The sequence below is a fragment of the Carassius auratus genome, chromosome 5 (assembly GCF_003368295.1).
Source record: "Carassius auratus strain Wakin chromosome 5, ASM336829v1, whole genome shotgun sequence".
Taxonomy (NCBI): domain Eukaryota; kingdom Metazoa; phylum Chordata; class Actinopteri; order Cypriniformes; family Cyprinidae; genus Carassius; species Carassius auratus.
Genome location: NC_039247.1, coordinates 21,162,797 through 21,232,147, shown reverse-complemented (window position 1 = coordinate 21,232,147; position 69,351 = coordinate 21,162,797). Strand labels below are relative to the sequence as shown.

The window sequence follows — 69,351 nt, the reverse complement described above, 5'->3', positions numbered from 1 at the left end:
TAAAGAAATAACAATCTTTTTTTTTTCTTTTTGCAGACCTATAGGCACTAAAGGTCCTGAAAGTACCCCAAGGCCAGTTGAAAGAAAAAACAGTTACAGGTAAATAGAAAAAGTGCACTTGTAAGGTGTTCATGACATCTAATGACACATGCACGGATCCTTGATGCTCAAGAAGCTGTAGCAAAATGACCTCATTTAAGTGCTTCTCGGCAGTGATTTCTGCTTTTTCTCCACTCTTTGAGTCAAGAGTTAGTGTTCTGAGAGACATCTCATTCATGTGCTGCTTGTGTTGCATGTGTGCTTTGATGCAGTGAGCCAGGATCCTTCAGAACTTCTGAACCTAATAAGCAGGATCACGCCAGCCCTTTATCAGCTGACAGTGAGTCTTGTGGCCGTTACACTGATCAGTAATGGAAAGACTGATTGACTGATTCAATCAGCTTCTAAATTAAAAAAATGCATACATATAATAAAATGTCTTTTGTTTTACAGATAATGCAGTGTGTTTTAGAGCAGGACAGACATGCTGTTCCAGCTCTGGTTGTGCAACAGGACGCAGGTCTCCTGTGCACCTTCTCCTCACTTCTGATCCTCCCACTGACAGAAACTATTGGCTGGAGATGGAGCGCCCTGCCTACGCTAATCAGATATGTGAGCTTCACTTCACATCAAACAGAATTAGAGCCGTTTTATGAAATTTAAACCGATATATTGTGCCTGCAGGAGGATTAGTTTAACAATGCCAGTGATTTAATTGTTTACTGTATGTTGTAAATCATAGCGAGTGATTAATTGGTTATAAAGCTAAAGGTTTATTGGTCTTTTATCAGCTGCCAGCAATCAAGATGAGCTCACAGGACAGGCGTCTTAGAAAATCAAGCTGGACAGACCGTAGAAGCTACTGAAGGATGTTGGCCAGAAAGACACGGGTCTTCTTTATTCTCAATAGGACTTTGTCGAAAACAGCTGTCAAAACAGATAATGGTGACACTTGCACTGTTTGCTTTCTTCATCGCAAATAAAGTGGATTTGATATTTGTTGGCTAAACGGACATTTGAGTTTTAAATGCAGAAACCAAGAACATCTCTGTGTGCTGCATAATACATCCCCTGTATGTGCAAAAAAGTCAGTAACATGGCAGTATTATTAACATATCAATAAAGTGTGGGCTATATTTTTTGAATCACTTTGATTTTTATAACTGCGTTGTCATCGGACCTCACACAGCTGCTCTGGAGAAGCTGCGCTGACTGAGCCAGGCGGCTGCTTTTGAATGCTGTTGCTGTACTTTGATGCCATATGTAACACTGCGCTACTTCAGTGCCATACTTAATGACATTCCTAACCAGCATTCAGAGCTTGAAGTCAGAAGCCAGTCTTTCTGTGCAGCACTGCATGTAGTTGAACTCTCCTACATTGGACCTTTGCTAGGCCCAGTCCTACCTTTTGTTGCATCTAGCATTTTTTAAGGGCCCCCTTGAAACTTGCATTATTATTCAATGTGTTTATGTAATATCCCCTGGAACTGGAAGACAGGACGGGACATTTCAAGGAGAAAAATGTATTAATTTCAGCCCATGTTAGAATATTATAGACAGTCCATTTTTACTATTTTATGAGCATTTTATTTTCCTGCTGCTGACAATCTTGTCCAAGTTAGCAAAACTAGCTACGGGAGGCGGAGCTTAACAACAGGAAAATTGTGCCCATATTGAAGATGTTGCAGGGGTCTGTATTGTGTTCTTTTGGTTTATGATTGCCAATGATTTGTTCTGCAGGAATGTAGTTTTATAAAGGCCTAGAAAAGAGGACACACTTCTAAAACAAGATCTAAACAATAGATTTATTTCATTTTGCATAAAGAATGAGATTTTTTTTATGAAATTTCTCTTACTGAAAACACTAGAAGACCATGTAGAGCTTAGCTAAATGCAGCTCATTAGCATGGCAGAATGCATGAGAGCAGACTTCAGGCTGTTTACCTAAAAATCCTTAGAAAGCCCTTGTAATTCCCACCAGGGTACTGAGAACAGTGTTTGTTTTTCAGTGAACATTTTATGAATGAATGAAGAAACCTAGAGGAAGAGAGAACCATGCCAAATACACCCTACAGTAGCTCTATTTGCTTATTGTATCATAACATGATACTGAATTCTGGCTTGGGGGTAAAATATTACTTTAATCTTGAAAAATTGTAGTCTGGGGAACTGCACTCAGCAGCTGACGCATGAATGTGTGAAGTGATGTGTGAAGTGATGTTTAATAAAACAACATAAGGGAATGTCGTTTAAAGAGTTTAATGAACAGCTCTCCCTTTAGAGGATGATGATGTGGAGCTTGCTGTGTTTGAGCCACTGATCCTGTTCTCCGTGCATCCTCAGAGAAGACCGTGCTGAGAAACTACACACGGGAGATGAATAACTGATGTTTTCTCCTTTTGTGGTCTTGGGAAATGTATGAAGAGTATCTGTAATGGTATTAAGATATATTGTGTAATATCACCAGATAGAAATTTGACATTACGATAGGAATACTGTGTTCAACTTGATGTTGTGAGCGGTCTCATCCCTTTGGAATGGGATCAGAACCAAAATCAGAAACGTGCTTAACAGGAGAAGAAATCACTTGATTGCGATGGATGTTTTACAGTCTTCAGAGATGAGATTTTACATTGTGCTCTACTTTCTTCTTGATGGTCCATTTTCTTTGTTGGAATGATTATGGACAGTTCTCCCTTCACACGCATATCAGGATCCAGGACATACAGCACCTGATCAAATAGCTATTGAAAAAGTTGAATACATTTGTATGCTTTCTCTATAATGTTCATTACAATTAATATTTCATGTTGCATTTGCCAAACATTTTTTTTGCTTTTTCTTCACTCATATTTAAAGCTGTTGTAAGAGATTTCTTCACCACTATAGCAGCAACATTTGGAATTGCAAAACAATGACCCTTTCTAAACAGGTTTTGCAAATACTCCCGCCGTGGACTCTTTTCACATTTCCCTGGTTCTCAGAAGAGGAAGTGATCATTGTTGACTCAGTCATACATATAGTCATGAAGACAAATGTAATTTTTAGTGTTCCCATTTGCTCAGAAAACGAGAAAAAAAAAAGGGTGGCGGAGATCCACTGTTTAATTTCCATTACTTTCCAAGAGAAGAAAAATATACAAAAATGTATTACGCTGGTCAGAAGAGGAAAAGGTGTCAAATATACCATCACTACCTAAGCAACTTAGAAACCCCATTGCAACACTTTTAGTTTTAGTGATTTAATACAAGGGTAAAAAAAACAATGTAAAGCAAAAAGCCGTGGTTTACAGTTAATTTATAACAGCTAAGGGGCATGGTTAGGCACGACGTCAAGCATAGTACCTAAAACCCCCTAACTGTTATAAATTCACTGTAAACCACAGCTTCAGTGAGGTTATTGTTTTTATAAAATGGTTATTCCATAATATACATAGTAAGGTTTCACAGAATAAAACAGAGAAAATAAAGTGTAATGATATATATGTAAAAACATTCTTCCACCAAACAATGTAGTTCCTCAGGAACAGTAGTACTTCCAACAAAGTGGTTGCTGAGCAACACAGAGAAGTAAACAAAGGTGGCTCAACCAATCAGAATTAATGACCGGGACTATCTGTTTTATAAATGGTATTTTAAAATGTTCACTGCATGACAATATTTAAATATATATTTTAAAAAAAACTGCAAAAGATTCCAAATATTCTGAATTGTAAAAAGCTGCAACTGAAGTTATGTCAGAAATGTGTCATTTCATAAAATGTGGCCTACTTCAGTAATCTTTGTCAGCTAATAGGGGTGTTTTATAAGTGGTAAAAAAAACTAAGTCACTTTAACATGATTAGATTTTTTTTTACGTGTAAAAAAAAAAAAAAAAGTTTTATACAATAATATGTGATTACCTCTGGTGTCATACCGCTCTCGATATGGTTTGAGTTTGTGCTTAACACATTGAACTCAAGCTTGACTTTGGTTCTGCTTTGAGTAACACACTTGATTTTTACTCGGTCTCTTCTGTGGAATTGCACTGAACAAGCGCGATTCAGCTACCCAAAAGACTGTAGGGTCCTCTAAGAATCGTGCTTGTTCAGTGCAATTCCACAGAAGAGCTCTATGTGGACTGTTGGGTAACCATCTCTAAAATCATCCAGGACTGGAAACAAAATGTACCATTTGCGACTGTTTAATGACCCAGATAACTTAGGTTTTTCTTCTCAGATCCCTGAGATATAGAATTATTAGCTGTTCCTTAAACCTGAAGACAATGACAAGAATTGTGTTCATTTCTTTTATGCAGTATCAGATGAGCTTTATCCGATTTACTTAAGATTTACTTTTGTATGCTAAATGTGTCTATAGGGAAAAGAAAGAAATATTTTTTTTTTTCTGTATGTTGTATGATTCCAAATAAATAAATAAATAACGTGAATATGCTGTGTTGTATTTGTTTGTTAAAATGTTGTTGCTAATTTTGTTTGAAGCAATAACAATAAAAAAAAAAACATTCTCCAAGCCTGAGTTGATAAAGAAAGTTGATGATCAGCATCATGGTACCAACAAAGTCGGATTGAAGAGGTTTGGTTTTGTCAACTCAAAACTAATCCTGTAACTCTGAATTTGTTCAGCTACCATCATGGAACAGGCCTCTCAGTTTCTATGGCAGCACAACAGACAGAGCTCTGGTTCTTGTAGTTCTTTAGTGACTCCACTGAAGATGAGAGTGTTTAAGCCACAAGGGGGAGCTTTGTGATAACTGATTACAGATGAAATCGCACAATTTGATCAAACCCTTATTACAGAACAAACTTTTGAATTCCTGAATTTGTATCTACAAACCACTACCTTTGTTCTCACTGAAATTGTTCACTCTAATTTCACTTTTTAAATGTATTTTTGAATGTTTATCCTATGAGTGCCCTGAAAAGTTTATATAAATGTAGCATTTGTTTATTTTCATTAATATTAACAGTCTTATACAATATCCCTAAAACAATGGCCCTTTTATACTTGTATTTTTTGAAGTGCAAAGAACAGGAAGAGAAGGCAGTGGAACTTGTGAGTAAAGAGATGTTTTTGAAATTTGTAAATAGTTTTGCATCGATTAGCTTGCTCGAATTACTCTCTGCATGAATGATTTGTGTTAGCAGGATGTGGAAACAGCAACAGTGAGATTCTGCTAAGGAACCTTCTGTTGGCTCCATTGTGTTCCAATCTCCCAAATATCATTAAACCAATGATCCATCAGCTCAGTCAAACTTGACAAAATAAGCAAAAAAAATATTTCAGAGTATCTATGTTGAAACTGGGCACATGATAATGGTAAGTAAACACTTACGAGGGGACAGTTAACGACTGTGGGGATGCTCAGAGGATGTCCTTTTTTCAGGCAGTTCAATGATGTTTATGGAACAACTGTGGAAAAATACTGTCTGGCAGGTTTTTCCAAACATTACAATGATGTCCTCAGCATGAGGAGATCTAAACATTCCCTTTTTAGAGTAATTAAAATCTTTAGAAGTGGCTCTACATTGGATACTTGGGAAAAGTAGCACTGTTAGAAATCAACATAAAATTCTGGCAATGTGTCAGCTTATGTTTTGAAATATGGAAATAAGTGCATTAAGTGTTTAGGGAGTGGAGAATCCTCTCTAAGAACGAGTAACAGGAATCAGAGATCTGGCAGGAGGCCAGAGCCCTTAAGCAGAATATTTTATATGTTTTTATCCCTAATGGTATCTGTTTGCCTAGATGAAAGGATCTTCTCACACATAGCTGTTTCAATCTGAAACGTCACTTAGAGCTAGTCTTATACTAAATGTAAAATTATGCACAAATTACTTTGATTTTCTTTTTTCTGTGGATAACAAAAGAAGATATGTTGTGTCTCAGTGTTTTTGATGTTGTTGTTTCAGGCCGCATTGACTTTCTTCTTCAGAGTTCATCAGAAGAAAGAAAATCCTTCAGGTTTGGATCATCAGCGAGCCCTACCTGGAGGATTAATGGCAGAATTTTCATTTTTCCTGAGATATCCATTTAAAAAATAAAATAAGGCAAATTGTATTTACCCTCAGGCCATCCAAGGTGTTGAGGAATTTTTTCTCTCCATCGGATTTGGGGAAATTTAGCATTAAATCACTTGCTTACAATGGATCATCTCCAGTGAATGGGTGCCGTCAGAATGAGAGTCCAGACAGCTGATAAAAACATCACAATAATCCACACGACTCCAGTCCATCACTTAATGCCTTGTGAAGTGAAAAGCTGCATTTTTGTAAGAAATAAATAAAACAATTAAGGCACTTTAACTTTAAACTGTTGCTTCAGCCAAAATACTAAAAGTCCATAATCCTCAATAATGAAAAAGTTCATCCCCTGTCGTTTTCTCACATTGAAATCCATCAACATATTGGTTTAGAACGGTTTTGGACAGTTTTGTCTGTAAACTCTGCTTGATCTGTTAACATTTCAGACAAGATTACTTTTTTTACTGGAGAAAGCAATATTATGAGTAAATGACTTGTGAAGTAAAAAGCTGAGTGCTTATATTAAACAAGTCATTAATTGATGGACTAGAGACGTGTGGATTACATGCAGATGTTTTTATCAGCTGTTTTTACTCTTTTCTGACGGCACCCATTCACTGCAGAGAATCCACTTTTATCAGAAGAAATTTGGAGAAATGTATAATTGCATCACTTGCTCAGTGATGCAATTATACATTTCTCCAAATTTCTTCTGATAAAAAAAAACACATTTGGATGGCCTGGGAGTGAGTAAATTCTAATCAAATGTATATACAGTATTTTTTAGGGTGAACTATTCCTTTAAATTACAATATGCTTCCAGTAACTGATAAGGAAGTTGACAACAATTTTAAGGTTCATCAAACTCCCTTTCCTTTCCCAACCAAAATGAGTGAGTAATGTAAGCTTGTCTTGACATCTGCAATAATCTGACGCTACAATGGAAGCTCTTTTAAATATTTGTAAGTGTAAACAGAAAGTAAAGTTAAATGCTGTGTATTTGTTCTGCACGCACTTACAGCAGAACAGACTTCTCAGGCTGTTCAGAATTAACATGATGGCGTGACTGATTCCAGGAATCCGTGTGTTTTGAGGGTGTAGCCCGGTGACTCCTATACAGCCAGCAAGGACTTGAACCTTAGAGCAAATCCCTTTCATTCCATAGTTTATTCATCTGTTTGAACTTACACTCCTTCAGCTATGAATATAATTATATACATGTGAATATAATGAATACAGCAAGTACATTACACTACTGATCAGTAAGGGTTTTTGATATTCAGCAAAGATGCATTAACTCGAAAGTGAGAGTAAATTTATGCATTTAGCAATGATTTTATCCAAAGCAACTTACACTACATTCAGGCTAATATTCTTTACCTAACATGTGTTCCCTGGAAATTGAACCCACAACCTTTTGCACTGCTAATGCAATGCTCTACCACTTGAGCCACAGGAACACTATAAAGTGAGGACATTTATAATGTTACAAAAGATTTATATTTTAAACAAACTTGCATCATGGTTTCCACAAAAATATTAAGCAGCACAACAGTTTTCTGAAGGATTACTCAAAGATCATGTGCTGCTGAAGCCTGGAGTAATGGCTGCTGAAAAGTCAGCATTGACATCACAGGAATAAATGACATTTTAAAATATGATGCAACACAAAACTCTTGTTTTAATCTGTAATAATATTTCACAATGTGTACTGTAGTTTTGAACAAATAAATGCAGCCTTGGTGAGCCTCCTTTCAAATCATGACCGCAAACTTTTGAATGGTATTCATTAAATTGCCCAATAGTGATTAATTATGTTTTGAATCGCGGGAGTCAAATATGTAAAATGTCTTTAAATGAGAAGTGCTGGAGCAGCAAGAGCAGGAATTTGACTATATGTGAGATATTTCCCCTGAGTGGGAAGTTTCTTTCATTTGCTCGGACTTAGAAGAAATAAGCCGAACAGAAACAGTGCTAATTGTTTACAGAGTCATTTTCCCCAGGGTTCACGGCTGCGGCTGAGACAGTTAAGAGTGGGCCGCTCACAGGGGCAAAGGAATTTCCTCAGAGCCAAACCCTATGAAAAGTATTTATCAGAGCATGTGATGTGCCACAAACTGGGGAGCTCCAGCTTCCCACAAAGGACCAATGCCTTATGTAAGTTTTGAGACAAAACACAAAAGGAGGAATTCTCCCTTTGATGCTCTATGTGTTAAACGGAGAGCCAGTGTAGAATAGATACCAAACTGCAGTTTAACCTGTTTCACTTTTTTATGTTCACCGAGGCTCCATTTATTTGAGCAAGAATATTTTAATGTATTTTTTCCACGATGACAAAGCAGTCATTACTGCGATCTTCAGAAATCATTCTCTCCTGCTACCCTGTCCTTGAAAGTTGTTTGCTAGTTTGATACAGGATAACACAAATCATCAGGGAAGGTTTAGCAGGCAATCGACACAAAGACAAAGAAAGGAAACATTAAGGATGGGAACATACAGTTTATTTATTTATTTTTTTTCAAATGAAAAAGTCAAACGGTCCTCCCAGAAATGTCTTTTCCAGACATTCAAGGTAGAGGAATTGTTCTATTGTTTTCGGTTTTATAAACATATAAAGTACATCTCTCCTCTGGGGAGCATTCAAATACTTTAAACAGAACTAGTGCACTATTTTTACTTTACTTCAAATCGGTAACTCTACCATCAGTGATTGTTGAAAGATGTTCATAATAGGTTATTCAAGTATATTTTACAAGAAAATATTGTTTCAGTTTTTATACCTTCATTTTTCACTTTTAATTTGATGCGTTAACTTGCCATTTCTTTGTAATTGTTTAATTTACTAATAATTTCTGAACAGAAAAATGTACACACTTTCTCTTTTTTTTTTTTTTTTTTCTTTTTTTTTTTTTGCATGAGTAAATATGACTTTAATACTGAAAGACCAACCTGATAGTTTTACACCAAGTCATCTGGACCTGTGGTCTGTCCACATCCACCTAATCCCATCATTCCTTCTGTTCAAACAATGGTTCGTTTTAGTTGTGTAATTTCTCTCTCAGCTGTGAGACTAGATTCACTATACAAAGAACAATAAAAGACTATACAAAATCAAATGGTAGGCCAATATTTTAAAGCCCATGTTGCCATTTTATTGATATATTAAGGAATAATTTATTGCAATGCTTAGTGAAATTGCTTCCCTCTGATTTTAATTCTGTTTTCCATCCTATTTCTCATTTTTGTGACAAGCTCAAATGACCCGTGTTGTTAAAGGGGCCGTTTGTGGCCTCAGTGAGCTGCAGAATAGAATCTCGGTAATATAAATTTGGCATTCTTTTCGTCCCATTGTACTTAAGAGGCAACATTAATCGCATTTCCTGAAAAGGTCTGGCTCTTCTCACTACTCCCACAGTCATTCCTTAACTGTGCTCTGCACCAGCCCATCCTGGACCGTGCCAAGAGCCTGTTAGGAGCACATTGTACCATCCTGTACAGAGCTATATTTCCACCCTGGATCCCAATGGGAAATCCTGTGTGATTGATGAGACTTCAAATAGTGTTTTATGTGGTAGTAGTAAAACAACTGAGCATATAAACACTGAAAACAATGGGAAAGATAATGTATATAACACAGATAAGGTTAATAGTTTTTTATGGTAGATTAAATGACACATTTGCATGATACCAGGCTTCCTTGTTATTTGCAAACCAAATGATCTGAGTGGAGGAACTAGTTTCCACAACCACCGTTTTTTTTTTTTTTTTTTTTTTTTTTTTTATAGTTTCCCTGACACTTATGTTCTTTACGACTGTCCAGCTGTCAGGTGGCCACTGTCTCGTTTACAGGCAGTTTTCCAACCTTCATAAATAATTCATCTAATGGTACAAAGTGCACCTTTTTATGTAACACAGACGAGCAAAACTGTACACTAAATAAACTGGCTAAAGAGATATTTAACGCCAAAAATGAAAATTCTTGTTGTCATGTACTCACCCTCATGTCATGCCAAACCTTTAAATATGGAGGCCAGTTTCTGTTACACAATTCAGAGAAAAAAAAGTAAAAAAACTGCTAGATATAAACACAATTTCTTTATTCTAAAGAAAATTACATTTTGAAGAATGTTTCAACCAGCCCCATTTCACAGGGAAAATATACCTGTTTTATGAGGTGGTGATTTTGTATGAATTTGAATCGTACAAAACCATATGATTTTTAGAGGGAAAAAATTTCAACCCTAAAATATGCGAATTAGCCACATATTCACCATAATCTAAAACAGCTACAAATTGCTGTGAGACTGTGCTGTTTAAACTGCTTTTGTTCATACAATGTAAGATATAGAGTCTAAAACAATATTAGATATTTTTCTCCACACAAATACTAGAATATATATATACACACACACACACAGAGAGAGAGAGAGAGAGAGAGAGAGAGAGAGCTGGGTAGTAACGGATTACATGTACATTACATTACAGATTCCAAATCTCAAATACTTGTAATTAGAGTAAACTACTTTTTAAAATACTCGTAATCTACAGTTAGACTACAGACTACAGTTACATATTATTTACACAATGGTCATAAGTTGTTCACAATTATTGATTCTCTTAAGTTTCCTTTTTTAACGTTTATATTTTTTCTAAGAAAAACCTGCTGCTTATACAGTATACGTTCGTGATTCTTCTAGTTTTTCAAGGTGGAGAGGGGGAGGGGTGTCAGAATCACGCTCAGAAGAAATCAGCAACAAGATCATGGAAAATAGCTGGGAAAGCAGCCTTTAATCACTGGATCTACAGACATGATTTAATTGTAAAGAAAGACACTGTTCAGTGTAATCTCTGCCTGCCACGGATTCATTTGCTGTCCATGGAAATCTTTGACCTAGCATATTATTGCTGGGAATTTTACATTTTTGTAATGTAGTTTTTTCTTCGTTGTTACTACCTTATGCACATATTCATATTTGACCTAGCAGTGATATTGCTGTTAATTTTTAATGTTTTTCAATATTGTTTTTTGTAATGTAGCTGTTTTTCTAAATGTACTTATTTCTAAGTAAATATGCTTCAAAATCATAAGATGTGATTTTGTTTTATTCAGTGTTACTAGAAAACACTAACAGCAAGGTTAGTGTTACTATTTTTTCAAGTATTAACTGTCCATACATTACACTTGAAAAAGAAGCTATTGTGGCTCTTGTTGGTGAATGAAATATATATTTTTGGAATATATTTTTTTCTTTTTATCAAGTTTTCAAGTTTAGTTTATTTATATAGCACCATTTAAAACAGCAGTAGCTGACCAATGTGCTTTACAGCATCAGAATAAAATAAATAGTTAATAGAACATCAAAATGGCAAAAATAAAATCACAGCTAAAAACCAAAATTACATCCACATTTAAAATATATAACAAAATTTAAGAAATAAAACCAGAATTGTCATTAAAAATCGAGGGACATTGAAAGCAATGGAGAAGTAATGTGTTTTGAGTAAAGATTATGACATGAGATTTTTATCTGTCAAAATAGCACAAGATTAGGCTAATTCAGTATATGAGATATCAAATAAGGGTAAACACAAATGTAATCTAAATGTAATCCAAAAGTAATCAGATTACGTTACCAAAAATGTGTAATCTAAGAGATTATATTACTTACTACAAATTTTGTCAATTCATAAGTAATCTACCCAGCTCTGTGTGTGTGTATGTGTGTGTGTGTGTATATATATATATATATATATATATATATATATATATATATATATATATATATATATAAAGTCATACAGATTTATATCTTGTGGTGAACTATCCCTTTAAGGTGAAGCAATAGCTTTTCACCATTTCAGGTAGGCGTACAAAAGATTAAGGAGGATCTCCAAGAGCTGGACTATAAGCACTCTGCTTTAAAGTCTAGTTTATGAGGCATTATTTAAGTGTTGTTCCTTCCCTGTTGTTCAAACTTGTCCTGCTTTTTTTCCATATGCAGACGTGCAGCACCCAGTGAAATATATAAATGCATCGTTGTGAAAGGAAGGGCAGACAGAGAATGTGACTGTCTCTTGTGCCAGAGGTCATGTCAACAGACCAACAATCACAAGCTCTGTATCTTCACTGAAGAGGATATACGTAAGGAAATTATGTTCGGCCATAATCCATAGCGGAACATATTCAAACCCCTCTTTACATAAAAGACCTTTGTATTTTCTGAATAGTTGTATTATTCACAATTTGCATTTGTACAGTTCAGGTTCCAACAAAAATGTTTTGAGCTTCGTCCACAAGTGGGTTTCGCAAAAAGAGCAGCTTGAATAATGTGAGAAATTGTATCAAAAATATATGTTGTCTGCTGCATTGCATGATTGCAACACGCAGTGTAAAAATTGGTAAAGTGGACAAAAAAATAAAACACTGCTCTCTGCTAATCATATTTATGAAGTAAAGAAACGTGGATGCACTGTTACACAAATCAGATTTTACAACGTCATATAGTGCAACTTTGCAGGTAATTAGTGATTTATTTATCCATTCCAGTTAAACACTTAAGATATGGGATGGCTTTGCTTCCTACTGCTCAGCACAAAGAAATCTTTTATTAAAGTGATTTTAGATAAAGTTTAGTTATAGTCAGCATGCCAAAACCTACTGACTTACAAAAGGAAACTTTGATTCAGCTTTTGCAAGACAATCACGATTTTGTGATGTATTTGTTATTCTTTCTTTTCTACTTCAATCTGTGGTCATTTTGAAACATGTAGAAAATGTAGAAACAACACTAAACAAATAAATAAGTAATGTTTTCCTAACACTCTCAAACCCTTCCTTTTCCTGCACTCAACAGGATGCAACTGAAAGCAGTTTGCGTCATTGACACACACGACATGTACAGGAGTCTTCAGACAGGCAAGGATGAGCATGAATACATGAAAATAGATTTAAAATACAAAATACTGTATGGAAAAATTAATTTAAATACAAATACAGTGTTTTGTATTTTGAAAATACTATAATTGCATGTGAAATTGGCCATCCAGTGTAGGCATCCCTGTAAACTGAAATCTATCTGGACCTGAAAACAACCGAACATTTAGATGTGTACTACTGCTTAGAAACTTGAATCTTCATTTTACATATACCTCTTCCCTTCCCTGCCCTGTAGGAAACACAAAACTTTTTTGATTTATTTCATGTAAAGTTTATTTTGTTGTATATATAGTTTATTCAAATTAGAAAGTTTATGTAAAATGTAAATATTAAAATTAGAATTCGTTTAAATAGCATTTAACACTATTTGTTCAGTTTTTTTTTTTATATATAAAACCAAAAGTTAAAAAAATAAAGAAACAAACAAAAACAAACAACAACATGTACATAAGTATTCACAGCCTTTGCTCAATACTTTGTTGAAGCACTTTTAGCACCAAATTAGAGCCTCATGTCTTTTTGAGTATGATGCTATAAGCTTGGCACACCTTGGGCAATTTCTCCCATTCTTCTTTGCGGGACATCTCAAGGGTCATCAGGTGGGATGGGGATCGTTAGTGCACAGCTATTTTCAGATCTCTCCAGAGATGTTCAATTGGGTTCAAGTCTGGGCTCTGGCTCGGCCACTCAAGGACATTCACAGAGTCGCCTGTAGCCACTCCTTTGTTATCTTGGCTATGTGCTTAGAGTCATTGTCCTGTTGGAAGATGAACCTTCACCCCAGTCTGAGGTCGTGAGTGCTCTGTAGCAGGTTTTTATCAAGGATGTCTCTGTACATTGCTGCATTTTTATCTTTCCCTCGATCATGACCAGTCTCCCACTCCCTGCCGCTGAAAAACATCCCCACAGCATGACACTGCCACCACCATATTTCACTGTAGTGTAGGTTTGGGTCTGACTACTCTACCGTTCAGGCCTGATTGGTGGAGTGCTGCAGAAATGGTTGTTCTTGGAATGTTCTCCTCTCTCCACAGAGAAACGCTGGAGTGACCATCAGGTTCTTGGTCATGTTCCTGACTGAGGCCCTTCTCCCATTGACCTCCCCTGAAAAAATAACAACCGACTGACTATCAAAACTGATTGGCTAATGCAGTAGTTTTATTGTTTCATGTTAACTGAAGGCAAATCTGAATGATGCGCTATTTTAACTTTAATCAACAAGTATACTTGACCATGACATCCACACCTTCTCTTATTTCAGAAAAGACACTCACCCAATGCTGAATGGATCTGTACAGCTGCAGCTCACATGATGAGTGTTGGGGTTGGGGTTGGAGGATGTCTGTACTGGTGACACACAAAATCAGCACTCTGATTAAGACATTGACTGGCACAAATATTTTATGTATTTTGAAAATACAAAAAAAAAAAAAAAAAAAAAAACTCATTACTTTCCCCCAAAGGCTTTAAAATTACAAAATTATATTTTGTATTTCAGATATGTATTTTAAACACATATATCTGAATACAGCATTCCTGCAGACAGGCACGTAAAAAAATGCTTCTTTAGTTGATAAAAAATAAAAATAAATAAATAAATTGCACTTTTTATTTTAAAATTGAGTAAAAACCCAAATAAAATTAAAAAATTTTTAAATATAAAATAATATAATATATTAAATTAATATATAAAATCGCACGAGATAAAAATTCACAATTACCTTATTTTTTTATTCTGTGATGTAAAAAAAAAAGCTGTGTTGGAACTTTTAATTTATTTTTTATTCTGTATCAGAAATTGTTTTCCATATATATATATATATATATATATATATATATATATATATTAGCATAAATATTATAGTTTAATAAATACATTTCTTGCATTTGAATGATCATTGTGGATAATAAGAAACTGAATTAACTGATTACATATGTTTCGGCATAGTCCATTGAAAAGATTGCTGAAACTAAATCTACATTTGCTATAATGCATTAGTGCTGTCAAACTTTTAATTGCAGTTAATCACACCCAAAATAAAAAAGGATGTTTACATAATAGGCCTATATGTAAGTGTGCTGTGTGTATTTATTATGTATATATTAATACACACACAAACATGTATTTCAGAAAAATAGGTTATGTTTATTTAATAAATATATGTATTTTTAATAGAAATTATATGAGTATAAATATAGACATGTAAATACATGTAAATATTTTCAAAATATGTACTGTATTTGTGTGTATTCATATATACGTAATACATATAAACAGTACACACACATATATTACATATATAAAAACTTTTATTTTGTATACGATTAATCATGATTAATCATTTGACAGGACTAGAAGAGATATAGTCTTGTTAAAGCAAGGATTCTCCTCTACCTTCTGGTGCTTATAAAGGTTTGTTTTCACTTCTCTTATTTTCACAGATGGTTTCTGGCCTGAGCATCCTTAACTCCACAAGAGAGCTTTGATAAAAGTCACATTAACTCACTTGAAGTAAAGGCAAGTTTTTCATCAGGTTTGACATCTTACAGCTGACTTTGTCTTTTAACAGTAAATTCACAACAGTTCAAGAGTAAGTACAATTAAAGTAAAGCCATAAAGTTTATGATTTTACTATATCACAGGCCGATGGTTTTATTTGTCAAACACAGGACATTCAATAAATTAATCTTTCTGAGAACTGCATTCATTGACTGGTTAACCAGTGAGGGTATTTATTTTTTATTTTTTTTTAATCGGAATTCTGTTACATTTGTAAAAGAGAGCTTAACTTAACCCTGGTTGATGCAGGCATTTTGATAGGCTAGAGGAGGGTTATTCTTAAGAATTCAATTTCTTTATAGACTTTATGGTTTCAAGAAGAATCTTTAACATTCATAACATTCATGGAACCTTTCCATTGTACAAATACGAAAAATTCATATATCTAAATGTTCTTCACACTAAGACCATACTTTTAAGAGCTGGCTTTATATATATATATATATATATATATATATATATATATATATATATATATGTATATCCCTGCAAATACTATGTCAATTGTCTTACAACTCTGGCATCGACTCACCATGTTTAGAACATGGCAGTCTTGCGTAAGAAAGCCAATGTATGTTTATATCTGTTACATGTTATAATAAAGTAGTTGTCTCTGAGTTATTTTCCAGTCCTTTTAATGGTTATAATGGGTAATTCAGTTTCCCCTAGTTTTCTTCAAGTCTTTAATTATTCCAGTGATGCAATCAGCAACTTTGGAAACTACACCCATTTCCAGTGAATTACACTGACACTGACTCATAAAGTGACAGTAAGCCCTATAAGAAAATCCAAATAAGCTTATTTGGCTTTGTTATATAAAATCAACAACAGAAATTTTTTTTAAATGCATACTAAACATGGCCAAACCTTTGGGGTTATGATTTAGGGTAGCCTATAGGTAAAATATTACCAGCTTGATCACCAAATCATAACTAATCATCGTAGTGCCAAAAGGATCCACAATTCTTACAAGGAGCTTTATTTTCTGTGGTAGTGAAAATCAAACTCATGCGCTGGATTAGACCAGCAGATTTCCAGCGTGCTTCAGTGCTGCAGGCGCCCTTTAAATAAACTCCGCCCCGAAATCGGTCGATCAAATTCGACATCACACTCCGGAGCCCTCAGCCAATCACGTTCGTCCGGGGGTGGTCTTAGAACGGTGGTCCGGGAAGACGTCATCCAATAGAATCGCGAGCTTCTCGGACAAAAAGGATGCGACCGTCATCGCTAACCGCGCGAGCCGCCCATTATTCATGTTCATTCACACGAGATTTAAGGAGACACGACAGTAGATAGCGGACCTAACGGTCTCGCCTCTGATGTCTCTTAAAAACACAAAAAAACGCCCCGCTGAGTTGTACCGTCTCTTCCAGTGGCTTCGTCAGCGCAGTTTTATTGTTTGTGAGACAAGTTTATACATTTTAACCGCACATATAACCCCCCCCCCCCCCCCCAAAAAAAAACTTAATGTACTATATTAATACATTAAATGCACTGCTAGAGTGTTTAGGATTAGGCCAGATACGAAGTTGTACAGCTTTACATCGAAACGTGAATTATATCTGACGTTCTGCAGTTTAGCTGTTAGCATAACACTTATTTGTTTGTTTGTTTTTCTCAGCCTGTAACGTTAGGTTGCTAAGCAGCATATTTATTTTGTCGCTCTGACATGCAGCACATAAATCCGTTTTGAAAACCCCTTTAATTTGTGACCTCAGCTCAGAGGGAGGGGTTACACGCCCCTCTGTCTAAAAACGGTTTCTCTTGCTTGGCTGTCTTATTTGAACTATTGAGGGAGGAGGAGAAGACACCCGGTCCTCTGCGTTTAGAGCCGATAGTCTCTTATCTCCGCATCCGAGAAACACTCCCGTTAATCGCGCATCACCGGGATCGTGTGTCGGACCTCCGAAGATAGACAGAAGGGGGGAAAAGACTCTGGCTTTGAGACTATCCGAAAAACGGAAAGATAACGGGAGTTTCTCGAGTAGAAGTTCGGAGCAAGAGAAAAACAGATAGAAAGATAGAACAGTATTATTATCCCCCCTTCAAACCATCCAGTTTGAAAGATTAAAAAACAAAAATGACTAGAAGATCTTGTGCCATTTACGCCACCGGAATCGTGTGCGCTCATTTGCTCATTTTGGGAATCGCCCTTCTGGTGGCTCAAGTCTTCCAAACAATGATTCAAGAACGGATAAAAAAGGTAAGTCTTTCATAAAGTGTTTAATGCCACGAAAATCGCGCGTTCTGTTAAAACCCGGCTTTTAAAGTGATTCCGGGCTGCTGCTGTTGTCCTACACGAGGCTTCTGTGTTGAGCATCACGCGGAGTTACTAAGGTCACTTGTAATGTAAGCATTGCGAAATCATACAACAAACGAGTCTAATAATGTCATATCAATCTCTGGACTGGTTCTGTTCGCGGAAGGCAAGTTCATGTTCTTCCTCTCGGTCAGATTCAGACTACACCATTTCATGTTATGGACACTCAAAACATGTCATTTGGCGATTTAATGCCCTCTCCAGGTGGTCATGATGTTAAATCACCGTGATGTAATAAACGTGTTTTTGTTAGTAATCCTGATGATTAAAGTTAGCTGTATGTGACTGCAAAACCTATCATCATATTGCGGAAAAGACCTTTCCCCCCGTCGCTCTCTCTCTCTCTCTCTCTCTCTCTCTCTCTCTCTCTCTCTCTCTCTCTCACCTCAGCAGAGTTGTTGTCTGTGTGTATGAATGAAATGCTTCCGTTGCACGATGCCGGAGGAGTGCATCCCTCTTGTTTAATGTAATGTAACGGGGAAGGTTGTTGATTCGCATCGCATGTTAAATGCAGGGGCTGTGGTGTTGTGGTGTTGTGGTGTGAGCTGTATGTGTGGCTGTGGGGGAGGGTCTCCGTCGCTTCTCCTTGGAAATCTGACCTCCACCCTCAGTATTTTTAACCAAGTGTAGTATTCAGTGTTCGGTGTAAGGTATTCCTTTAACCTGGGATACATCGGTGGGTGTTAACATCGCTGGAAATGTTTAGCCCTGTATTGACAGTTGATCCAGAGCCTTATAACTGACCTTCACGATAAACTATTTCACCTTTAATATTCAGCAAGTCATATCTGGCACTCAAACATCTCACATGTTCTTTAGACAAAAGCCCTTTTTCAAGCCCTCGGGTGATCTGTGTGTGTTTTTGAGTTGGGCGTGGAGTGGGTGGCATGTTTCAGGAGCTCCTATATACATGTGAAGCAGTATGTAGCTCTGAGGCAGTTTTTCTTAAGAGCGTTTCATCTCTTTTGACAGGTGAAACTTCCCTTTAGCTCAGGTTAAAATACAGGCTTTGACATAATGTATTCATTCCTTGCTGTGAAATAATGTTTGCACTTAATTCATTCAAATCTGCCTTTCTGCAGTGTAAGGACTTTGGTACAACATGGTCAGTTATGTAAATAAAGAAAACCTTTCCAGTTGCTCCTACCATCATAAGCAGAAGACCGGATCTGGTATCTGCTTTATTGGCATTTTGTAATGTTAACTACTTCCCCGTAAAGGACAAATGATCTCACTGTATAAATACAAACATTTAATGTTTTTCTTACCTTGGCAGGAGTTGCTGGATCAAGGCTTTGACCATTTTGACTAGTTTGATGTCCACTGGGACCTTCAAAGATCTCTCTTCTCAAGGTTGCTGAACACAGCAGTTGTGTTTGGAGGTTGCTGCAGTAGTTTGTTTTCTGTAATTATTTTTTAAATAATTCATACTAATATTCAAACTGGATTCCAAAGAATAGTTGTAAGAAAATCTGTAAAGAATGTACTGTAGTCATGTACACTACCATTCAAAAGTTTATGGTCAGTCAGATTTATTTTACATTATGACAAAAGATTGCTCTTTCAGACAAATTTTCTTTCTATTCATCAAAGAGGTTTGAAAAACATGACTTCCACAAAAATATCAAGCAGCATATAATTTTTCAATATAGATAATAAGAATCAGCATAAAATAATGAGTTGTGAAGGATCATGTGACACTGAAGACTGGAGGAATGTCTGCTGAATTTAGTTTTGTCCTCACATCACAGTTTTTAAAATATTATTTCACAATATTACTGTATAGCCTGTTTGGTTTAATAAATATAACTTTGAAGAGCATTAGAGACTTAAACATTAAAAAAAATCTTATCGACTCCAACTTGGCGTACTTGGTAAGGTGTGGGCTGGTGGTTTCAGCCAGTGGAACTTGAGCTGGTGTCTATAAGCTAAAATACATAGCTTTTTTTAAGAACAAAATCATTCATTTTCAACCAGATATAATTAACAACTTAAAATTAAGCAGAAATGAAAGAAAAATGCCCTGACTTACCTCCTGAGAAAGATTAGAAAAGAGAGTCAGTGTGTGACGCAACATAATCTTACTTTAAAGAAAAGCTTTATTCTGATTTCGCTACGCATGATTGAACGAGTTGAATAGCTGCACATTTTTTTTACTGGTACTTTACTTTGTAGTAAAGCTCAGGGTTACTCCTAATGACAGAGAACCCATTCAGAGCTTACATGTGAAAAGATAAAAAGAAAAAAGACTGGTTTACTCTTAAATTATATGACCTGTTTGAACAAAGACATTTTTTTTTGGGGGGGGGGGGGGGGGTCATAAATTAATGTGTCGTTTGTCATGAATCGACTGGTTTCAGATCATAACGCAGATCACATGTAATAATGACTGATTTTAAAACAAACAAAACTACTATTTCAACACAAGGCACTTCTTTAACCATCTGTTCAGTGATTCTAGGAAATCACTTTCCTGAAAGCACCTTTCAGATGCCGTAGGTCCAGTGTAGATCGGGGATGTCTGTTGTTTTGAAGCCGCTGTTCTGCTACACTGCTGAAGTCATGGCTTTTGATGTCAGATAGTGTTATCTGCATTCTGCAGTGAGACCTTCTGGTTGTTATGAGTTTGTCACGAGTCACCCTTTGGAGACTCGTTTTGTCTATTACAACACAATTTTGTGCTGTCACATAGCCATTAATGACGTTATTCTGAAAGTAGTTTGTCATTTCAAAATGAACCTGAAATGTTCATGTTCCTCTTTCTGAGTTCAGATCACGACAGTCAAGAAGTGAGAAGTGTGACTGCTGAAACTGGTTTCTGATGGAAAATTCAAAGCAGAGAAATGTGTTTGTGCTGCTCTCGTGTGTCATGGATGGCTGATATTGATGTTTTTCTTCCTCTTTTATAACTCTGAATCAGCTTGTACTGTCTGCTGAGGTTTTTCCTCTTTTTTTCCCCTCATCCCAGCGCTCGCTTTACTTCATGTCTGCAGTATTTCTGTCATAGCAGGTCATTGACACTTCACCTAAATCTTTTTCTTTAGTCAGCATTCAGCTTTTGTGTTCTTTCTTCCCTAAATTATATTGAAACTCAGCTTAAACACTGAGTTTAGCCTTTTTAAACAGACAGCATTTCCTGGTCTTTTGGTTAATAATTTAAATTATTATTATTATCTCTCTCTTGACCGCTGACTCTGACTGTTTCATTCACAGGAGATCACACTGGCTGAGAACAGTAGAGTACTGGACGGCTGGATAAATCCACCACCACCTGTTTACATGCAGTATTTCTTCTTCAATGTTTCCAATCCAGATGAGTTTTTGGCTGGAAAGGAAAAGCCCAAAGTCACTCAAATAGGACCATATACCTACAGGTGATTTACCAGTCTTTAAATATATAAAAAATGCAGATATTCATGTTCATTTTCAGGCTTATGGGACACTTGAAGTGTTTCGTTTTCTAAACGATAATGTCTGATGTCAGCGGCACTCAAGTCTAGAAATGACTCATTCTGTTCGTATAAAACAGGAAACTTTTACCTACCTGCTTCAAACTAAATGTCAAATATTTGTTAAAATTATATTTTTTGCAAACTAAGTGTTTTTTACATTACATTTACATGCATGAAAAAAAAACTAATCTTTTACGTGAGCATCTAAGTGCCTCCTCATAATAATAATAATTAAAAAAAAAAATGATATACCTTCACGTTTTCTGTTCTCTTATCATTCTCCCGTCCTAGCTTTTTAGTATTTTAAACAATGACTGAAACCTTATATAACAGGCACTTCTAACGTTTATTGCCATGTTATGATAAATCGCCTGTTGTATTCCTCAACTGTAAGTGGCTTTGTATAAAAGTGTCTGGCAAATGAATATAAATGTAAAAAAAAAAAAAAAATTCAGTGACAGTAAAGACATGAGGAATGATAGAAAAGATTCCTATTTCAAAGAAATGCTTGCAGTGAAAGAATCCTGGAAACAAACTGTCATTGTGTCCACAAAAATATTAAGCAGCAAAACTCTTTTCTGCATTGAAGATAATAAGAAATGATGACTGAGCACCAATTGGGGATATTAGCATAATTTCTGAAGGATCATGTGACACCGAAGCCTGGAGTAATGGCTGCTGAAAATTTTACTTCGAGAAATGAATTACATTTTAATATATATATATTTTACAGTAGTAGTGTAATTTTACAGTTTTACTGTATTTTTGATCAAATATATGCAGGCTTGGTGAGCATAAGAGACAGTTGCCCATTTTCGTTGTAAATTAAATAAAATTCTTCTTTCTGTTATCAGGGAATATCGACCAAGGGAAAATGTCACTTTCCTAGAGAATGGGACGAAAATCTTTGCCACAAATCCCAAAAGCTTTGTGTTTCTCCGTGACATGTCAGTGGGAGATCCTGAGGTTGACCGTGTGACAACAGTTAACATTCCATTCATTGTAAGTGGGGTTTTGTCATTGGCACTGACAAATTTAGTCAGCCCAAATGCCCACAGCACTTGTTTAATTGATTTAACTGATCCAAATGCAAAGAATTTGCTCTGAATTCTTTCCCTCTTGTTTCAGGCCGTGATGAACGAGTTAAACTCCTACTCCTTCTTTCTGAGGTCGTTTGTGTCTATGTGGATGAGATCCTTGGGCATCGAGGTGTTTATGAATCGTACAGTTCATGAGGTCCTGTGGGGTTTCAAAGATCCACTGCTGTCCAAAATCCACACCATGAGTCCAGACGTGGATGAGCATTTCGGCCTTATGTACAATGTGAGAATCTGCCGTTTTGTCATATTCAGTGCTTAAGTCAGTCTAAATGGAGATTCTATGTGTTCTAAATGGGTCATATATCTGTGCAACCAACACAAAGTAGCACACACAACCTCTAAAGTACATATGTGATCAGAACAGGATAGGTCAGTGAGGTTATCATGACCCTGTCCGTCATAAACTGCAGATGTTGACCAGTGCATCAGGCTTGACACAGTGGCCTGGTTTACTCTAATGGGTTTTAGACTTTCTTCAGGGATTATATGTGTAGAAGATTTAGGACAGATATTAAATATCTGCAGTTTGTGCAATAGTAGGTGTAATGTCAGTGCCTCGAACCATTAATAAAAGACTTTGCATTAATATCATGGCCGTCAAACAACTTACTTTCCTACTTTCTGATGATTTCTAGACATCTTTACCCTTATGTGACTTTTCTTATTATTTTCTGCTCATGGTTATAACATTATATTAAATACAATTGATGTGCTGAAACAGAAAAATGGAACCCATGAGGGTGAATTCGTCTTCCACACTGGAGAGAAGAACTACATGGACTACGGCAAGATTGACACGTGGAATGGCATCAGGTACCTCAGTGCTTGCGTAATCCGCATTGCCTTACTGACATAGTGACAATTCTTTGGAAATTGGGCTAAACACAGCATGCCTGCATTAGATGCTAGATAAGATGAGTCAATAGTATAAAGTCTAGGAACAAAGCTCCTGTGCTTCTCAGTTACCCCATATCCTGATTTAAATTGACCCATATCCCAATAAATACAACTACAAAACACTTTGCAGATATATATACAATGGGCCAAAAGTTTGGAATAATGGCAATTTTTTGTTGTTGTTGTTGCTGGAAATCATGATTTGTTTTTCAGGATCCTTTGTTGAATAGAATTCTCAAAAGAATAGCATTTATTTTAAAAAGAAATCTCTTATAAATATAAACCATTACAAATGTTTTCACAGTCACTTTTAGTCAATTTAATTGTGCTCATTTTCTCTCTCTCCTTTTCTATTCTAACCTGTGGCAGAAAGAATGGTCTCATCTTTTCATTTTCTCATTAACAGTCAGATGAACTGGTGGTCGTCTAACCAGAGCAACATGATCAATGGTACCGATGGCAGTGTCTTCCACACCTTCCTGTCCAGGAAAGAGCTCCTCTACATCTTTGCTGCTGATCTTTGCCGGTAAGCAACATGTTTTAACACTTACCATGTACTTGGTTACTTGTACATGGTTACTTATGTTCTTTATTACATGCAGATCCATTCATTTGGGTTACGTGGCTGACACAGAAGTGAAGGGCATCCCTGCCTTCCGCTTCGCCCCTCCTTCAGATGTGCTCGCGCCCCCGGATGAGAACCCCAGTAACGCCGGCTTCTGCGTGCCTGCTGGAGATTGTCTAGGAAAAGGAGTCCTCAAAGTCAGCGTCTGTCGGCAAGGTGAGCCTGTTCTGGGTCACACCACACCTTAGCTTCAGGGCCGTCGTGTTCGTTGGAGCAGGTTTTTACAGTGGGAAAGATGTGGGATGTTTTTTTTAATTACATAGGGAAAATAGAGTAACTTCTTAAATAAGGCAATTTGTTGTACAACGTAGAGTAATCTAAGTGTGCTAAAGGTTTTGGTGCCCTGAATAACTGGTCCAGACTGAGATTAAACCAACAGATCAAGCGTGTGCTTTCAGTATTGAATTTTAGGGTTTCCCATTACTGATAGGTGGCCTCGTAACCCGAGTTCAAGTTAAATCAGTGTGCTTTTGTTTGCTCACTCTTGGACTATGAAAGGGAAATCAGAGTTCAGCGCTTAATGAATAACGTTTAGTGCAGTTTTACGGCTCAAGCACTTGATTTGCTGTAGGTGTACTCAGACAGATTACTCTATCTCAGCCTCGATTGTTTCCGCCATAAACTAGCAGGCTTTTATTATTACTGAACAGAAGTAAACTCTCACTTTTATCATGTGAGGGCTCATGATAGGAAACAGCTGTCGAAGTTTGCACATACTTTGATTAGTCAGCATTCCTAGAAGGGTTCGAGACGGTTCATTAGCGGTTACATTTAAAGTGTTATTAAGGAATGGGGTACTGGATATAAATCAGAGATATGTTACATATTATTCTTAGGTAATGATTGTCTAAGCACTTAACAGTATTTTGTGTTCGTGATGGAAGTTCAGGTACTAGCTGTCTTGTTATTGAGTATGTGCTTTAAAAAGAGGATGTTTTAATTTTCTGTTAGTGTGCATAAAAACCCCCAAAAGTCCCAGAAAATGCCTCATTGTCATTATTTTATAGAATGGAAAATGTCAAGAAACATAAGAAGTCAAATCGGAAAACTGCAAATTTGCAGTCTGAACAGTCCCCTGCTCCAGTGATGCTTTTTTTTTAACTTTTTTGATAATTTACATGTCTTAATGATTTACAAACATAAGCATTTGTATTTGGAGAAATATATTTACTTTACCGTTCAAAGGTTTGGGGTCAGTAAGATTTCGTTTTATTGAAATTAGTACATTCATTCAGCAAGAACACATTCAGTTGTTACAATGTTACAAAAGATTTCTATATTAATAAAATGTTGTTCTTTTAAACTTTCTATTCATTAATAATAATAATAAAAAATTTAAGAAAGCGTAAGGAATAGGGAATAATTTATACATTTTTAAACATATTTAAGTATAAAATATGCTATCATTTGCCATCATTTTTAAGTATATGAATTTATAGATGTCGTGGAGTTATGTTATAGCTAAATATTTGCTAACAAATTTGTTGTAAATTGAACATATAAATCTTATTTTTCTGTCTTTTGTCACACATTTTTTTTGTGTGTGGCATGGCCAGGGAAAAATCTGAACTACTGGCTTAGTTGGACAAGCATAAAACATTTTTTTTAATGATCTTTATGACCAGACGTTAGAAATGCCGTAGCTGATAAATAAGTCGTAAAGAATTATTTCATATTCATAGAGCTTTCCTAGATGGGTGCACTGCATGTGAGTGTTAACTAATCTGAATTAAGGAACAGCAACTAATTCCCCCTTCATTATACAGGTGCACCCATTGTTGTGTCATTCCCTCATTTCTACCAAGCTGATAAGAAGTACATCAGTGCCATTGATGGAATGAATCCAAACGAGGAAGACCATGAAACGTATCTCGACATCAACCCGGTAAGCAGTGCAGAATTTTTTTGATTTTCACAGCGACAGCACTGATCTGTTAGTGCTCTTGTGGTTTATAATCTGAAAGTTTTACACGCCCGTACTTACCATAACAGGAAAAAATAAGGTGATTCACTCTGGTAACAACAAAAAGTGAATGTGAATGTGAAACCAAACCTACTTAACTCTACCTAAAGTCCCAGCGATTGTTTCTGTAGCATGTCGTGACGGAAAATATACTCATTTAGTTGCTGTTTGATGGATGGTTTCGGGTGGAACAGATCATAGAGACTGTGTAATGTGGTGAACATTGGTTGACTTTGAATAGTGAATTAACCCTTTGGCTCTCTTCTGCAGACCACGGGGGTTCCCATTCGTGCCTGTAAGAGAGCTCAGCTCAATGTCATACTGAAGAGAGTCCCTGGCTTTCCGTGAGTAAAATTGCCCTCACGAAAACTATTAAAGAATTTTCTGGAATGGGAAAAAAAAGGCTAATGAGACTTTTTTCCATTTTTTCCTTTTCAGCAAAACAAAAAACCTGAATGAGACAATTTTCCCCATCATGTATGTCAACGAGGTGAGCTTTCATGTCATCCTTGCTTCCTTCAGAAAATACATTTTTCTCTTCAGAGAGGTCATTTGTTTTCTGCTGAATTTTCAGACCGCAACTATCGACGATGATTCTGCAGCCCAGATGAGGACGCTCCTGCTGATTGTAACAATGGTGTCCAACTTCCCAGTCATCATTGTGGGACTGGGGGTCATTTTACTTGTGGTCCTGATCTTCCTCGTCTGCAGGAACCGCCAGAGAAAGGTAAATACAATTTACGACCTCATCAGCTTATATATTGCTTAATTAAAGAGTAGAAATGTCGTTTGTAGCTCAACGATACCTTTCCATGGGATGATATTAATGGAGTAACAGTTAATATTTTCTAGAAATGCCGGTCTGGAAAAGCCTTTAATATCCCATCAAACCTTACACACCCTAGACTAAAGTCAGTTAAATGAGTCACTCACCTTGACGGCTCTAACCCTAGCTTTAATACCCGTGCATGCACCTGCATGAGGGAATGCATGTGCTCTAGTGAATGTATTACTTTATATAATGTGTTCAGTTTTTTTTTTTTGGGGTTATACAGTATTTATCAGTTGGGTTGGTCAACCATTGTTATGGTTCAGTGGGAAAGACTTTGGTTTTTCCCATTTATATACTAATGTTCAAAAGTTCCTTTATAGAATTTATGACTTGAGATCTATCATTGTTGCACAATGCTGTTATGCTTTCATTTCCAGTAACATTTTTCCTCCCCTTTTTTTTGTTCCAATTCAGAATGAAGTAAAACGCATTGATTTTACTGAAGCTTTTCATTCTTTTGCTGTAAGTCTTCATTTTCCCTTATACACACATTTTGATTTAATTTTGTTCAAATTTGCTTGTTGTATCATTGTATTTGGTTATTTTGAGCATTATGAGTGACCATTTAAGTTTTGTCTGAATACCTTGTTTGTTGTTTTTAAATAACTTCTATTTCTGCAAGTCATCTTCATTGCTTTTCCTGCATGATGATTGTAATGAACATCTGCAGTCTCTCACAGCATTAGAGTAGATGTTTAGCTACATAGTCCATAGTGCTACGTGGTTTCATGTTGACATCCACATGTTTTTACCAATGCACACGCTAATGGTCCTGCATGTTCTGTACAGACGGCGAAAGACGAAACGGCTTACACTCAAGTGAGCAACCAAGCAGAGGATTCCCCAGAGAACCGGAACAATCAGCCGTTGAGGAACGGATCTTATATCGCCATGTCCCCAGTAGAGGGGCAAAAGTGTTGATGAAGAAGACTGGTGGAGTCTCACCTGAGGACATCACGGCGATCCTCCTCACCCTTTTTATATGTTAGTTTTCACTGTGCGATTCGTCTTCGGGGGCCAGGCCCCGCACGCTCACCACCGTTTGCCGAGGGTCACTTATTTGACTCGTGACTTCTTTCTTTCCTTGAGCATGGCCTTTTAAACTGCCATATCGTCAATCAAAACGTATATAAGCTCAAAGCACCCACTTCAGTTTCGAACAACCGTCTCTGGCTTTCCAGAGGCTTCTGTTGCCTAGTCCCGAGAGGCCTGAAACACACTATCTTGCCTTTTGAAAATACATATATGCATCGCATGCTAACAGAGTCCATAGTTCCTGAAGGGTCATAAACCCTTTCAGCATGAGAGAGCTTTAAAGGGTTAAAACCCTGTGCTTTTAAAGTGTTTCAGATCTCTTCCCACACTACTGTATACAGGTCTACACAGGCAGACCTTGAACTAACACGGCTCTTCATATGTCAAACCCTATGATAATGAATGGATATCGGTTTACCTCCTCTAAGAGTATTGGAGAGCTGAAATATCTAATATGCTAACAAAACACTGGGTCTTATCCAGAATGTGTGTGTGTGTGTGAGTGAGAGAGAGTTTGTGTGTGTAATTATATGTGTGTGTATCTCTGCAGGCATGTCAGTGCTTGCATGTTTTCGTCACACTGTGGTGAACTGCTCTGGTGGGTCACCGTCCACCGCTTGGCACGATGCAGTGTCGACAAGTGGAAACTAGTGACTTCAGCGGTTCTCTCCATTTCACAGTATTTTAGTCACATTTATTCTGACGCCAGAAACATTTCAGTAATGATGGCTGTTAAAAGAGTTCAGACAGTCTCCTTTAAAGCATCGTAGCTTTTAACACACATGTAGAACACTTACAAAGTGAGACTTGAATTTTTCTGCCTTACAAATACTTACGAACACAATGTGATTCTGCCGCATAGAAGTGGTGGGTTTATGGTGGAACTAGTCGAAATGTCAGACAGATATCAGCGAATCAGTGGCGACTACAGGGAACTACATCCCTCACTTTTCACAGCAAAACACATCTGTTCTGTAATCTCGAGAGCACAACTACAGTCTGCTGAGCCCACAGTCTAATCAAAGAGGAAGGGGGGTTAAAGGTCAAAAGTTTTTTGAGGGGTTATCGGTGAAGTTTGCACATTTTTTCTGTGCTCTAACCCTCAGTGGGCGAAAGAGACTCTAGCACTTGAATCACTGCTTGTGTCTATTGAAATTTATTAACCGTTTTGCTTTTTTTGGAGCCTTCTCTATTGCTAAAATATGAATCGAGGCCATATCTTAAATCAACTTGAACAGGATGTGGCAAAATATCACTAAAGACGAGTCGTCGCCTGCATCTCTGTTTGTCCAAATGAATCTGTCTGGTTATCAGTCTGAAGGTGCCAGAACCCGTGTGTGCAGTTACACTCGGTTGTTTTAAAGTCGTATGTTTCTGTAAATCATTCCTGTTTTGGTGACACTTGCTGGAATGATTGACGTTTGTTAACTTTTACTTGATGTAAACCATCTGTTACTTATTGCGTCCGCGTTTTTTCGTGGATTGCAGTGCACATTGTTGCATATTTGCCTGTGCCATGGAATTAGCTAATCTTGAAGATTTAGTGCAAGATTTAAACTGGAAACACTGTGTATTTGCAGTGTCTGTCTTATGCAGCTGTATGTGAACAAAACATTGAGGGAAAGGATTTCAAGCTTTAGTGTAATGAACTTCCAGTCCGTTACAGCGGCTCTTTGAGTTTGGTCATCAGTGCAAATAGTATATAAAGTACCTGCGCCTGAGCCATTACTATAGTTTCCTGATTCCTTATGGTGACTTTTGCCCCTATATGCTTAACCAAAGATTACATTGGTTTGGTAGATAACTGGTCCACACAGAGAGCTGTAGTGCCATCGATTTCCCATTTACCGGAGCATTAGAACCTCATTGCATACAGGGGCAAATAAAGAAAACAAACAATTGAAAAAGTCACGAAATATTTTCCAGAGCATACTATGTGAGTTTGTAATAATGTGATACAGCAAAGAACTTAAGATGTAAAGTGTTGCCACACGTGCAAAGAAACTCTCAGTATTATGTATTGACACAGCAATACAATATGTAAGAAGCAAATTTTATAATAAAGTAAAAAGGTTTTGTAATCAGACAGATAAATATTTATGTATTCATATGTTCAATGGTATGTACATTATCTGAATTTTTAAGGTATTTTCTTTGGTCTCGTTCATTTCTGTATTTTGTAATATTACAAGTGGGGTCATCACATTTTTTTCCCCTTAAGATTTATGAAGTAGAACCAAGTGAATATTGTCCTAAATTGGAGATGGAACAATGTATGTGGTTGTAAAAACTGTTAACTTTGATGGAGAAAGGCTTGTGTTGTATCTGTGGGATGTGAGCCTATCGTGTGTAATGATCTCCTGTTGTACAACTATCTCAAGCTTTCAACACACTGTTTGTCCAACTGGAATATCAAAGGGAAGGCTGAGTGTCTTCGAGTTCCACTGGGGAAGATTGCCAAAGTGCCATGTCGGGTACAAGGGAAATTTCCAATTGCAATCGAACCTTTTTTTTCTTAGATGAATGATGCCCTCCTTCAGGGATGAGCTTTTAGTGCCATATCATCCTTGTTTATTTCACTTGCTTTAGAAGCAACACGGTTAAGCAGTGTAGTCATTGTTATTTGTTTTATTTCCCCCCTCGGCCTTCATTTCAGGGCTGCTAAATGCCCTCACAACAACTTTTGAGGGTGGGCTTAAAAACACTGAACACTTCATGAAGTCCTTCTGAGATGCATTGTGGTTTTTGCTGCTGAGAATGACAATCCTTATGTCATATTAGGTGCAAATTCATTTCAAGTAAAATTCATGTTTAGTTTTGATAATTTACTCCGCACAAATCTTTCTACAATGCTTTTGTAAACATTTTTAGTGTTATTTGCAAAAAAAATAAAATGTTGAAATTTTGTCTGCTTTCCTGTCTGATTCATTTACAGAAAGAGGGACCTTAATAAATATACAAAAGTTGTATAAAAATATATATTATTTATATTATATATAAAAAATATATAATTTATTTGTTCAAAGTAAAAACTGTTATACTGTAAAATATTATACATGTGTGTGTATTAATTTCCATATACTGTATATATTTTCTGCAGACATTCTAGTCACACGATCCTCCAGAAATCATACTAATTGCTGCTCAGAATATATATAAGAGAAACTATCATCAATGTTCAAAACAGCTGGGCTGCTAAATATTTTTGTGAAATGTGTTTATTTAAAAAAAAAAATAGAAATCATGCCTAAGTGAAAAAGCATAAATCAATACATATATAATCCAGTGTCATACTGAAGTCTACAAAAGCCTCTACTATTAACGTTCTAGGGTTTGGACTGACATCGTGGTGAGAAAGTAAAGACAATAACGATTAATATTCATTTTTTGGTTGATCTCTTTAATGAGGAAAAGCATGGCCAAATTGTTCAAATCAGCATAAGCTGGAGATTTCATTTGTTGTTAATGTGACCTTTCACCAAACCCCAGATGAAGGACTTGATCGTTTTGTCCCTCGCGAGTCGACACCTGATGGCCTTATTCAAGGTCTTTAGTTTCAGATGAAATGAAGCAACACTTCTCCTGACTCCTGCGTCAGTCGAGTAACCTAGATGTAAAAAGTTCTTGGCCGTTAACACAACCAACCCATTTGGCCACAACTACAGAAAAATGTTGAAACTGTGGTGATAACCTCTGATAAGAAAGTGAGGTACAGTGGGAAGTCTGACGAAACCTGACGGAAAAACGAGCTTTCCGTGATATGCAGTGACTCACAGCAGACATGTGAAGACTAGCGCTGTTTGATAAGCTTTAACGTTACTTGTCCATGTCTTCACCACCCACCCACACACACAGTCCCTCTTCATGTTCATAACAAAAGTACCGAGTGCGAACAAGCAGACTCTAAACCTGTTTTTATACAGTCTATGGTCTAACTTCGTCTGAAACCACAGTCTTTACACAGACACCTCCTAGTGGTGAATCGCAGTTAGGTCTATTCATAATCAGGAAATACCGCTAAATAGTTTATCTGAGACTCAGATGTGGGTTGAGTGGAAAAAACCTTATTATATGGCGTTTGTAACCATATATGACGTAAAATGTATGAGCAGAGCTGGGTCCCTTACTGATAACAAGTTAGGCCTACATGAAAAAAACAGTAGTTAGTAACATAATCCGGTATGTTACATAGGCTATATTAGGTAATACCAGACTACTTTTTGATTACTTCGATTACTTTTGACCTATAACTCGTTTATCACATTGATTTAGGACAACCGTGTAAAAAAGCAAAGAGAAAGAAAATGTATTCCATGTGTTGTTATTAACAACATGAACTGCAATAAATGTTAGGCCTACATTAGGACTACATCAAGGTTTCCTAGAGTATGCGTGTATGATTTATAATATATATATATATATATATATATATATATATATATATATATATATATATATATATATATATAAAATATGTATGTATGTGTTTGGGAATGGATTTTAGGTCATAGAATGCTTAAGAAACATGCAAATAGACTATACTCCGTCTATCCTATGTTATTTTTAATAACAAAACCCTACCAAAATCCTTCAGTCAGTGTGTGGGAAAGGACAGCACCAGTCTGTTTTTTGGGTGGTCTGTTTTCTAGGACAATGCCTTTTATTTGCTTACAGCAACAGATCACAGAGCTCGATGTCAACATACCTCTTATTATAAACACACTTGCTCTTAAAACCCACAGAAAAGTTGCAGTAAAAGACGTTTTCAAACATTTACTTGCACATTCACACAGACAATAGAACAAATAGATTATGTCCAACATTTAGTCTATATAGTCATGTCATGGAGTATTATCAAGATACTGATCGCTGATTTTGATACAGAATATGTTAATAAATTTGTCAGAGACAATGAAGGCAAACACTAGAAGCCTTTTTATCTTATTTTAGGGGAGATAAAACCAAATGCATAAATCTTTGAAATATCAGATAACATTTATTATTAAGCACTGAACATAGGTGTATTCTAAACCTGCACCATTAATTATTTTTGGTTAAGAGAGGAGCATTAAAGTCTAAAAGGTTTAATCTGGCGTCAGGGTTAAATACCAAGGGAAGGTTATAATTTATAACAGATCTTCAGTCTGTGAAGCTGGATTGTCTACAGTCTGCGAGGTTAGACATTTGTCAGTGTCCTGCTTGAGCTTTAGTAGACTTTGACCCCTCTCGAGTCTGCTTTTGTCTACTAGCCGGAAAGCCTCCATAAACTCATCAATGTCAATGCTACCGTCATTATTTGTGTCGGTGCTGATAACCAGCCCGTTGATGACCTCGTCAGAGATCTCCATTTTCAGATAGGCACTGAGCAGCTTCAACGTCTGACGGAAATCCTCAAAAGTGATGAGACCTGGGAGAAACGCAAACACTGGTCATGGGAGTGTAATATTCAAAGCCACCCAGTTACATTTTGTCTGTTCTCAGCAGGAATTATCTTCAACAGGGCAATCACTGCGCAATCACTTGACCCTTCGCCAGGAGTCTGATTGGCTGACCTGTCATAATGCTAAATCTGTCCTCTTTGCTCTGCGATGTATTTTTCACTACGGTGAGAGCACCATGGCTTGTCGGATGTAGCAACAGTAACTAAGGGGGGCAGGTCTTTGCAAAAGGTCAATTGACAATTCTTATTTTAGTAAAATATTGCAGTGGAAGAATACTCCATCCCTTCCCACAACCAATGAGAATTAGCAAACAACAATGATCTCTTTCTCATTCAAGAAGCCATTTCACTCAGAAATATAGGCCACAATATATGTAAAATGGGTCATTTTTATGAGTTTATGTCTTTTTGAACATTTATTTAAAAAATACAGTAACACTTTAGTATAGGGTCCAATTCACACTAATAACTAGTTGCTTATTAGCATGTCTATATTGGCTGTTTATTAGTGCCTATAAAGTTCATATAATGCATGACATCCATAATCCTACCCAATACCCTAAACTTAACAAATACCTTATAAACTACTAATAAGCAGCAAATAAGGAGTTAATTGAGGCAAAAGTCATAGTTAATGGTTAGTTAATAGTGAGAATAAATGAGTGGGAATAAATGAGTAAATAAATGACTGAGAAACGTCTGGCATATACGTCACCAGAGAGAAGTCTGTTGTTTTCACTGGAAGATGACATTTATGTTGATCAAAAAAGCATTAAAAATGAAACCTACATGGATGAATCATTCACAGTATGATCTATAATGATAAAGAGCTATTATTATTATCTGCATATATTTTTCATACCTGAATTATCGGTGTCCACTATTCTGAAAATGGTCTCTAGTGTGGAGCGATGTCTATAAAGTGTCTCCAGCATAGTCTGTTCAATGTGCTGTAGACAGAACAGAGGATAGCAGTTAATGTAACATATTCACAGCCATTCTGCATTACAAACACAGCAGACGTGATCAAAAGAGCTGCTTTACCTGGGATCTGGGCTTTTTTAGGGCGAGATCACGGAACCAGCCTTGATAGTCCAGCTTTCCTTCTTTGGTGCTGGACAGTAGCTGAGGATGAAGCACTTGCCAAGGCAGATCCAGGTGAAGAACTCGCTCGATTGCACTCGCCCAGTCATTCAAACAGATCAGTCCTGTCGGGTCGAAGATCATTTATTTAGTTAAGAAGTGGTAGTGATATCATCATAACAATAGGTGTCAGAATACTGAATGCACATTTTATAGATAGTTGTGCTTACCTGTGTTCTCCTTGTCAATCTCTTGAAAGGCACTGAGGAGATCTGACTTGTGCACAAACAGTAGCTCTCGTAGGGCTTTGAAAGCTGTATGCTCTGTGCGTTTTACACTGAAAGAACACCAAGAAATGAGCCAGAAAAATGACAATGAATCTTGAACACTCGAACACAACATCTGCTGTAGTTTTTGCACCAAATCCTACATCAATACCAGACAATACATTTCAAATTGTGAATGAAAATCCTTCCTCTAGTTCAGTCTAGTTCAAACGGCTGATGGTATCATGTCGATTTACCTTTGTGGAAAGCTCAGTCCTCGGGTCATATGGGTGACCTGATACTGAACGAAGTAGGGCACGAGATCTGGACCCAGTCTGACAAAGGCTCCTCTGTTACTGCCAGCCTCATAGTAGTTAGAGGCTGAAAAAATGGTCAGGACCTGAAAAAAACATGGAGGGACAACCATAATCAACCTAATCAAATCAACCTTAAAGGGATCCTCCACCCCAAAATGAAAATGTTGTCATTAATCACTTAACCCCAAACCCATAAAAGCTTTGTTCGTCTTCAGAGCACAATTTAAAATATTTTGGATGAAAACCGGGAGGCTTGTGACTGTCCCATAGACTGCCAAATAAGTTACACTGACAAGGTCTAGAAAAGTATGAAAGACATCGTCAGAATAGTCCATCTGCCATCAGTGGTTCAGCCGCTGTTTCTACGTGTATTTAGCTTTGATTTGAAAGAAAACAGAGCATCCTTGTGACGCAGCTGATACAGAAGAGCATACGCAGCATACAGTGATGTGGAGAGACACAGAGACTGTCGACAAAGGAATTGTTGAATAAAGTCATTACTTTTGTTTTCTTCACTTACAATAAGTATTCTCGTCGCTTCACAACATTACGGTTGAACCACTGATGACAGATGGACTATTCTGACCATGTCTTTCATACTTTTATGGACCTTGACAGTGTAACTTATTGGCCGGCTATGGGACAGTCACAAACCTCCCGTTTTTTTCATCCAAAATATCTTAAATTGTGCTACGAAGAAGAAAAAAAAACAAAGCTTTTATGGGATTTTTTAAAAACAAATTACAATTATCTTGATGTTCTCCTAAAAGAAAGGGAAAAATTTCTAAGGAGAACTCCTGATTTCCTGCTTATTAATAGTTAGCAAGATAGTTGTTAAGTTTAGGTACAGGGTAGGATTAAGGGGCCTAAAGTACGGTTATGCAGAATAAGCCATTGATATATGCTTTATACTGTAGGTACTAATAAAGGCCAGTATGTTAGTAATATGCACACAAAGAAGCAGGTAGTTAATAGTGAAAATTGGTTCTTAAAAGAAAGTGTTACCTTGAACTCTTTATCTCTCTTTATATTCTTTTCAAATTGATTTTTTAGGAGAAGCTTTTGAGATGCTTATTATGCTTATAATACATACTGTACAGTAAATGAGAACTAGCATTCCTTGAGATATGAAAGGGCAACCTCTGCAGATTAATTTTACTCTGAGCTCGGCTAGAGAATAACTACTTTACTCACAGGTGTCCTAAAAACACAGTGTCCTAAAAACTGCTTTAAATTAACATGAGCTAAAATTAACATAAGTACATGAAATGGCTTCAAATGAGTATGTTCATATAAATTCAGTCATTGCCTTACACACATCTAAAAACTATCGGAAATAACTCCGCTTTAATATTAGCCAAACTGACATTATCATTATTATTTTCTTCTCAAAAGTCTGTCTGAGGGCTCAGGTCACTGCATTCCTCACCTTACGATTGTGGCAAAACTCGTATCCGTCCTGTTTGCACTCGTGTGAGCGGATGATGAGCTGGAGATTGTGCCTGTTCAGAAAGTCTTCTGTGACATCAGGACCCCAATAACAGCCTCCACCACGGACCTCATTGGGAATGCAACCGTCCTGAGACATGGGGTCACTCCACAGCAGGTCCAAAATCTGATGGCACACAAGAGGAAAATGTAAAACTATTTGCTTTGCATTTAAAGCAAACGTTCCAGATTAAATGGCAAATGTATCCCACTAGTCTCATGTTACATTTTTCTTGTGAATATACTTCAAGAACTTACTTCTATTTTGTGTGTGTGTGTGTGGGGGGGGGGGGGGTTGCATTTTAACATTTATTTAGTGTTTTCCAAAAGTTTCCATACATTAAGCGCAGTACTCCAAATTCAGTTTGTGTGTTTATACACTGAGGGATGAGTTGAAATGAATGCTGCAAAACTATACATGTATTGTGTTGGTACAGTTGTTCTTGACCAAGGAGCCGGAGTCCACAAATTAACCTAAAATTATTTTAGATAGTCTTAATATTAAAAAAGCTCAGACAACTACAAAAATCAAGCTATTTCGTTTTGTAATTTCCCTCCTCAAAAACTTTATTATTTTAAGAATATTAAGAATATTATTTTAAAAATTTTGACATGGAAAAGTCATATAAATTAATAAATCTTGGGCCTTTTATACATTTTATAAACATGTATAAACAAATTTTTCTAGTTACACTCTTACAAACAAGGATTCTTTATTGGCATCTATGCTTGAAGAACCTTTAACATCCATGAAATCTTTCCTTTCCACAAAAGTTTTTTATTTTTTATTTTTACAGTGGTGAAAAGTTATTTTAGGAACTGTTTACTGAATGAATAATGTTTCTTCATTGAAAAAAAAAAAAATCTAACTTTTAAATTTAAAGAGAGTATGCCAGGCTCGAAAAATAATTCATCAGGTAGAAATTTTGAGCAAAAATATTTTATTTTTTTATAAAAAATGTAAAAACTCTGTATCCTTAATACTTTAATATCCTTAATCCCTAAAGTATTAAGTATTAAACACTGTTCAGTAAATCACAAACAACTGGAAAAGTCATTAGGCCATAGTTACGGATACTGGGAGTAGCCCACCTGTTTCCACTCATCATTGCTGTTGTCGGTGAGCTGTGATGAGTCTGGTTCAGAGTCAGGCGACAGAGCAGTGCTCAGTATACTGTGAGACTTGCTGAAGCTGGACAGACTAAACTCTGCTTGTCTACGACGAACCTCAAACTCCCCCTCAAGCGTCCGAGCCATGGTGCTTGAGAAGTCTTGAAGGGAGCGTCTCTGAAAACTGTCCCGAGCACCAAACGGTTTGGGAAAGGTCAGCGAGCCCATTGTATTCTTACAGAGGACCGTCTCAGGTAAACGCTCTGAATTCGCATATACATTAATACGTGATGGAGTCTTCTTCTTAGGAGGCCTCAGAGAAGACACATACTATAGAAGTACAATATTTTTTAACATCAGTTATAAAAGAGGAGATGTTCATGCTTTTAACAACATGTTAACCGTTCGTTGGACTCACTCTGTGTCTGTCCACTCGAGCTATCAGAGCGAGATCAGTGGTGTCTGAGACTCCTCCGTGGACTATCAGCACCCGCTGGTCGATTACTGTCACTAAAGGCAGCCAGCTGAAGATCTTCTGGAGCAGCTTGAGAATACGCCTCCCATGCAGCTTAATGTGATTGAACAGATGAGAGATTTGAGGAAACAAAGCACATCAAATAAACTGCCCCATAATGTGAAGGTTAGAGCAGAAACAAGGCAAAAGAACAGAGCAGAACACATTACTGATGATGTAATGAGATATTATCATATTGCAGCAGAGTTATTATCATTGACTACAATTAAAACTATAATAAACATACACACTTGAAATAAAATTCATTGAAAAAAAATCTTTCATCTTATTGCAAAGGCAATGTTACTCTTCTTTTTTTTTGGAGTAAATAAAAACTTAATAAAAACTACATAGACAAAAAAATAATAAATATTGAAAAATGTAATATATTTCAAAATATGAACAAAGCTATAATCAATGCCACTGACCTTAAATCTGCCAAAAAAAAAAAAAAATTGACGAAAGATTGTCCTATTGCTTAACCTGCATTTTCTTTACTTGAAACCTCTATATATAACACATTTTAAAAGTAATTTTAATGCATTAATTATGCCTTTTAATGCACCTTATAATGCACTGATAGAATGATCTCATGAATAAACATTATAATAATCATCATTGAAAGTATCATGCATTAAAACACATTATACTAGATAAACAAACCTTCAAAAATTATAATGCATTTTAACTTTGGTTCAAATTATTTATGAAAAGATATAATGTATAACAACAACATACATTATGAATACTTTTATAATGAATAATACATAAAGGCTTTGCCAATTTTCTTTTAAAATACTAGTATAAATACAATACAAATGACTCATAACTGTATATTATTTCCCACTAATCACATTTCAATCAAAAGTTTATTTGATTTCCAGCTAATTAACAGCCAGAAGTTCTTTAAAATTCTAATATAATACCTTTCCAATGGTATGAAAATAACTCTGTATCCGTTTATTCAATTTCCTTCTAAGGTGTCATAATATGCAGTCAAAGGTTTGTTAATTTCTAATCTAGTTAGTTAACAGCCACCGGTGAGAGAGAGCACATGAAGTCTTGAAGCCTGCTTGTTGTAATCCTCTTACCGAGGACTGACCCACATTAACTGTGTAAATAACTGCAGGAGAACTGACCAGAGTGTCCTCTTTTAAACTGTAAGTCTGAGCTGGCCACTTTCTGTTAATAGGTGCTGTTCTTAGAAGGAAATCCCTTACTGTTTCATAACAGAGATAAACGGCTAACACCACATGCTAAACAAACTCTGAGGAATTACCGTGCACAGACATTAGATGTAACGTTAGGCCTAATTAATGGCCTACCTTGTATTTGCTCAGTACTTCTTTGGTGAAGCCATACCTTTGAAGAGAAAACAACATGTTTTCACAAAAACAGAATTCAAAGTGGAAGTTTTTCTTGTAGAAAAAGGGAAATAAATCAGAGCATTTGATTCAGATGAAAACAGAATCTTTATTCTTATTCATTCTCTTATAGGTCTGACGTTAAGTGTTGATTATCATATTATAGTATCACCTTGTGACCGATCCTCACAAATATTAGTACGCTGACTCATCTAGACCAGTGATTCTCGAAATGTTTGACTCCAAGGGTCTCTTTTGTCCATGACAGTATTCAAAGGCCGCTCTTTCTAATCTGATATGTACCTCTGGTACTTCTGTTGTACACCGTAAAAAAGTTTCGAAAAACGAAATTATTCTGAAATATTTATTTGAAGTCAATAAAAGATTACTGGAGTATATTTAACATGACAACACTATTACAATGTGTTTCTTTGTAATTAAATGTGAAATTTACCAGGAATTTCTGACTGAAAATTGAAAAAAAAAAAAACATTTTTAGATTATTTTTAGTGTGTTTTTTCTAGCATTTTAATTAAGATTATGTTAACATAAAAGTTTAACTTTATTGTGGACCCCTGGAAGTCTGCTTATGCCCCCTAGTGGTTACTAGAGTGGCTTATATGAAACTATTTAGTAATTCGGAGTCTATAAAACGTGCATGTATGGAACGGCAGTGGAGAAGTAAACAGACTCTTAATAAAGTACTGGTATCGTTTGCTTTAAACTTACTAAGCTTGGATACTGCAAAATACAAGTACTGTCCAAAGTTTTAAGAGTATCTTATATAGTGTATTAGTGAATACATGTGTTCAGCACATACTGTATCCATTACCTCAGATTAATGATGTGATCTTCATGGTTTCCTCGATTAAGATAAACATCTCCAGGATACACAAGCAGGAAAGCAAACAGTATGAGCAGAATCTCCATGGAGTCTTTGCCTCGGTCCACAAAGTCTCCGTTGAAAACATAAGGTTTCTCCAGTGACGGCATTCCATTCTGGAAAAATAAACCCCCCCCAAATCCATAGGAACAGATATATTAAAGCCATGCTTTATCAAGCTAACACAATACTGTAGCTGAGAGTAAAATAAATGAATGCCAACCTTGTAAAATATTAGTAGCAGGTCTTCTAATTGCCCATGTAGATCACCTGTAATAAAGTTCATCATTTTATTTAAAAGGGGCATTGAATAGTGTTTTAATAACAAATAAAAAATGTGTCAGCCACTCTCACCACAAATGGTTATTTCTTTGCTATGGCATGTCGAGACTCGGTTGATATTTGGCAACACTCTGAGCAACCTCCATGTTTCCAGAAGAAGCTGAAGAACGTAACGAGAGTGAAGCTGCTGCTTGGAGAAACCAGAAATATGCATGGTTAAAGACATCTGATTATCTTATACATAAACATATATTTCATGCATCCTCCTGGAAAACACCTACTTGTTTGTTTTTAAAGGCCTCTACAAGATCAGCCACCTGGTCCATATCTAAAGGAAAGGTTAGTCGTGGGCCAGCGTAAATGTCTGGGACATCAATATTGGTGAAGCTGAAGTATCTCTCCCACTCTGCATCTCTGCAAACCTCGTTTTCTCGGAAGATGTGTGAGATCAGTTTTCCTACATGATAAAACATAAAGCATGTGTTCAGCATGGATACATTTCTGGGGAAGGTTTTATATGTGTTATGTGTTTATATGCAGAAGCTTTGATTACGTTCACTGCTTGATCGAGTGAAGTTATCCATCAGGTAACCAAGAAAATTGTATAACTGTGTGAGAAAGTGAGAAAGAAATGTATTTGTCATATATTACATTTGTTCACCGTTTTCACAGTTAAATTAAGTCAATTCATTCAAAAATTCCAAGCTTGCATGTTTTGGATAGACTATCCATGTTTTGATATTTTTGTCAACCCTGTTACAGACACAAGCATTACTGTATACAAACGTTTTGATAAGAACTATGCAATAGTTTTTTTTTCACATATGTATGTATGTGTGCAGCATTTGGTTCTGAGAATTTCAAATTTTTGATTTTTTGAAAATATATTTATATTTGTCATTCGGATTACCAAGAATATACTCGTTTATTTTGGAGGGTGACCACGTTAAATAAGAGAGATATTTAAAAAAGTGCTTTAGAATAAAACATATAAAAACAATGAGTTATGGGAAAAAATATTTTTACTCTATCTCATCATCTTAAACCAGTTATTAACAACACATTTTTGCCTTCATTTTGCTAAATAAGAGTCCTGCTGAAAAAGAAAAATCATAGTGAGGGACAAGCCAAAACCCCTACCCTTAATTAGTACAAATGCTATTTAGATTATTTAAAATAATATTTCATTGACTTTTTTGATGTTATGTTGATGTAATATTTTTGAAAGAATACATAGTATTGTTATGCTTTTAAATCACAATCATTTTTGTTGTTGTTGTTGTTATATTAATTCTATGCTTGATTATTTCATAGGGACGCAAAAGGCACCCATTTCGTGGAATGACCAAAAATAACTAGAGGTTTGTCAAAGTACTACAGTAAACAGTAAATAGATTTGCACTACAAACCAGTGTTTTTTTTTTTGTTTGTTTTTTTTTGGATTATGATAATGAATTCAAATAATATGATAACAAATACCTGTTTGCAATATCATGCAGCAAAATAGACTGTTTTTGTACAGGTAAAAAAAACAGCTGCACAGCATGACACCGTAAGCCTCACACATTCAAGTTCCAAATGGCCTCACCTGCTCTCGTGTTAAAAATAGCGTTGAGAATGGATGTCTTACTTTGATCTGGTCTTGTAGGTCTGCGTACTCCATGGACTGGAAGATGTTCCAGGTGTATCTGCGTCTCATTTCCATGCGAGCCGCATACTGTCGGTACCAGCGCTGGATCAGCACCGCTGCTTTTATTGCTTTCAAGAGAATGCAAAAGAGCTCAGAAAGGGTTTTTCCTTTTGGTTTAACTAAATATAATTAAACCATTTTGTTATAAGTGCAATAGTATTCATGTCGAGCTTCTAGATTTACACCCAGTAGAGTATCATTTGAGATATTATTATTTATACACACACACAATAAAATGGTGTAAGATTAGATTTTTGCAAAGTAAATTTCACAAAATTACCAAGAAACAGTAGTTAATATATTTAAAGATTTAAATATTAGGCTGTTTTCTTTTCCTTATAAGACAAACTTTTACTGTACTGTAAGTCTTATAACTGTACAGGATGTGCTACCCAAAACAGATATCACAGTAGTCATAAAAAAGATGAGTTTTGCTTACTTATGGCCGCTGTAGATTTGCATGAAAAGAAGAAAGGTTTAGAAAGTAAATTAGTTAGCCTACTTATATATTGACATTGCACAGAATTAATTGACAACCATGTTGTCATAAATAAGGTTTTACACAAGCTTTGCTGCACTGGTAAAAACTCACCTGGGATGGCATGTCCATCTGTTTTAAGAAGAAGAAGTCTTTAGGTCAAGTTATATTCACACTAAACAGTCTTCGACTAAACAAAACTCACACAAACATACATATATTCTTTGAATTGCACGAGCCATTCATATAAATGTTATTGTAAACATTTTACCTTTATCAAATCGTCTGTTGAATTTGCTGGTTTTTGTGGCACCACACCCCATAGCTTCTGATGAAGGTAGAAAATGTCAAGTCAAGCACTTTTATTAAGCACTTGTATGACACTTTATGAATCAAGCACATTGAATCGTATTTTATATATTTATTTAATACAAATTGCATTACAAAAGTATAAATGCACAATATAAAAAAAAATGTAAAAAAAAAATACTTTTTTCGATAGTACACAATTTACACAATACATTATTATATTATATAATATATTATTACATACTATAGATCAGACCAAAAAAAAAAAAGAAATACTCTGGTAAATCATATCAGAGATTTGATGATAATAAAAATACTGTACAATATTTCAAGTTTGTTGCATGAACACCAAATGTCATGTTGTTGCACACGTTAATGAGATCCAGAGAGCGAGTTACTCTGGCTTCATTGTTCTCTCGCACTGGCCTCAATCTTCTTTACAGAGCAGACGACGTCAACACACACCTGTGACTCTGTGAAAGACCCTGCCTCACTCTAAATCACTAAATCATCTGTTATTCATTCATAGTCTTTAAGTTTAAGAGCCTGAGTAGTTATCTCACAACTTTTTAGTTAAGTGGAATAAGTGCTACTGCTATATGAAAAATATTATATTAATTATACATTTATAATTTTTCTTTGTTTGTAACATAATTTAACACATACAAAATCTTGCCTATTTAAAAAAAAAATGGTTAAAGATTTCATTATAGATGACCATTAAATTAGACATAGTACTTTGGTACCTTTTCTGGGCATTTCCTTGAATTGAAATGTACTGATGTAACTGATGTAAATAGTTTCAGCAAAACTCTGTCTTTAATAGTCCAAACCATAAAAGGTTACAGCCAGATATGACAAATCAAGGTGGTAAATCTCACCTGGTGGGTTTCTCTTTAATCAAGGAAATCCCAAAAGATTGATTTCCACAACATATCATCCAAAGGAATGTATCCGCCTGGAGAACCCCATCGGTGCTTGAGTTAGTCAATGCAAATAGTAGAAATGGAAATAAATCAGCTTGTGAAGACACAAAGAAAGCAAAGTCACACACTTCCCCATGTCCACCGAGAAACCTTCAATGTCCTGAGCAAAAATCCATTATTTCATTCAAAAATAAGAGAAGATCTTGTGTCAAACTCCCGGGGCCTTCAGTAGGTGTGTGTTTGTTTCTCTGCGTCTTAACAGTCTTCATCTGTGTAGCTGAATTAAGTCAACTAGCCCTAAAGGGATTAGGGGTAATAGCTTGATTCGACTTGACTGGACTTTGTAGGAAATAGCACTTTCAAAGGAAACAGATGGAGCAGTCTGGGGTATATTTTTAGCAATAGTCAAAAAAAAAAAAAAAAAAACACTATATGTATATATTCTGTACATTTCCTACCATAAATGTATCAAAACTTAATTTTTGATTAGTAATATCCATTTCTAAGAATTCATTTGGACATCTTCAAAGATGAGTTTCTTAGTATTTAGATTTTTTTTTTTTGCACCCTCAGATTCCAGATTTTCAAATACAATCCTAAGAAACCATACATCAATAGAAAGTTTATTTATTCAGCTTTATAATAAATAAATCTCAATTTTGAAAAATGTACACTTAAGACTGGTTTTGTGGTCCAGGGTCACATGTTACAGAAGCATACATTTGTGTGTTGAAAAAACAGAGCAAATACTGAAATGTGTCACAGTATTTCTAAAATGTAAGTCACTTAATATTAACTTCTTGTTTATTAAACATTTATTAAAATCAGTCCTACATTTACAATCTTTTTTTTTTTTTTAATGATTCTTTCCAAATAGACCTGTTTAAGTAATCTGATTCTTTTTTATTTATTTTTACTTTTCCTATTGCAACAGGCTATAGGTTTTATCACAAAAAAATGTCAGTTTTTTTCCCCAATATTGAGCAGCCCTCCATTTCAGATATTAAAATACGACTCATTCCATTGTGAAATGCAGAAGAGAAGTAGAATTTGTTGCACAGAACTAAGCTGGGTGAAAAGTCTGGCTGAGCTGGTCAAGAGAACGTCTCATTCCTTCACACGCACGTCTGTGAACAGAAAGGAAAGACCATTAACTGTATTTATGAAGAAAAGAAAATCTGAAAAAGATCATGTCAGTAAGTCACAGTTCCTAGACTAATGATTGCAAGATACAGAAGTTTCCAAAGCATAGAAAAGATTCCTGTGCTTGCTCCTTGCAACAGCTGACAGACTGATGTAAGCTGAGGGTTGCAAAACCCCTTAATGTCAAAATGATATCAGAGAAGCTATAGCAAACTCTTACATTTGGACAGAAATGTTGGTTCATTCAACAAAATCACTTATGTTACCAAACCAGCCAACTAGACTTCATGAAAGAATACCACATGACACGATGGTGGTAACATATGTAAAGTGAATCTTATGTTTTATGTTTTAAAAATCATGTATTAATGTTTGTTCTTACATCTCTGACAACTGTTGTGTACTTCTCAGGAGTGCCGGCACTCATGACGGTCGTATAAACAGTGCTCCTGGAAGGAAGATCATACTCACATTAAAAAGCTTTATTACAGAAAGCTGAAGAAACCTCTTTCATAAACACTTCACCACCCAAAAACCTTGTTTTTCTAACTTTACACTGGTACTTACATTTGTTTTAACATATTCAATTACAGTAATATAACATTACCATTCAAATGAAACCAGTAATTTAAGATTAAAAAGTTAAGGAAATAGAACAAAACAGACAATATTGTTTCTAGGTCACTTCAAACTAGATTCTTGTTTACAGAATAGTTGTAAAAACCCATATCAGATTTACATTCATGCTGATTTTCAGGAAAAATAGTACTCGGATATATAAATAGATATAGAGATGAGTTAAGAATCAGTGTTGAGTTGTTGGGCACCAGACATGAAAGAGGGCGAGAGTTCAACAGAGATCAATGCTTGGACTGTTCAGATTTACAGCTGATTGGCTTCAACAACAGAGTCTCTGTGAAATATTAAGTGTGAATAGTAGTGTGAAGTCTTCAAATGACGGGTTTCTGCAAACTCTCCAGGAAAATCCTAAATTCTGCATTGCGATGATTGTTAGATTATAATATTATAACTTCAGTGAGGAAGTATGATCAGATTTGTACGACCACATACGAGAAATGAGCACTCTATGTGAGACCGCTACACAATCATAAAATATCATCTGATAGGTGAAATGCTGCATTACTGTCCTCCTTACCGTTTACATACTGGATGCACCGATAAAACCTGTAACAGTGAAAATGAAAATGAATAAGTCAATAAATTATGTAATAAGAGTGCATGCTTTCACAAACCTGGAAATCTCCAGAATCCAGAAATTACTTCTATACTGAAAACATTTAAAATTGCGACATTTTGTAGTATTAACAGAGTGGGACAGAAATAAATGCCATAATCTATGACAATAACAGGCAGCAAAAATGGATTTGTCCATATACCTTATACAGAGAATCCATACTAATATGGTTTTGACCAGTGGCATTCAAAGCTTTCATGGCCACATCTCTGTAAAAAAGTCCAGGGGATGTTAAAACCATCTGTGAAATAATCACCTCACATTATGTTATTGATAAAAATGTACTGTGTGCTTGCCTTCGGTCATCCTGTTTAGGGGCGGGAAGCCAGTGGTCATAATTGGTTTCAACTCTATACCAGCTAAAACAAGCAACAGTAAAAATCACAGGTTTAGTAATGTAAAACGCTTCAGGAAATACTAGCATTATATGAACGAGAGCCTACTGTTGCATCATCATCACTTTTTGGCTTTCATTACAACAATTGTAAATTTTGTCATTTAAAAACAATGGTTTCTGCGTACTTTCCCTGAAGTGGATCCAGAGGCCAGATGTCGGCTGACCCGCTCCGGTCTCTGGTGATGACCATACCCTCACCATCATGAACACCACCCAAAATGTAATAAACATCTGTGATGATCGGCACCTTGGCCAGTCTCACTGCTGCATCCTGGAAATCCACAGCTGCTTCCAGAGTCTAAAGAGAATCAGTGATATACAGATTCATTTAATGCGATAAAGTCTCTTAACAGCCAATTAGTAATTATTGCACCAGTACTTTGATATACTGAATTTTATTTTTTATTTTATATACATTGGTTCCCTTACCTCTCGCACTAGCCAGCTAACTGGAGAACTTTTTAATAAAACTGCTGAAATTACATTCTCCCACCAATGCCCCTTACCTGTAATAAATATATATGTAAATTAAAACCACAAAAAAAAATCCACTAGATATCTCCTTTTTTTTTTCTTCTTTTTTTTTTTTTTATCAACCTACTGCGTTGGTTGCCAGACACTGTGAACTTGTTGGGGCTTTGTCCTGTCCACAGCCCAACATAACCAGCAAAAGTGGTTCCTCTGTACGCCACCTGAAGAAAAACTACTTTCAGATTCAAGAGAATAATGTAATGAAATATAATATAATAAACACTATTACCTTTCCATTTTTAATAAAAAGTACATCTAGAGTAAGATTTCTGAGCACACTGTGGGGATAATCCAGGTTTCTGCCATGGTAAATATTGCCCTTTGTATCCTGAGTTACAATACTGGTGCAAAAGCTAAAAAAAAAGCAAAGCAACCACAATGAATGCTGAAAACAAATTGACAACTAATCGATTCAAGTGAGGTACTGTAGGCTACTAAAAAGTGTAGAAAAACAGTCAACCTATATACTTACGCAGATACTTCATAGGCAAAGTTCAACAGCACAATATCTACAATGTCAGCGCCATAGAAGGATGCCATGCCCCGTATTTCTCCAGCATAGGGCTGTGGGATGTATTTCTCCAGAGCCTTCACTATAGGTTTAACTGCTTCATGAACCCATTTGGGAACAGTTGAGCTGCAAGGGAATGTGTTTAGGACGTAAGTGTGCTGTGGATCAGTGATGACAAACAATGAATAAATGTACACTAAAGATTTACAAAGTTCAAGAACATGATTTATTTAAGGTAAGATAGCAAAGGAAAGCAAGGTTTTCTCGTGATGTGCGCTCGGTGTTCAGACTGTCTGAATCTTACTCGATCACTTCAGACGCAGCTTTTCTCAAGAAGTCGATGTCATACAGGTTCTTCAGAGGAGCCCATCGCTGAAAGTCAGGCACGTCCAGACTGATGTTGACCACTGGAGGAGAGAAATCAGCTGTCGACACGCAGAAAACTGTCACGCCGAGAAACACACAGATCTGTAGCTTCATGGTGAATAATGAACACTAACTGTCCTTGTGATGGTGACATTTGAATATGCGAAACCAAAGACTTCACACCGTTTCAAACTTCTGCATTTGAAAACAAGGAACTGAAATGATTGTGGCAGTCATATTAACCACCAGAGGGAGTCGAGTTAAGACTTCTGCGCTTCACTAAAGTCCCACAGTGTGAAATCATATTCAACTGTTCAATGCTTAAAGCTTTGCTGTCAATAAAGATTGTGTTAATGAAGTTTGGTCCCTCCGATTAATGTGTTTCCAAATACTGGAATCATTTCGGACAATATTCGCCTTGATTTGGCAAGGCGTACGTTATATTTGAAGATTATAATTGGATCCTCATTTACAGATTTCTGTGGTCACAGTCTGAGGAAACGGGGTATTTTTTTGTGCACAACAGCACATAAAAATCCATTTTTGCTGCAACTTGCACTTTTAAAACTTTGTTTTAAAAGGAAACCAAACGTTTTCTTATAATGTCATGTATTAATAATGTATGAAGGTTTTTTTTTTTAGAGAAACATGAATTTGGACCTGATAGGACGCATACTCGTGCGCATGCGCACTCGTGTCCACATCTGTGAAAGTTAATAAACTGCACGCATGGGTTTACTGTTGCTGCGTTGCCAGAACTTGTCACCCACACAAGCACGAGCGATTTCAGAGTGAGTTTGGTAGTTGTTTGGCATATATTTACTGATGTGTCTTTTTTGCGATTCATGTTGGATGAACACTGGGGTCTTTACACATGTTGCTGATCAGCTAGATGCGGCACTGTTTTTTTTTTTAAAGGTGTTTTGTGTGTTGACGACAGGTGTAAATGCTTTATTTGGTGATGCTCACATGTTTCAGACCATTTACAAATATCTATCCTCGGCTAAAAACACACTTTCGGTTTGAATGTGTCCTCAGATGCTTTTCATGTTGTTGTCGTTGAGGAGGAGTCTTGAGATAACAAATGTCATTTCCGGACATTTGGTAAGCAGGTTATATCACAAGCAGGAGATCATTCAAACAAAACTAACTTTTTGCGAAGTTACACGCAAATCCAGAAACCCTCTTCATATTTTTAGCCCTTTCTCTGCGGTTTTGTGCAAACGAGTGTGTTATAGCAGCACATTTTCTTGTTTAGCAGGAATATAGGGTTCTGTCCGGAGTAATGATGAAGATTGCAGTAGTTGGCGCGACTGGTCAAACCGGGGAGCAGCTGGTCAATCAGGCTCTTCAGCAGGGACACTGCGTCACTGCCCTCGTCAGAAACCCGGCGAAACTGACGCTAACGCACGAGAACCTCAAGGTAAATAGTAGTAGGAAGGTTTATGCTCATAGTATATATTGTTATTCTTTTTGAAAATGCATGGTGAAATTAAGAAATACTTTAATTTGTACTGTTACATTGATCATGAATTTGTTCCCAGGTGCAATTGGTTGGACTGCAGATTCACAATAAAAAAGGCTATGCATCTAAATTCATTTGGCAAAGTCCTTTATGACAAAATGAATCTTTCATGTGAAGTATGAGTAAAATAGTCTTGAGTTATTCATTAGCTCTTGGTTTTTCTTATCTAGCTGACTCAAGTCTGCACATTGCTTAAATGACTGTTTACTTTAGGATTGGAATAAAATTAACCAGTTCTTAGTCACCAAGGTGACTGTTTTAATGCATAACTTGTATGCAAGTTTTTGTTTTATCTTTTATTATAGTTGTTATATGAGTTTTTGTACAGTGTCATTGAAGAAGACGGCTACAATTTAGCATAACGGTCACAAGGGTGGCATAAAATCTTAATGTGTTTCGTTTATGGGCTGATATCATCACATGATTTGCTTGCTCCACACTTTTGGGCAGGAAGTCAAGATTTTTAAGGACAATTCCAAATGAGTTCAACGTACTGTAGATTACATTTCATGTGTTCCAGTCCAGATGATGCACATTTTGTCTCTCAGATTTTCAGTATTCACTTAGTAGCTGTATACTACTAGGATCCAGCCTCATAACCTTGTATTGTTTAACCGCATGCCTTCGTGTGATAGGTGGTTGAAGCAGACATTTTCTCAGAAGACAGCTTGAAACTGCACTTCAAAGGTCAGGATGCTGTCTTGTCCTGTCTTGGCTTTCCAATCTCATTTTTACATGGAGTCACTGGCTACAGTCAGTCTATGAAGGCAGCATTGAATGCTATGCGTGAAGTCAAAGTCAATCGAATCATCACCATGACCTCGTGGTACACTGACCGTAAGTGCAGTGTTTTTATTATGGATAGGTATACAAAACAGAAAGTATTTTTGTCTGATCGTTTGTCTGGTGTAGTAATTGGATTGCTATGGCACTCTTCACAGCAAATTCAGGCTCCAATTCTTCCTATTTCATCCGCTTCATGTTGCTTCCCATGATCAGAAGTGTTCTGAACAACATGTATGAAATGGAAAACCTTCTTAAGCAGACTGAAGACATCAACTGGACTGTTGTCCGGCCGCCTGGTCTCAAGAATACACCAACAACAGGTGAGATTTATTAATAAAACATCAAATCCAATTTAAATAGTTGGGTTTATGATACATTTTAGTGCTTTAGTATTTTTATATACATGTAATACTATAATACATTTTAGTGCGTTCTTCAGTTGTTGTTAGATTTTTACGTTTATTACTATGCAAACTGCTTATTGACAAATAAATCATTTTTGGAGGTTTTCTTTTGCTGCGAAGCCATTAGGTTTCCACACATTTCAGTGCTTTAAATTTGTGGTAATTTGTCTTGTTGTTTTCAAAGCCAATGAGTTCCTCACTCATGAAGGTTATTATGTCCCTGATGAAAATGGTGCGCCAATCGGCCAGTCTGTGTCACGAGGAGATGTGGCTCGTTTCATGCTCTCTCTACTCAATAACAATGCTTGGATGAAGAAAGCTGTTGCTATCGCCACCAAATGAGGAAAAAATATATGAAAAAAAGCTTGTAAAAACATTAAAATGAAGTTGAAGAGCAAGGAAATGACAATACACTGCATGTGCTCTTTTCTTCTCAAATATACTGTGTATGAAATGTGAAATTACATTTAAACAGCCGTATTTGTAACAAATAACTTCACTCATTTATAATCATTAACAATATCAATATCAATGTTGATTTCCTGCATGACAAAAAAAAAACACATCAAGCCTTATTTCTTTTTGTGATGTCCTTTCCAACAATATATAACTGACAAAACATTATAAACATCATTAGGAAAAGTTTATTGACTTGCTATGCTATAATCCTGTATAACAGAACGTCTGTTGTTATTGAATTTTATATTATCATTTTTTTTTTTACTTTTTTATGTTCATATATGTATTACATATCTGTAGATTTATTTACAGTACACTACATTCAGATTTTACAGTTTATATGGATTTTATGCAGTTACACTACATGAATAAGTGGATGCTCAGGTTAAAATCATGACTATATTTAAATGTTATACAAAAGGTATTTAACATTCAAATATATGTTAAATAGTACACCAGCACACTGATTTTTGCCCACTATTAACCATATAGTTGTAATCTAATGAACTACTTGCTGAAATAGACTACAACAACATAACACAATATATTTAGAGAGAACCTGTAGTTCCTGACACAAACCACTATAAGGCTTTCACTGTGCCCGAAGACACTGGGTTTGGTGAAGCAGCCAGTTCAGCATGAACACACACAAATCTGATTTTTGGAAACAAATACCTGTTGAATGATGACCTTTTCTGCTGTTATTGCTGAATGTTTGATGTTGAGCAAGTGAATTCATTAAATTGTCCTTTAAGATGCAGTCTGCCATTAACTTTATGCAACTGATGTCTTATGACCACACGAGTGCAGTGTTGCACTGTTTTTAATAAACCACTTGTATACCCTGCCTGTACCTTGTGAGTATATGCATCAAGGCCTACATTAAATGTCATAAGTTAATGGAGTAAAAAATGACCAATAAAATTAAGAAAATAATTTTTTGTCATCATTCATATTTTGACAATAAAGGTATTTTTAAAAATAAGAGGAAGAAAAGCTTTTACATTTTAATAGAGCAGCCTGAACATTCTGCTAAAGATTAACTTTTTTTGTTGCACAAAAGTTAAAAAAAATTCTTACTGGTTTCGAACGACATGAGAATAAATGATGACAGAATTTTTATTTTAGGGTCAACTATCCTTTAAGACTTGTGTAAGATTTCAGTAAATAGATATGTGGTAATTTTGTAAGTAAATGAGCTAAACCAACGAAAGTCATTTTTGGGGACAAAGTTTTTAGGCTGGTCTGGCTATGTTGCAAGAGTTAAAGGCAACCAGCTCACTCCCATGAGAGGAAGTTCCAGAGCAATCCAGAGCCAGTCTGTTCAGTTACTAAAACTGCTCAGGTCACATGAGTGAAGTATGCAACCTTTGACCTAATTAGTATTATATTAGTATTAAATTAATTTAAAACACAAAGACTTAAGACGGTGAGAATGGATGTAGTTGAATATCGTGTGTAAGTCCGGTTTCTGATGTCATCTACTGCCCAGAGAATATAATGAATGAAAAGGTTTCATTTCCAGCACTTTTATTACTGCTGAAGTTGTGTAAGGTGAATGGATGACTTAATTTGATTGAATGTACTGTACGTAGATAGTCATCTGAGGACTTTGTCCTAAATGGACAGATATCATGTTTGATCATCAGAAGAGCAATGACCAGGCTGAGAAAAATGATTAATATGATAAATTAATGTTGAATGGATAAGTTAAATAATTGGGGGACATGATAATTATTTATATTTACATATTAAAATATTGAGGGAAAAAATAAGGTTACTAAAACACAATACGAATCCAGAGTCGTACAGCACATTATTTTAATTTGAAAAGTTTATTATTTTATTTACCAGCCAGGTCATGGTAAATTATTATGAATATTTGAATAATTATTCAAATAATTGAAAAGAATATAAAAAAAAATAGCTACACCAGGTACAAAATTATAAATAAATGAATTAATAATTTTTTTAGCTTAAAAATAGCTTTGATGCTTTTGTCCCGTGCATCCGATGGGCCCTTTTCTAAATAAATGGTCACATGATAAAAATTATGCACTACCTGCTTTCGTGATTCCCTTTTGCAGTGAGATTTCCAAAGTGTTTTGACATTTGCATTTATTCATTTAGCAAACACTGCTTTACAAGGCGTCATAAAAATGAAGACTAGTGATTCATTTTAAAGAGGCAAAAACACATATTACGAGTGCTGATACAAAGTTTCAGACATTGTTCAGAATAGTACAAGCTTGGAAGAAAAAGTGTGTGTTTGGGGGGGGGGGCTTTTATGAACAGTGAAAAGAAAAAGTAGTTGCATAAAAATAGGCAGAATAATGATTAAGAGCTGTAAATTTACTTCGATGTCATTGTATATCCAAAAACTAATCTCTCAGCTAATTTGCATACTTCACATATCTTCTGTATCAGAGGAGATACTTTACTTACGGTTCATTGGCTTCAACAGCTGCATGTGACACCAGATATGTTCAATTGTTATAAAAGAACTTCCAACAATTGGTAATGCAGAACACAAACAAGATCAGTCTCAATGAAACTGTCTGAAAAAAGTGAACAAAAGAAAACGCTTTTATGAAGGGATGAGGTTTCTTGCTTGTATTTCTGGATAACTTCAAAACTGGTTCGAAGACAATATAAACAATCCCTGAGGGGCGGGGTGGGGTTAAACCACAGTGCCTACAGTGTTGTGCCTCATCAGAGAGATGATTTTTGTTTTGTTTGGGAACAGACGCACACAGGCATATCATCACGAGGTTTCCCTGTGCCTACTCACACTACCAAATATCCCAGAAATGTAGATAGAGAAAAAAAAATAGATTATCACATGGAGTATCAATGGAGTTTAATAGTTATTAATAATAATTTATTATTTACTTCTATACTTCAAAACAATCTCCGTTCTCATGAATATTCAGGGTGCTCTGTGGATGGGCACTGTTGCACATTAAATTTATTCTGCCAGTGATGTATACAGGAAGTATGGAATCCTGTTTTCACCTTTTTATCTCACTTTTTTTTTTTTTTTTTTAATGCAAAATATAATTCTGAGTTTTTATCTCACAATTCAGTTTTTTTTTCCAATACTCAATGTGCTGGGTGAATTGTGAACAGCAAGAGAACAAACAATTGTCCCACATTTCTTTACAGTTACGCTGTAACTGTCTGAAGTACTAACAATACTCAATATGCAAGCAACAGCAGGTCTATTATCCTCTACAGATCATATGAGACTCAATCTAAACCTATTTTCAATCTAAAACTTTGTCTATTTAGACAAATTGACTTCACATGCCGGTTGTAACAACAGTAATATGCACAGTAATTGCATAGTAATATCATTTACATACAATCAACTCTGATTTCATATATTGTACAGAATATACAGAACCAGTTATAATGACAAATAGCTATAAAACTGATCAATTGCAACTTTGCCGAAGCTAACAAATCTATTGGTATAAAATAATGTAAAGTCTGACTTAGACCAATGAGATGTTATAATAGTGAGGTCCACTGGAAGCCCTGGAGTGAGCAAAATACAGATTACTGATCAGTGGCAAAAGAATATGATCCCGTTGTAGTCTGCAATTGAATTCCCACAGTTTCATTTTGGTTCTTCTGTTATTCACTATAAAATTTGTTTATTTCTTCTTGATACATTTTACTGACAACAGGCCTTTTGAGCTTCATGGTTGGACCTGAGGAAAAAAAAGAAGAAAACAATCCTTCACATTCACATCTAATAGATCCATCAGCCAGTTTACTATAATTATGAATTAAGGAATGTGGTTAAGCAGCATGGCAGCAGGTCCTGTAAAGACCTTTCATTAAAACGTGAGACCAACTGACACAAATGCTTCTCATAGTTGTGTCACACTGACAGATGCAAGTGCGTCTGCAGCATTTTACAAGAATTTAATAATGATGGACATCTATACATTAGATTCAACTCTCCAGTTCGGTTTAATATCCATGTCTATATAAAGAAATAACACTCACCAAGTTCTCCGCCAGACACAGAGAAGTCTCTTGAGAGGATGGTCCACTTTTGGACTCTCTGGGCATTGGATGTGGCGTTGGCATTTACGCAGTCTATGCCTTCCTGGATGACTTTGTAAATGGCCGGTTCTTTTTTGTTAATGATTTCTGAGACTTTGCTGGCAATTACACCATGTTGCCGACAAAACTCCACCGCTAATGGAGTCAGCTCATCTGTGGGGTCTCCATTGTCATCAACGTTACACTAAAAATAAAACACATTCCTTCTGAAAAATGGCACATTAGCTAAGTTTTTTTGGTGTTATAAATGTAAACATTTGGTAAAATGTACACATTTATTGGTCTCATTAAAAGAACAGTTCACACAAATATGAAAATATGCTTAAAAAATATTCCCCCTCATGCCAACCAAAGTATAGGTGAGGTTGTTTCCTCACTGGAACTGATTTGGAGAAATTTAGCATTACATCACCTGCTCACCAATGGATCCCCTGTGATCCTCAATAATGCTAAATTTCTCCCAATTAAAAAATTAAGAAACGAGTGTAATTTTATTTTTCTTTTATTAAGTAAATGTAGACTCACCTTGAGTGTGAGTAGCATAGAGAGAAACTTCTTTTTGTCCCCAACCAGCATGGCATTGCTGACGATTGACACCTCCTCCTTTAGGGCATCCTCAATGGGGACGGGTGGTACATTTTCTCCACCAGCAGTAATGATTAATTCTGCAAAAATAAGGTAATTAGATATACACATGTATAAATTAATTTTGGTTGTTACACTGTATGCATTTATCTTAGATACATTTCTGCTCACATTAATACTGTATGAAAGTTGTCCAAAGGTAGAGAAAACAACAATCTACCAATTACCAAAAGAAATCTATACCAATCATAGAATCACACTGAGCAAACTGTACCAAAATAGCTCTTAAGAGCCTGCTCACTGCCATGAAGCACTGCAACTGAACTGCAATTTAAGCACTGCAATTGAATATAATCTACAACATGTGTATTTCTACCTTTTATCCTGCCGGTGATGTACAGGAAGTCATCTTTGTCGTGTTTGCCCAGGTCTCCTGAGTGAAGCCACCCGTCTGCATCCAGTGCCTCCTCAGTCTTGTCTGGCATGTTCAGGTATCCCATAAACACATGCCTCCCCCAGAAACAGATCTCACCGGTTCCATCTGTATCCGGCTTGTCTAACTTAGTTTTGCAGCCAGTCAACACTTTACCACAACTGAAGGAGAACAGAACATGATAAAGCTTTTTTCAGAAGTAACAATGACTTTCAGCCAATTGGTGGATGTTTGAAGTCATGCTCACACGCGTGGAATTCATCACTTTAACATGGACATGTTGGAGGAATATGTCAAACTTTTTCTTGGTCCTTTTTGAAGAGTAAGAAGATTTTCTCTCTTTCTGTTCCAGCTCATTCACTGTGAAATAAATTTTCTATAGAATCCTCTCCATGTATTGACACTTTTGGCCTAAAGACTTTATTTTCTTTGACTTTTGAATAATTTTGAGTTTTGGGAATAATATGACTTTTTTTTTTTTTTTAAATGTATTTGTATGTTTCTAAGTTTTTAATATAAATTTAACATTGCCATGTTCATGCTATTATAGTATTATTAATATTATTATTATTAGCTTCTTTTGTGTTCAACAGAAGGAATAATCTCATGCAGTTTTGAAACAACTTGAATATGATGATGACAGATTTTTTTCAATTTTGGGTCAACTATCCCTTTAAGTTTACAATTAATATTTGGGGCTACTTTAACTAGAAAACCAAAACAATCAAACAGTGCCTTAGAATCATTTAAAGGCATAGTTCATCCAATGCTAATGTTTACTAAAAACCGTGTCATTCCAAACCCACAAGCAGTTATTTTCCTTTATGAACACAAAAATTGTTTCTCTGAAGTGAAGTGAGTATATCAACACAAATTCCTTTAAGGCATCTATGTAATTTCAAATACTGCATGTGTGTTAATATAGAAAGCACATCGCGCCTCTGACCTCATAATGTGATAACCCTCGGCACAGGAGACGGAGTGAGGTCCAGTGCTCTCGCTCATGCCGTACAGCTCAAAGATGGTGATGTAAAGGCTCATGAAGTACTCCAGTGTGTCTTTGGTGATGGGAGCTGCACCTGTGTAACAGGCCTTACAGCGGTCGAGGCCCAGAGCTTTTCTTACATTCTTGAAAACAAGGGCATTCGCCAACGTGAAGCCCCACGGCACTGAGGAATCACTGTAAAGAAATCAAATGAACTTTGGGATTCTTTCAAAAGATTCAATTTATGATTGACTCCATGGTTCCTTTAAAACGCACCCATTCATGGCATTATAGCTAGCTTGAAGTCCGATCCCCTTGGCCCAGTCTCCAATCTTTTTCTTCGTAACGGACGACTTTGCACCAGCAGATTTCATTGCTTCCTGCATTTTTTCCCAAACTCGGGGAACTCCCAAAAAGCTTGTGGGACGCACATCTCTCAGAGTGTTGGCCAAGGAGCCCTACAGTGATTTAGACAAAGATATATATATATTTCCAAAAGTAAACAGTGTAAGCATCTTAAAATTCAGCATAAAAGCTGGATTTTAACCTTCAGGGCATCTGGCTCGGCGAAATTGGTTATGGCGGCAAACCTCATACAGATCCACATGTCATGGACCTGGGCTGCCACGTGACTCAAGGGCAAGTAGCTCACGATTTCCTCCTCAGCCATATTCAGATTGGTCATGAGACCTGCTGCAGTGGCTGTCCAAGTGATCTGGATGGAGGAGGGATGAATTTAAGAGACACCACTAATTATCCCATCAAAATAAAAAATATTAACGTGGTTAATTAAATTTGGCATTGGGCGTAAGTGCTGAGAAAGTCACTTTATTTGACACTTTAAGTTGTACTCACATTATCTTGGCTGAGCATGACCCCTTTGGGATTCCCTGTGGTGCCTGATGTGTAGATTAATGTGCAGCACTCGTTGGCCTTTTGACTGTCTATCAGCGCATCCAGCTCGGCTTCAGAGACACTCTCCCCCAACTTCATAAATTCAGCCCACTGAGAGAACATCAAATGAAAACACATCAGGAGCACTGTTTGATTAGTTGACGTATTGAAAATGCATTGCTGTTAAGATTAATTTTACTTGACTGGCTTTTTGTGAAAAACAAAACAAAAAACATACTGAACATACTGATACTTCCTCATTTGGGAACAAACATTACTCACCTGTAATTATCCGTGAACCTGCATTATCTTTATTCTCTTACATGTATATGTTTTGTGCAACCATTTGGTATTCAGAGGCATTTTTATTTTATTATTTGGCAAAAACTTACTGTATAGACATTTGGTAACTTCTGCTCCAGTTCACCCTTGTACTGAACAATAGCCTTCAGATGTGGCAGCTGATCTCTGACCTGTGAGAACAGTGAAAGAAAACTGATCAGTATTTTATAAGAAGATTCAGCCATTCGTTTACATATTATTGTTCTTTTTTTAATTACATTTTCATAATGATACATTAGGGTTAATATTTAATGCTTAAAATCAGTATTAATTCACAGACATTTCACTCACTAACATCAGTGAGGATTAATAAATGCTTCAAAAGTATTGCTCATGTTAGCTGTTGTCAAATAACTATTGTCAACGTTCAGAACCTTTATATATTTCTATACTAGCAATTCTGGATGATTTTTTTATTGCATTACTTCTCATATTCATGTCTTTCTACAGTAGGTTGAATCTTGCATTGATAATCTACTAAATGAAAGCGGTTCATTTTTAAACTACCTGGAGGATTTTGATCAGTTGTTTGTTGTTTTCGACCACCAGAACATTGGCTTCACAGTTATCAGCGACATACTGGCAGGCCTCTGGAGAGTTAGTTGTGTAGATCCCAGTGGCCAGTCCCCTGAGACAAAACAAGATATGTGTTGAGAAATCTAGACAAAGCTATCCCACATTCCATCAAAACGTTTTCTAAAGTCTTTTCCTCATTCTCTAACTTCAAGTAGATTAACTATTAAAAGATTAAATGAATTCTCAGTCAATACCCTGCTAGGATACATCCGACGTCTGCTATAAACCATTCAGGAGAGTTGAAGCCCAGAATGCCGACTCCATGGAATCGCTCCAGGCCAAGCTAGAGTACACACAGAGCACAGTGACTGCATATGCAAACACAATTCTTCACCTAAAGCTCATTCATTCAAAAATTCATTTTAAAAGATGAAAAGATGTGAAGTCATACGCTCAGAAAGCTTTTGGCTGCCGCTCTTGCATGTTGATAGTACTCCTTATAGGTCAGAGTGACCCATGTTCCTTCCTTCTTTGCACGGAGGGCAGGATAGTCTCCGTACTTCTGCACTGTACCCAGGAACATCTGATGGATGGTCATCGGAGGTTCTGAGCCGAGTCCCGATGTCTCCATCCTCAGTTTGACAGGCTTGTCTCTGGCCGCGCTCCACAGCTCCTGAGCTGGAGCGAGTCGCACACCTCCAGTCGTCAGTGGTATAGCAGGATTATTGCCTTTTTGATCGGGACAGCAAGGACACACAGGAGACATGATTCTATTTTAAAAAGGGCTTCTGAAAGGTATTGCAAATTTACAAATGAAGCTTCTGCACGCTCTTGAAGCAAGAAGAGATCAGTCCATTCAGGCACCTGTCCACGTCTGCTGTCACACACGGAGGAACAAACAGCTTATCAAGAGTACACAAATAGGTCAGGTTACTGACAGGGTATGGTGTGTGTTTCTCACCAATCAGGTTCCACGTGTGTAACAGGTTAAAAATATGAACAGAACAATTCAAATTATTACTAATTATTACTAGGATGGTATATTTGCATACTGTGGACTTCAAATCTACAGACTGCACACTGAAAAAAATTACATTTTAAAGAAGAAAGACTTAATTAGTACTTTTTTGTAAAACACACTCAACTAAACATTATGTACAACTTTGAATTTTTTTTTTTTTTTTTTTTTTTTGCTGCAGCAACATTTATAAATTATATTATTCTTTATGTTATATAATTCTTGTTTTATTTGTGTTTGTGAATAATCTATTCAGAAACTCTTCAGAATTTATGCAAAATAGTTGTATTTTTGATATGCAAACATATTGTGAACATGCATGTGAAGACTACCTGTGTTTCTCTTCATTACAGAGAATGAACAATCTCCATTGGGTTGGTCTTTGGAGTCATGAAGGTTTACGGTCTGATATTCACCAGTTTTAGAAGAACTAGCAAGACAGACAAATGATACATGATAACATAAAATATACATCGATAAAAAAATACAATAAAAAAGTCAAATAATCAAGTACCAAAATATTGGACGAGGACAGAAATGACATATTTCATTGATTAAGTCTAAGTCTACATACCCTTGACTATTATTTCCGGAGACAGGAATTTCCTTGGAATCACTCTGTGATATACACTCATCGGAAGACATTGTATAGTTTGAGTCTTAAATGACAACAAAATAAAATGTTATTACAAAAGCTTGAGTTCACAAAGTAGCGACCAAATACAACAAAGAAAAAGCTATAATATAAATGAAAAAATTATATGTCTAATGTCTTCTATTCAGTCAAAAGACTCCAACACCAGTGGATTCAGAAGGTAATTTATCTTTTATATGTACCCCCTGCTCTTGCAAAATACTAAGCAATATGTGCCAGTGGATAGAGTGCCAGATGATGAAAGCAGCAGACGAGAGGTTACAGTCAATGACTAACCTTTCACCAACATTAGGAAATTCAGATTAAAGCACTATTACGTTAAATAGTCTAATGTGCAAATGTGCATATCTTTAAATTTAGAATTATACGTGAAAAAAATACATGTGTTTGCACACGTTTAGTCTTACAAAATATCTGCATTTGAAGTTTGTATAAGTATGCCATCTAGAGGATGTCTAAGTAATTAATACAATTTAAGGGATAGATCACCCAAAAAATTTAATTCTGTCATCATTTAGTCCCGCTTCACTTGTTCCAAATCTGTATGAATTTCTTTCTTCCGGTGAACATAAAGAAGATATTTTGAAGAATGTTGGTAACCAACCTGTTGACAGTAACCAGTGACTTCAATAGCACCCCCCATCCCCCCCCCCCCCCACACACACACACACACACAATGGAAGTCAGTGGCTACCAGCAACTGTTTAGTTGACAACATTCTTCAAGATATCTTCATGAAAATCATACAGGTTTGGAACAACTTCAGGTTTAGTAAAAAGACGATGACAGACTTTTGGTTAAACAATTCCTTTAAGTTGAGTAGACTGGACATTGCATTTTTAGAAGACACACACACACACACACATACTGTACGTACATACAGTGTGTGTGTGTGTGATTGTGATATATTGGGCCAGTGAGCGAAAAAGAAAAAGAAAAAAAAGATACAAAGATAAATAATAATTAATGGCATTTTCTTGAAATGTTATAATTCCATAACAGTTAATTCAAAGAAAACGAATAATTATTTTTTCTTTTCTTTTTTTTTTTAAATCCTGGGAATTACGCCTCAAGCAGAAGTTCATAACTTGACTACTCAAGATTGCAAAAGGACAAAGTTCATGATAATTACAACACAAGTGTGGACACATCATGATCTGTGCCCAACTGAACTTGCCCACAGATGAGAAAAACCCTGAGAATGACACAGTTCATTACTGACAAGGACAATGAAATATTCCTAACTAATCTTCTGAAATAATTTAATGGTTTTAAGGCATTGGATCCTAATCTGTATTTAAAGGTATGGGAGTGGAGGTGTCAGGTTCAATATTCATTAATCCACATGCGCAGCTTTTCACAAAACACCATGATATTGTTCAACTGAATCAAAACATTATGCATAAATAATAATAATAATAATAATAGTAAAACAATAATAATAATCACAGGAAATGGAAATGCACTTGCTTGGAAATAAGCTATCATGTTAATGTTAATATGATAATTCTGCAACAGTTTGATAACATAGTGACACATAACCACCTTATGACAAAGAAGGAAAGGAGAGAGCCTTATTTTTTTCTTTCTTTCAAGAGTATGCAGAGACTGGGGCTAGCTATCACACTTTCTTAATCCTGTGAATATTTCTTAGGTTGGGTTTCATTTTAAAGTCAGTTTCTGTATAGGCACACCTTAATGTTTTGACAAGAAAAAAATATATTGGACATCTACACTGTTACAGCAAAACAAAACATGTACCACAGATACAGTAGGCATAGTGTCACACTATATTGGGTAACGCACAGTGACCATCAAATTATGTAGATAATAACTATGAATAATATAACAAACAGGTATCAAAACAGTTTTGGCCGACAGATAATCTCATTAGAACATTTTATCTAGCCTATTTATAATATGTAAAAAGCATTTGACAATTGCCTCAACCAGACATTTGAAAATAGGTTACCTTCTGAAAAATAAATTAAATTAAGTATACCTTGTAACAATTATGCTATATTAAGCATGAATACATTTCACTCAAAATATCACCCAGGCTACGTTCAATTGAACACCTAAATAGTAACCTGAATAATCATTAGAAATCTATAAATATTAGCCTGTGACGGTTTAGCTCAAGAACACTTGCAGAATAAAAGGAAATGTCATTCGTATGATGAGTTTGGAAACATATAATCTTTCTAACATAGGCTATACATTTACTAATGTAAAAAAAGGGGGGAAAAAGCTGACTTACATGTTCCCAAGGTTTTTTTCTTCTTTTTTCTCCCGTCAGTGCTTGTTGTTGAAGGCTAGGAAGGTGTGTAGTTTCCGAGCAGGTGTGGATGAAACACAGATTTTGCCCTATGCACAGCTACATGTTTCTCATGTGAAGTAAGAACTTAAATAGTGTGTCTACAATTCCATTCAAAGCCTCACATCATGTCACGTGACGCGCGGAGCAGGTGACAGAACTTCATTCTAGTAAACAAACGATTTCATCGTCACAGCACCATAAAAATACATAAATAAAAAATAACTGTCAACAAAATTTAATGTTGACGTTTAGTAAGTTCTTCCTTTTTTAACAACACACACAAAACATGTGAATGTCTTTCGCAGACCTCAAACTGAAATTAAAGAAATTTGATAATATCTGGCGTGTCATGTAAATATTTTACAGCTGATATTTCACTACAATTTGCATTCTAAAATAACTTCCTATTCAACGTGCATTGTATAGCATTTGCACGAATGCTTGCCAGACAACAGCAGATTTCTGTAGGTATTAATATTCATTCGTTCATGTTTGCAGACCTGCCTCTGATATTTCAGGTTATAGTGATAGTGAGACAAGTTCAATTCAGTTGTTTATTGATCAACACGTTGTTCATTCAGATTGTTACCTAAGCTCCAAGTCCATAAATAGATAGTGTGAAAGACCAGAGAGGCTGATTCCACTAAGTTTTCCAGCAGATAAGATAAGACAGTTGTAGACATTTACTGTACCATTTTGCAACCTTCATCTAGTAAAAATCCATATGCCAGATTACAATATTACATATTTACCACCGTTCCAGAAATAACAATGTTTTGTTAAATGTAGATCGAATTAATGTTTTACTCTGTGGTAATATGTTTTAAACTAAATTAGTAAAGGCTCAAAGCTGTTTGTTTCAATTATTAAGATTACTATTTTTCTGAATTATATTTTTCCTTCTAGTCAGCACAGACATGATTTGATGCTTGAACTGAATGGATGCTTCTGATGTTTCAGCAAATAGGATTAAAGTTCAGTTAATATATAAACAGTCACGAGTGACCCAAAGAAACCGGCCTCCTGGCCACCAAGGTCCCCTGATCACACCACCTGTCACCAGTGAACAGCTCTACAGGATGACCTTAACTGAGGCCTTCAGATTGTAGTTTTTATTTCAGCACATCGTTCAAATGTGTCTTGATGGTATAAACACAGGTGTCCTTATTCATTGAACATGGGTGGAACAAATTGATGTGTACTTCAAATCATGTACAGTATTCAAAAATTTGTATGCAACCTGTCCCATTTATGCAAGAATGTTCTTTTCAAGGAATTTGTTCAGCTTCCATTTCATGATTAAAACCCATTGTGCATTGTTACTTCCTTATTTATATACTTCCTATTATTCTTTTCAGTACATTATACGCTGAACATGTAGCACCCATTACGCTGAACACGTAGTACCCATTGTGCCCATATTAACCTGTGAAACTTGCAAAACTCGCCAGAATATTTTTATTAACCAATGATGACAGTAAACAACAGTAAAGGTAACCCAACCCAGTTAAGTGCAGTTTACCCAACAGCTTGTTAACATTAATTGCAGAATGAAAGCCAAACTCTTGTAATGAATAAAAAAAACAGTATTACACTTTATTTGACAAACATTTTTTGATAATATCCAACAAATTTCCATTTTGTACTGTTTATCCATTATTCTCATATCTTCCAAAAATGCAGAGCATTACTTTTATTCTGACAGTAGGTCCATCTATCCTGGAGGCCATTTCATTTGACGTCCTCCGAGAACATGAATGTGAAGGTGATACACAGACTGCGCCCCATTTTTACCATCATTGATGACTGTAAAATAATAAGAACAGATAATTAAGTATTATATATATATATATATATATATATATATATATATATATATATATATATATATATATATATATATATATATATATACACACACACACACTCACCTAAAGGATTATTAGGAACACCTGTTCAATTTCTCATTAATGCCATTATCTAATCAACCAATCACATGGCAGTTGCTTCAATGCATTTAGGGCTGTGGTCCTAGTCAAGACAATCTCCTGAACTCCAAACTGAATGTCAAAATGGGAAAGAAAGGTGATTTAAGCAATTTTGAGCATGGCATGGCTGTTGGTGCCAGTCGGGCCAGTCTGAGTATTTCACAATTTGCTCAGTTACTGGGATTTTCAATCACAACCATTTCTAGGGTTTACAAAGAATGGTGTGAACAGGGAAAAACATCCAGTCATGCTGCAGTCCTGTGGGCGAAAATGCCTTGTTGATGCTAGAGGTCAGAGTAGAATGGGCCGACTGATTCAAGCTGATAGAAGAGCAACTTTGACTGAAATAACCACTCGTTACAACCGAGGTGTGCAGCAAAGCATCTGTGAAGCCACAACACTCACAACCTTGAGGAGGATGGGCTACAACAGCAGAAGACCCCACCTGGTACCACTCATCTCCATTACAAATAGGAAAAAGAGGCTACAATTTGCACAAGCTCACCAAAATTGGACAGTTGAAGACTGGAAAAATGCTGCCTGGTCTTTTGAGTCTCGATTTCTGTTGAGACATTCAGATGATAGAGTCAGAATTTGGCGTAAACAGAATGAGAACATGGATCCATCATGCCTTGTTAACACTAGGCTGGCTGGTGGTGGTGGTGTAATGGTGTGGGGGAAGTTTTCTTGGCACACTTTAGACCCCTTAGTGCCAATTGGGCATCGTTTAAATGCCAAGTTCTACCTGAGCATTGTTTCTGACCATGTCCATCCCTTTATGACCACCATGTACCCATCCTCTGATGGCTACTTCCAGCAGGATAATGCACAATGTCACAAAGCTTGAATCATTTCAAACTGATTTCTTGAACATGACAATGACTTCACAGTACTAAAATGACCCCCACAGTCACCAGATCTCAACCCAATAGAGCATCTTTGGGATGTGGTGGGACAGGAGCTTCATGCCCTGGATGTGCATCCCACAAATCTCCATCAGATCAAGATGCTATCCTATCAATATGGGCCTACATTTCTAAAGAATGCTTTCAGCACCTTGTTGAATCAATGCTACGTACAATTAAGGCAGTTCTGAAGGCGAAAGGGGGTCAAACACACTATTAGTATGGTGTTCCTAATAATCCTTTAGGTGAATGTATGTGTGTGTGTGTGTGTTTGCTTGCTCTTTCTCCCGGACTATTATTTTATATGTCAAGCTTTAATATAGTATTTATATAGATGCTAAATGAACCCAATTTTAAAACAAAGGATATTTTACTCACCAACTCTGTATCCTTCGTCCAGTCCTTCTTTCTTTGCTATGTTTTTGGCCACTATCAAAAGATGACCCAGAAGCTGGATGGAAAAGGTCAAGATCTTAGAGGTGCGTCATCAACAATTATTAAAGCTAGAAACTAATCAAAAGTGTATGGCAGACAAACCGATGCATCATCATCGTGTGCTTCACTGATCTTGGGAATGGGAATCCTTGGAATAACCAGGAAGTGCACAGGAGCCTGGGGATTTACATCTCTGAAAGCTAGACACTGCAACATTACACGTGTTATATTACATGCAAACTGACATGCAATGTTCATTTATAATATGCATGAAACTTAACAAAAAGTCTGAATTACGATGAATATTTCATTATGTTAGTTAATATATTAAGCAAAAGTCCTAAAGGCTTGTGGTCTGTAACACACCTTGTCATCCTCGTGAATTATATCTGCAGGGATAGTTTTGTCAACTATTTTAGAAAATATAGTGGGTTCAGGTTTCCCGTATTTCTTGCTGGCCTCCTTTGCCAAGCGAACCTCATCGCGTGTGGACGAGCAGAAGGTCTGATATAAACAAGCAAACAAACAAAACCTCAGCAAAAGCATTTCTGAACGTCTAAAACATGTGCAGAGCAGATGAAGGATTCTGCGCGCTTTAAATTCAGAGCATTCACAGACCGCGCTAAACTCTGACAGCGCGAGCATTACATAGAAATAAACACCTTCACGGGTAAGACACGCCGTAAATGATGTCCAAGGGGCAAAACCTGCCGGGTAAATAAAATAAAGCGGGTCGTCATTGCACTGTTTCAGGACAAACGGCGTCTATTTTCCATGGAAATCCCCCTCTCACGTGCTGCTGCTGAGGTTTTGTTTACATCCGATTCTCAAAAGTGATGTGGTTTTCAAAATAAAAGTCTCCAAGCTAATCAGGGTCCAGTTATTTTAAAACAAGAACAAAGAAAAACTTAATTATGGGAATTTTAGTTTTGCGATTTTTATTTATTTATTTATTTTGAGATGAGATGTGCCCTTTAACATCTTAGTGAGATTTACAATTTGTGTATTAACTAAGCATAACGTACTTTCGTTCTTATGCATATGTTGAACATTATACAACTATGCATACAAATACACAGAAAAGGGACAAGAAAAAAATAAATAATTACATGGATCATATACAAATCAAAACAGAATAAGGGGACACAGTGGTATTAAAATAAAAGCTCACAAACTCACAAAAAGTCTTTATACCTTTCATATTCAAGAGTTTCTAATACTATCAATGTAGAGCCTTACCTAAGTTTTTTTTAGTAACATTATGCATTTATGAATTTGAAATTTGGTCAGGTTAATACATTTAATAAAAATGAATGGTCATGCTTTTTAAGAATGTTCAATATATTTGGAAAATTCAAGTTTATGTTCCCGCAGAAGTGAGAGAGGTCTAGAGGTTAAGCTTGAACACTGAATAATTGTATTGCTTCATCTCAAAATGGCTATTACAAAAATAGACGTTTAAATAACCATGTTTTAGTTTATCTTTTATTATTTCTTTAGTGCTGTCAAAGGATTAATCTCAATTGTTTACATAATATGTTTGTGTAATGTGTATATTTATTATCTATTTATGAATACACAAAAAAAAAAAACACACGCAGCATGATGAGAGAGAGAGAGACAGAGATGGAGAGAGAGAGAGAGAGAGAGAGAGAGAGAGAGAGAGAGAGAGAGAGAGGAATACCGCAGAGGGCCACAGGAGAGGATGGGTTGAGCCCATGAGCTTCCAGATTGATGACAAACCTCAGTCAGATCAGGATCCCGCAGCAGCTCCCTGAGGTCACCTCACATTACATTCATGATGCACACAGTTTGTGTAAATGATTTTAATCATGACTGCAGGCAGTATATAAAAATGCAGCTGTTTTACAATGGAAAAATCTGTAATTGTCTTAATTATCTTTTCATGCTGCACAGTGTGATATGTGCTTAATAGTGATGTCATTTCCTGCAGTTTGTTCTTCTTCAGGCTGAGATCTCTGCTGATGTTCCTGATATCATGTTGGCTCCTGACTCAATGTGATTGTATACTTCAACTTATTTTATCTCAGTTACAGAGACAACACTTAAATTTAGGTTAATTAACTGTTACATGGAATAATAAGTGTTTGCTATTAGAAATTAAATATAATTTGATTGTTAATGAAGTAAAGTATTTTCTGAGCACTGGTGTCTCATCACTTTGCTGGCACTTGTGGTAGTGCAGTGTTTCTCAACCAGGGGACCCCCAATAAATCTTAAAAAAATGATTTAAATGTATATTAAATATTAAAATATTAATTCAAATTCCAATTATAAACAAAGCTTATTCGCTTATACTACATCATAGGGAAATAGCAACTAACTGAGCCACTGCTGTAGTGCTCTTAATTGTGGCCGGCGGTATATCAGAAATTAAAGCTGCGATAGGGAACTTTTTGACGCTCTAGCGGTTAATAAACAGAACTGCTTGCGTCTTGCGGAAGAACATTGTAGTCGGAACTACTTCTCTCTGTTTATGTCTATGAAGAATCACAAAGGTACTGGGTTACTCCGCCGTGGTACCCCCGAAGCAATCTAAAATAGTCCGAATATAAACACTTATTATAGGTGCACCCTAGTGATTCAGGACAAGCCAAAAACACGGTTTGGAAAATGGATTCATGGTGTACTCGCTTATTATATACATTTTTCTACATTTTGAACACAAACAAAGTTACGGACCGCAGCTCTGATTGGTTATTTTTTACCGGAAGAGATGGAGTTTCTGCAAATGGCAATAGGACCACTGGGAGGAGCCAGAGGAGCTTGATTTTTTCACAGATTATCTGTCTCATATTCTACTGTCAGGACATAATGACAGGTTTAACAAATATGTAAAAATATTTTTTTACAAAAGTTCCCTACAGG

General features: G+C 36.1%; 7 protein-coding genes and 1 long non-coding RNA gene across 18 annotated transcripts in view; 3 read left to right on the top strand and 5 right to left on the bottom strand.

Moving 5' to 3' along the window:
• The window catches only part of LOC113080931 (coiled-coil domain-containing protein 158), a 12,917-nt gene extending 11,032 nt beyond the window's left edge, over window positions 1-1,885 (top strand). For 4 of the 5 annotated variants that reach the window (XM_026253014.1, XM_026253005.1, XM_026252999.1 and 1 more), the window contains 4 exons: window positions 37-99; window positions 312-379; window positions 493-651; window positions 831-1,885. In XM_026253014.1, the coding sequence (XP_026108799.1) occupies window positions 37-99; window positions 312-379; window positions 493-651; window positions 831-871 (331 nt within the window). In that variant the 3' untranslated portion in view covers window positions 872-1,885. Of the gene's footprint in view, window positions 1-36; window positions 100-311; window positions 380-492; window positions 652-830 lie in introns of those variants that run through there. The other variant, XM_026253024.1, reaches the window with a different exon arrangement.
• Window positions 1,886-13,444: 11,559 nt separating this feature from the next.
• Window positions 13,445-21,083, bottom strand: LOC113080924 (uncharacterized). Its single transcript, XR_003282047.1, has 3 exons — window positions 18,264-21,083; window positions 14,273-14,345; window positions 13,445-14,102 (listed from the first exon to the last, which is right to left on the bottom strand). It is a non-coding gene; the product is annotated as an uncharacterized LOC113080924 (long non-coding RNA).
• Window positions 17,320-30,688, top strand: LOC113080915 (lysosome membrane protein 2-like). The gene is made up of 13 exons (XM_026252976.1): window positions 17,320-17,761; window positions 21,092-21,252; window positions 22,185-22,332; window positions 22,459-22,653; window positions 23,152-23,243; window positions 23,734-23,853; window positions 23,930-24,108; window positions 25,719-25,837; window positions 26,186-26,259; window positions 26,354-26,405; window positions 26,490-26,642; window positions 27,162-27,209; window positions 27,537-30,688. Exons 1-13 carry the CDS (start codon window positions 17,639-17,641, stop codon window positions 27,666-27,668), a joined length of 1,596 nt encoding a protein of 531 aa, XP_026108761.1. The 5' UTR covers window positions 17,320-17,638; the 3' UTR covers window positions 27,669-30,688.
• Window positions 30,689-32,419: 1,731 nt separating this feature from the next.
• Window positions 32,420-44,304, bottom strand: LOC113080907 (serine/threonine-protein phosphatase with EF-hands 2-like). Its single transcript, XM_026252967.1, has 19 exons — window positions 43,888-44,304; window positions 42,969-43,025; window positions 42,812-42,829; window positions 42,659-42,667; window positions 42,160-42,287; window positions 41,083-41,137; window positions 40,811-40,986; window positions 40,602-40,716; window positions 40,471-40,517; window positions 40,197-40,363; window positions 39,326-39,362; window positions 37,905-38,054; window positions 37,469-37,816; window positions 36,318-36,503; window positions 34,829-34,971; window positions 34,536-34,642; window positions 34,267-34,430; window positions 34,085-34,172; window positions 32,420-33,189 (listed from the first exon to the last, which is right to left on the bottom strand). Exons 2-19 carry the CDS (start codon window positions 43,018-43,020, stop codon window positions 32,909-32,911), a joined length of 2,271 nt encoding a protein of 756 aa, XP_026108752.1. The 5' UTR covers window positions 43,021-43,025; window positions 43,888-44,304; the 3' UTR covers window positions 32,420-32,908.
• A 241-nt stretch (window positions 44,305-44,545) lies between these two features.
• Window positions 44,546-48,358, bottom strand: LOC113080901 (N-acylethanolamine-hydrolyzing acid amidase). Its single transcript, XM_026252955.1, has 11 exons — window positions 48,074-48,358; window positions 47,731-47,895; window positions 47,488-47,611; window positions 47,329-47,419; window positions 47,157-47,233; window positions 46,853-47,025; window positions 46,627-46,689; window positions 46,473-46,539; window positions 46,232-46,260; window positions 45,458-45,524; window positions 44,546-45,059 (listed from the first exon to the last, which is right to left on the bottom strand). Exons 1-11 carry the CDS (start codon window positions 48,247-48,249, stop codon window positions 45,048-45,050), a joined length of 1,044 nt encoding a protein of 347 aa, XP_026108740.1. The 5' UTR covers window positions 48,250-48,358; the 3' UTR covers window positions 44,546-45,047.
• A 461-nt stretch (window positions 48,359-48,819) lies between these two features.
• Window positions 48,820-52,245, top strand: LOC113080874 (flavin reductase (NADPH)). Of its 4 annotated transcripts, XM_026252938.1 has the most exons (6): window positions 48,850-48,926; window positions 49,245-49,247; window positions 49,394-49,558; window positions 50,296-50,497; window positions 50,602-50,766; window positions 51,035-51,261. In XM_026252938.1, exons 3-6 carry the CDS (start codon window positions 49,421-49,423, stop codon window positions 51,190-51,192), a joined length of 663 nt encoding a protein of 220 aa, XP_026108723.1. In that variant the 5' UTR covers window positions 48,850-48,926; window positions 49,245-49,247; window positions 49,394-49,420; the 3' UTR covers window positions 51,193-51,261. The 4 variants fall into 4 exon arrangements, with proteins under 4 accessions (XP_026108716.1, XP_026108729.1, XP_026108723.1 ...); XM_026252931.1 differs by lacking the exon at window positions 49,245-49,247 and having other exon boundaries at window positions 48,820-48,926; XM_026252944.1 differs by lacking the exon at window positions 49,245-49,247 and having other exon boundaries at window positions 48,841-48,926; window positions 49,397-49,558.
• A 1,166-nt stretch (window positions 52,246-53,411) lies between these two features.
• LOC113080867 (long-chain-fatty-acid--CoA ligase ACSBG2-like) lies at window positions 53,412-60,963 on the bottom strand. Its single transcript, XM_026252921.1, has 14 exons — window positions 60,734-60,963; window positions 60,492-60,589; window positions 59,593-59,870; window positions 59,396-59,484; window positions 59,133-59,253; window positions 58,676-58,756; window positions 58,245-58,394; window positions 57,937-58,104; window positions 57,666-57,847; window positions 57,351-57,584; window positions 56,348-56,565; window positions 55,912-56,051; window positions 55,327-55,570; window positions 53,412-55,025 (listed from the first exon to the last, which is right to left on the bottom strand). The coding sequence occupies exons 1-14, from the start codon at window positions 60,802-60,804 to the stop codon at window positions 54,949-54,951; spliced, it is 2,151 nt and encodes a 716-aa protein (XP_026108706.1). The 5' UTR covers window positions 60,805-60,963; the 3' UTR covers window positions 53,412-54,948.
• Window positions 60,964-64,573: 3,610 nt separating this feature from the next.
• Window positions 64,574-67,307, bottom strand: LOC113080837 (uncharacterized HIT-like protein Synpcc7942_1390). Of its 4 annotated transcripts, none has more exons than XM_026252910.1 (5): window positions 67,125-67,307; window positions 66,829-66,966; window positions 66,565-66,669; window positions 66,406-66,478; window positions 64,574-64,940 (listed from the first exon to the last, which is right to left on the bottom strand). In XM_026252910.1, exons 1-5 carry the CDS (start codon window positions 67,200-67,202, stop codon window positions 64,849-64,851), a joined length of 486 nt encoding a protein of 161 aa, XP_026108695.1. In that variant the 5' UTR covers window positions 67,203-67,307; the 3' UTR covers window positions 64,574-64,848. The 4 variants fall into 4 exon arrangements, with proteins under 4 accessions (XP_026108695.1, XP_026108685.1, XP_026108692.1 ...); XM_026252907.1 differs by lacking the exon at window positions 64,574-64,940 and adding an exon at window positions 65,368-65,684; XM_026252900.1 differs by having other exon boundaries at window positions 66,829-67,281.
• Between the last annotated feature and the right edge of the window lie 2,044 nt (window positions 67,308-69,351).

What these genes read in the sequence shown, in the direction of transcription:
- LOC113080915 (XM_026252976.1), top strand. Translation starts at nt 17,639, where the DNA reads ATGACTAGAAGATCTTGTGCCATTTACGCCACCGGAATCGTGTGCGCT. An exon ending in ATTTCGGCCTTATGTACAAT is followed by an intron (nt 22,654 to 23,151) that starts GTGAGAATCTGC and finishes GTGCTGAAACAG; the next exon opens with AAAAATGGAACCCATGAGGG. An exon ending in TTTGCTGCTGATCTTTGCCG is followed by an intron (nt 23,854 to 23,929) that starts GTAAGCAACATG and finishes TATTACATGCAG; the next exon opens with ATCCATTCATTTGGGTTACG.
- LOC113080907 (XM_026252967.1), bottom strand. Translation starts at nt 43,020, where the DNA reads ATGGGGTGTGGTGCCACAAAAACCAGCAAATTCAACAGACGATTTGAT. An exon ending in AGGCCTTTAAAAACAAACAA is followed by an intron (nt 40,717 to 40,810) that starts GTAGGTGTTTTC and finishes TTCTCCAAGCAG; the next exon opens with CAGCTTCACTCTCGTTACGT. An exon ending in GATTGACAAGGAGAACACAG is followed by an intron (nt 34,431 to 34,535) that starts GTAAGCACAACT and finishes TCGACCCGACAG; the next exon opens with GACTGATCTGTTTGAATGAC.
- LOC113080901 (XM_026252955.1), bottom strand. Translation starts at nt 48,249, where the DNA reads ATGAAGCTACAGATCTGTGTGTTTCTCGGCGTGACAGTTTTCTGCGTG. An exon ending in TTAGCTGGCTAGTGCGAGAG is followed by an intron (nt 47,026 to 47,156) that starts GTAAGGGAACCA and finishes GATTCTCTTTAG; the next exon opens with ACTCTGGAAGCAGCTGTGGA. An exon ending in CCTAAACAGGATGACCGAAG is followed by an intron (nt 46,540 to 46,626) that starts GCAAGCACACAG and finishes ACTTTTTTACAG; the next exon opens with AGATGTGGCCATGAAAGCTT.
- LOC113080874 (XM_026252927.1), top strand. Translation starts at nt 49,174, where the DNA reads ATGCTTTTCATGTTGTTGTCGTTGAGGAGGAGTCTTGAGATAACAAAT. An exon ending in ATGTCATTTCCGGACATTTG is followed by an intron (nt 49,240 to 49,393) that starts GTAAGCAGGTTA and finishes TTTCTTGTTTAG; the next exon opens with CAGGAATATAGGGTTCTGTC. An exon ending in CAAGAATACACCAACAACAG is followed by an intron (nt 50,767 to 51,034) that starts GTGAGATTTATT and finishes TTGTTTTCAAAG; the next exon opens with CCAATGAGTTCCTCACTCAT.
- LOC113080867 (XM_026252921.1), bottom strand. Translation starts at nt 60,804, where the DNA reads ATGTCTTCCGATGAGTGTATATCACAGAGTGATTCCAAGGAAATTCCT. An exon ending in TCATGCTCAGCCAAGATAAT is followed by an intron (nt 58,105 to 58,244) that starts GTGAGTACAACT and finishes TCCTCCATCCAG; the next exon opens with ATCACTTGGACAGCCACTGC. An exon ending in GAGGGTTATCACATTATGAG is followed by an intron (nt 56,566 to 57,350) that starts GTCAGAGGCGCG and finishes GTTCTCCTTCAG; the next exon opens with TTGTGGTAAAGTGTTGACTG.
- LOC113080837 (XM_026252896.1), bottom strand. Translation starts at nt 67,107, where the DNA reads ATGCTCGCGCTGTCAGAGTTTAGCGCGGTCTGTGAATGCTCTGAATTT. An exon ending in TAATTCACGAGGATGACAAG is followed by an intron (nt 66,670 to 66,828) that starts GTGTGTTACAGA and finishes GTAATGTTGCAG; the next exon opens with TGTCTAGCTTTCAGAGATGT. An exon ending in GGACGAAGGATACAGAGTTG is followed by an intron (nt 65,685 to 66,405) that starts GTGAGTAAAATA and finishes ATGTCTCAACAG; the next exon opens with AAATCGAGACTCAAAAGACC.